This window comes from Strix uralensis, chromosome 13, assembly GCF_047716275.1.
Source record: "Strix uralensis isolate ZFMK-TIS-50842 chromosome 13, bStrUra1, whole genome shotgun sequence".
Classification (NCBI taxonomy): Eukaryota; Metazoa; Chordata; class Aves; order Strigiformes; family Strigidae; genus Strix; species Strix uralensis.
In genome coordinates this window covers 25,131,976-25,201,346 of record NC_133984.1, presented here as the reverse complement: position 1 = coordinate 25,201,346, position 69,371 = coordinate 25,131,976, and the positions used below count along the sequence as shown (strand labels likewise).

The following is a 69,371-nucleotide window of genomic DNA, read 5'->3' as shown; positions in this document are numbered from 1 at the left end:
CCCAGGATGGTTTGGGAGGAGGTGGGTGCTCCCCAGGAGAGCAGCTCTCCGCCGGAGCCCCACGAGGTGTCCATGGTCCAGCCGCTGCAGATCGGTGAGTAGAGGGCTCCCCGGGGCTGGCTCGATGCCAGGACCCCGTTTCCTCGGCATGGTGCCATTTAAAGCTCTTTTCGCTGTCTGGGAGGCTTGTTGGCGAAGATGGCGTGTCCTACTGACTCTTCCTTGTTTCCGTGTAGGTGAGACGCTGCTGGAGGAGAATCCAGAGCACCCAGAGCTCCAACAAAGACGGGATTCTGAGAGCACCTGGTTGCTTTCTTCGCTTGACAGCAGCCTCATGACAATGGTAATGAGCTCCCCCCTCACCGGGACCCTTGTCTGTGGCATCGGCTTGTGCAAGCAAAGGGTCCCTGGGATGCTTGAGCTGCTCAGCCATGCAGCACTGTCGGCATGCTCGAAGTGACACATCTTCCCCCCCCCATCCCTCCTCCCGTAGGTGTTTGGCGAATACCTCCGGCTTTCTCAGAGGATGGATGTTCTCCTCGTGGCCATCGAGGCCATGACAGCAGACGACGTCCATGACAGGCAGATGGGCAGCGATGTCGTGGACATGGCCGTGAGAGCCCCTGCGTCCTGGATGAGCGATGTAAGTGCCCCGTGGCTGGATTGTCCTTCCGTGTCAAGATGTGTCAAGTCTTGTTCTTCCCTCCTGCCCTAACTCGGCTCTCTCGGGCACCCAAAACCATGTAAAGGCAGCAGGCAGGGATGGGAAGGGCAGCACCATCCTTACCCATGTCCCTTCCAGGTGCCAAAAATTATCAGATGCATCCACAAAAACGTGGAGCACATCTGCGCAGAGCCGGCCCGGCGCAGCCTGGACTCACTGCTGCTACTGCTGATCAGGTGGAGCCCCAGGGAGGTGGTCAGGACCCTGCTGGACATCTCTCCAGCGTGTGACAGGTACCGACCCTGACAGCCTTGAGGGCTCCATCCCCATGGGGAGAGTGGCCCAGAGACTCTGGCTGCCAGACCCACGGAAAACTGCGGGATATCTATCCCTGAGGAGCAGGGCTCTCCATCCCACCACGCTTCCCCCTTCAGCCAGAGCTGGCCAAAGCAGAGCCCCTGCCCCATGGGGAAGAGCTCAAGCTCCTCCTGCCTCCCCGCGCACCCCGAAATGAGGGGGTGGGCAGGGCCGGGGTCCGGAGGAGCCAAGGCAGCCCGACTGACTGAGTTTGCTCTGGCTCCGCAGCGCTGCCATGGCCATGTGGGAGGTGATGATCTCCGTGCCCCAGACTTTGTGGACCGTCTTGTCGGAGCTGCTCGGCGTGCTGCAGGACTGCCGGCTGCGCAAGGTGTTCAGCTCTGCCACGGAGGACTCCTGCATCTACCCCTTGGCTGTGAGTGACCCACGCTCAGCCCCAGCGCTCTGCCTTCCTCCTCCTTCTCCTCCTCTTTCCCCTGCTCAGCACCAGCCAGACCCCTGTGCCACACGGTCAGGCCCACCCGTTGCTGGTTTGGCCCCACCAAGCCTGTCCTGGCACAGGCAGCACTTTGCCTTCTGCCCTGCCTGCATCCCCCTGCCCAGCTCTGCAGCCTGGAGACCCTGGGAAGGGGCAGAAACCAGAGTCAAGGCGGTTGCTGGTCCTGGGTCAGAGACATGGGGACTCTGAGGTGGCTTCAAGGGGAGAGGAGACACTTGCCATGGACTGTGATGGTGGGGGGGAGGGAGCCCTGCAGCTCTGCTGGTCTCTCACCACTGTCTCCATTTTAGCTCCTGGCCTGTGCTGACATTGACACGGAGGAGTTCAGTGCCCTGTACAAAGCCCAGAGGTACCTGAGGCGTCCCAGCCCGGTGATGCTCTCACTGGTGCTCACGGGCTTCATCACGCTCTCGAAAACACCTGAAACGGTGAGCGGGGGGTCGGCAAGGGGAGCCACATCGGCAGCCGGGGGCTGGGGCAGTGGGGGGTGTCTTTCACCACTTCACAAAAAGGCAACGGTGTGTTTCACACAGGCCAGAAAACTGCCGGTGCTGCTGCCTGACATACTGGAGACCCTGACGGATGCCAACGCCGATGTCAAGACCAAGGCTCTGGTGTTGTTCATCAACGTGATGGGTCACATGAAGAGAGAAGAGGCCAACCTCATCTCCCTGAGGCTGGTGGAGAAGCTCCTGCCCCTCTTCAATGATGTAAGGCTGCCATGGGAGCCTGAGCCAAGGCGATGGGTGCAAGATGGCTGCCCTTCAGTGCGGCCATGCGGGAAGCATTTGGGCAGGGGTCCCCCCCTTGCTCCTCTTGTGTAGCCTTTTGGGGCTCTTCCCCTCCCCGCTCCTCTTCCGGGGCCTTCCAGGGCTCTGGGGCCATTGAGCTGCAGCTGCAGATCTGGCCGACGGCTCCTGTGTTCAGGATCCAACCCTGGAGCAGCTCCTCCCCCATCAGCATCGCTAACGTCCCTGCTCCCCATGGGCAGGGTGCTGAGCTCCTTCTGTCCTCTTCCCTGCCAGGAGTCCAGCCGGCTGCGGGAGCTCTCCATCCGCCTCTTCAAAGACGTGATAAAGACTGCGGTGGGGAGAAACAAGAAGAAAATGGTGAAGACAGTGCAGAGTGTCCTGCTCCCACTGTTCTTCTATACCAGCGACCAGATCGAGAGTGTGGCCAAGGTGCAGTGACCAGCAATTGGTGTCACAGGGAAGGGCGTGCTGACACTACGGGGGTGGCCTGGGAGTGAGGGACAGTGGGGTTGTGTGTCACTGCAGGGTCCCGCTGCACTGGTTCCACTGCTGCGGAGCTTGATAGGGAGGTGGGGTCCCCCCCGGCCCACAGGAAGGGTCCCTGCAGCGCCACCATGAGCAGGGCCAGAGAACCTGGCACAGACAGTTTCCTGCTCCCAGAGCGTGGGATGGCCCCAGGAATGAAGGGGGATCCAATCCCAGGATCACCCTGTCCCCCCAGCTCAAAGCCAGGCCCAGAGCAGGAGGATGCCAGGTCTCCTTCCCTGGGCTCTGGTGCCATCTCCCAGCCTCTGCTTCTCCACAGGCTTCCCGGGACACCCTCCTTGCCTGTGCAGAGTTCCTGGGCTGGAGGAGGCTCAGCTCCATGGCCAAGACATGCCAGACACACCTGATCGGAGAGTGCTTGGTGAGGACAAACCCCAAAGCCCAGGGCTGGCTGGACGAGGGCTGCCCACCATGCCCCTGGGGAGGGCTGTGCGGCTCTGCATCTCTGTCCTGCTCCAGCCCTGCTGCTCCAGCTGCATCCTCTTCCCTGCCCTCAAGCACGCAGCCCCCAAAGACTCTTGTCCAGGAGACCCCGGCCCATCTGGGCCCTGGCAGTGGGACGCAGGGGTCTCAGCACCCCCAGCCCCCTCTGCCTGTGGCTCTCTCTGGCCCTCAGCCCCACGGGGCTCCTGGCTGGGAGACGGGAATCACTGGGAGGGAGCAGGGGTGCTGGCAGGAGGGACTGGTCCGGATGGCTGTGGAGGGTCCGTACCAGCCCCGTGCCCTTGTGCTCCCTCAGATAACGCACAACAGGAGCAGGGTGAAAAAATATCTGTGCCAGAGCCTGCCCTACCTGAAGGACCCTCAGGCCACCGTGCGAGAGGAGGCCGTCAGGTTCATCGGTGAGTCCCTGGGGACCCATTTCTGGCCGCCCAGCCCCAGTCCCCACTGGTGGGCCCTCTGGAGGTCTTGCTGGGTCCCACTGCCCTCGGGAGCTGTCCTTGCTGGGGGACAGCCCTGCCAAGAGGGAGCAGGGCTCTGACATTAGCTCTGTGTCCCAGGTCTTGCTGCGCGGTCCCGGAGGATCCTCAGCCAGGAGAGGCTGTGGGAGATCTGCAACGGTGAGTAGGGGACAGAGCCCGGGCAGGTGCTGCTGTGCCCAGCCCCGCTCCAGGAAAACGCTCCAGGGGCAGACAAGCAGTTTCAGGAGGTTTTCTTCAAGAGCAGTTTCAGAAAGTTGTTTGTGTCCCAACACATAGGTTAGCATATATCTTCTAGTAAGGTCTTGAAATTGGAGGAATTTTGTTTTCTCACCAGAAAGGAAGGGAATTTGTGGGGAAAGAACAGCTGTCTCTGTCCTTCCCCTTGCCAGGAGGCTGATGATGTCCAGACTCCACATTGTGATGCTCAGATCAATACACGGGCTCATTGAGGGCACACACAACTCTAGACTAGCTCGTATGGCAAACAAAAAAATGACTGTGGCCTGGCCCAGTCCTGACCTCTTTTGTGTGTCGGGGGCACACGGGTCATTCCTGAGCAGCAGCTTCAGCCGCTCTGGTTGTCTCACCGGCTCCTCCTGGCCAGGGAAGGAGGTGGATGGGGCTGGCATGGGCTGGAGGTAGGTCCTGGGGGTCCCTACGGGCAGTGGGGGTTCATGTCTGTTCTGCTCCCTTCTCTCACAGCGCTCCTGCCCTTGAGGAAGGACACTGAACTCTCCGTCAGGTCCCTGGCAGCCGAGACCGTCTCCATCCTGACAACAGAGCAGAGGCTGATATCAAGATGGAGCCTGCGGTCGCTGTTCTGCTGGCCCTGGTGAGCCTCGGAGAGACCAAATCCTCTGGAAAAAGGCTGTACTGAATTTTTTTTTTTTAAATAAAGCTGGAGCCACAAGCCGCTGGGACTCCATAGCGTCCTTCCCACGGGGACCACTCTGAGTGTGCTGAGCAGGGTCCCCCCTGGCCTCTGCTGCTGCCCCCAGGACTGCACACCTGGACCCAGGGTGTCCCACGAGACCACAAAGCCCGGAGAGGAGGAGGAGGAGGGAAGCTTTAGCCCATCCTGCCCCTCCCGAGACATCTCAGGGCACGAAAAGGCACCCATGCGCCAAGCTGGCATGTCACCATTTGTCCCAGCACCAAAATCCTCTCTTGTACTGGGGAGCTGGGCTGGTTTTGACTGGGCACTGGTTAGCTGCTAGAACTTTCTGGGGTCAAATTGGGGGATTCTGGGGTCCAAAGAGAATTTTGGGCAAAACAGGGAGGCTTTTGGTGGTGCTGGTGCAGATTCTGGGGTAAAACTGTGGGATTTTGAGATTCAAGATAGATTTTGGGATGAAAAATAGGATTTTTGGAGGTGCTGAGGCTGACTTGGTGTCAAACTGGGAAATTCTGGGATCAGAAGTAGGAGATTTGGGAGTAAAAAATGGGAGATTTGGGGGTCAAATGCGGGAATTTTGTGGTAAAATTGAGGGATTTGATGGTGAAACATGGATCGTGGGGCCATGGATGATTTTGGGGTGAAAAGGGGGTTCGGGGGTCTCACCCCACAGTGCCCAGGTGAGGGTGGCCCCGGTGACGGTGGCATCACCGTCCTCCATCCCCACAGCCTGGAGGACCACCCAGGTAGCCAGGGCGCCTGTCAGGGTCTGCACAGCGCCTGCCCAGTGCTCCCAGTTACCACCCAGTTACCCCCACCTACACCACCTCCCTCCCAGTTACCTCCCAGTCTCTCCCAGCACTGCCCTGACTCTTCCCAGTGGCCCCCAACCACCTTCCAGTGTCTCCAGTCCTCTCCCAGTGCTCCCAGGTCATCCCAGTGCCCCTGAGTTCCCTCTCAGTAGCCCTCAGCTGCCTCCCAATTACCTCCTAGTGCCCCCCAACCCATCCCCGTACTCCCAGTTACCACCCAGTTACCTCCCAGTACCCCATGCCCACACTGCCTCCCTCCCAGTTACCTCTCAATCCCCCCAGGTCCCTCCTAGTACGCCCAGCTGCCGCCCAGCACCCTCCAGTCCCCTCCCAGCACCCCTTCTGGTGACCCCCAGCCCCCTCCCAGTTCCTCCCAGTACTTCCAGTAGCACCTGGAGTGCCTCCCAGCACTGGTACTGGAGGTAGTCGGGGCTGACCCTCTCAGGGTACACCTGAGGCAGCAGCACCTGCTGAGGGGGGACACATGGAGGGGGGGTCAGGTACCCCTGGGACCCTCAGGGACCCCAAATCACCCCTGTGACCTCTCCAAACCCCATTTGCCCCCCCCCCCCCCCCCGCCTCAGTCCCTCCAAAACGCCCTTAGCCCCTGCCCAGATCCTACTGGCCCCCCAGTTCTCCATTTTTCCCCCCAAGATTCCAACAGTCTCCCTGGAACCTACCGGCCGCCCCTCCTCTCCCTTCTCCTCCAGACCATGGAGCACCTGATGGGGAACGTGCTGTGCCTCCTCCTCTGCCCCTCGGCGTGACGAGCTGGACACCAGCCGGGTCCCCGCTTCCCGCGCAGCCTCTGCACCCGCTCACAGCTGTGATGCTCCTCCTGCTTGGAGCGCAGGAGGGATCCACCCGAAGTAAATACCCAATAAATGGGCTTGTTTTAAGAAATCCTGTGTCCGTGAGCGTCTGGGCAGCACTGTGTTGGGGAATGTCACCCCTTGGCTCCATCTCCGCTCTGCAACAAACAGTTTGTTGTTGAATTTACGTTTGCAGTGGTTACACTCAGACGTTTAGTGCCTCCTTCTCTTCTCTCTCTTGTCCTGGTGGTCTCCACATCCCCTCCTCCCCGCCTCCTTTCCCACGGCCCTGACCACCTCTGTCCTTGCTCCAAAGGCCGCCGCTGAAATCAGCTGTTCCATCCCTGGGTCGGGCTCTTCCTGGCTGAGATCAACCCACCACACGTGGGTCCCTTCTTTCCTCAGGGAAGGAGCACAGAAGGCACAAACAAAAGCAATCCTGTTGGTAACGAGCAGAGTACCAGAAGGAAAGGGTCTCTGAAATTCAGTGATGTGTGAAAATCTAGACAATGTCTCTGTCCCCAGATGAGAATTAAAGCGTTATGTGGTGATTCGTACACGTATAGTGACCGATTAGAAGATTTTGCCACCTCTTGGGTGCCCGCTTAAACTACATCTCAAGTGAGGGGAGGTTGCTGCAGGCGCAGCGCTGCCCTGCAGGTCCCCCGCACCCAGGAAGAGGGGGGAAGGGGGCCTCCCACTTAGGGCTACCCACCCCCTCAGAACCCCCTTTCCCAGGGTCCCCATTCCCCCCAGCACCCCAAAACTCCCATCGGGGGGGAGGGGAGGGGTGTTGTACACAGCGCTGCCCTAAGGGACCCAGGCCTCTGGGAGGGAGGAGGGGGTGGCCGAGGGGGGTCAGGGGGATTTGGGGCACAATCCCCCACCCCAAATTGCCAAATTCCACCCCCCTGCTGCTCACCGAGGGCGAGGCAGGAGCAGACCCACTGCAGCATCACCGCAGTCTGGAGCTGGTGATGAAGGGAGAGCCGGAGCGGGGCCAAGTGAAGGGGCATGGCCGGGGGGACACTGGGACTGGGGGGGGGGGTCAGTGGGAGCAGGGAGGGGCACTTGGAACTGGAGAAAGAGGGGGGGCGGAACTGGGAGCTGCTGGTTTTAGTGGAGCTGGTCCCACCCTGTGTCCACCCCAACCCCTGCCCTCCCCTGGGCGGGGGTCAAAGGGTTGGATAACGGTGGGGCTTGTGCAAGTGGGTGTGCAAAGGCTGGGGCTTGTGTAAAGGCTTGTGCGAGCTTTGGGGCTCGAGAAAGGCTCGTGCAACGTTTGGGACTTGTACAAATGCATGTGCAAAGGCCTGTGCGAAGTTCAGAACTTCTGCAAAGGCCTGTGCAATGCTCAGGCTTGTACAAACGCGTGTGCCAGGTTTGGGGATGGTGCAAATGCAGGTGCAACACCTGGGACTTGTGCAAAGCCCCGTGCAAGCCCTGGTGCGTGTCCAAGAGCCCTGGGACATGGGAGAGCAGGGATACACTGTGGAGCACTGGGGGGCACTGGGATGAACTGGGATGAACCAGGGGGCACTGGGAGTTTATTGGGTTATTAACAATATTAACAATATTCTCCTGTGATTCCTGACAGTGTCACAGAAAGAACTCTTCAGCTTTACCATTTGCACCTTGTCTGGATTCACAAAGAACGTATGGTAATTCCTAATAATTATGAAAATTAATCAGAAAATAATACTGAAGAAAGTAACAATCACAGCTGAACAACAGAGTTAAATAAAGGAAGGGATAAAATGAGCAAAAAGTGCCTCAGCTCTTGGAAGTTGTTCCTACACATCATGTGTGTATCCTAATCCTCTGAGAGATCAACATCAGAGGAATTCCAAATTCTCTTTCAATGTTATGTCTACGAGAGAACCCAAAATATTCTACTTCCTAAGGGACCGTATAACAAGTTAATTCCACGGCATCATCCTGAGGAAGAAAAGAAAAAGAAAACTAAAAGGATTTCAAGCACTGAATACGCTTTGAATAAAGATTTTTTAACTGAATAAAGATTTTTTAATGGAAAAGAGAAGAAAAAAGAAGCCTGGCAGCAAACAGTTGAGAGAGCTTCTATGTAACAGGGAGCATGACAAAGGCAGACGAACCAGGTCAGTATAAACCAGACAATTGTTTCTTCCCTTTGAGACGAGAACAAACTACCACTATACAGATTATTGACATTTGAAAAAAAGCACTTTTTCCACACTGCAAGTAACTAGTTAACAAGATAAATGAGGGATTTTTTCCTATTTTATTGTATGATTTTTTCACAAGTCTTTGTCTTCATACCAGTAAAGGACTAAACCAACGGCCCCAACATGCCTCCTGAAACCAAAGTCCTGCCTTCCAGCATGTCCAAGCTCCTCGCATAAACATTGTGAAGGTGATGAACCAAACTGGAAACAAAATTCTGAAAACAGGAAGATGTCCCCTACCTTTCTTTACCATCTGTGAACATCCTACGGCTGTTAGAAGCCAGCCCTGCGGTGAGCAGGAGGTTGGGATCAGTTCCAAATTCCGTTAACCTGTGCACATTGAGATGGGATGTATCCTGCAGGGGAGGCGGGGTGCAAACTTAGAAAACTGAAAAAAACCAAACCTCCAAGGTACAGAAAGCATTCTAACACGGGAAGCAAAGCTGAAATGCCACCCTCGGCACACAGAGGTATAGATTGAATTTCATTCCACCTGCTGGTCCCTGTACGGCCCCTCCAACTAACCCGGGCAGACAAGTTCATTGACCTTTACACAGCAGCCTGCTCAGTAACGGGCAGGTTGGGATACTGCTGGACTTTGGAAAAGTCAGCTCCTGCTCCAAGGTCCCGAACAGCCTGGATCATCTCTCTGAAAGGGAGGAGGGGATTTTCCGCACCATCCTGATGTATCGCCGTTGGATGTTAATTTACTTTGTGACCTGTGTAAGGCGTCTGGAAGCAGAATATGTTCACTGAGATGGCAGATCCTAATGCGATACACCCATCACTATTTGCTGCTGTGCTTACAGTTAGCAAAGGCCATAAGACACATTCTACCAGATTAGGGGGAAACAAGAAACTAATGATTGCCATATCATTGTCCTCTCTTCTTCCACTGAAGAGCTCAAACTGGTTTAAAAATTGGTGTCATTAGACCTGACTTCCAAGGCAAGAGGCATTTTATCACTCAGCATTGTTACCAGTGACAGAGCAGAGAGAGAGCGCAGCAAAGCTCCATGGGGAGGAAAAAAAAATTCTCAAGAAAAAGAGCAGAGGCGCTTTCATTCAATTTAAAACTGCATAGCCTAGCAGATACACACTGGCCAAAACTGACCTCGCATCTTTTAATGCGTAAAACAGCGCTGAAGGCTGCCCTGCAATCAGACAACTACAGCTGGTGACTGAGCCATGACGTTAACCACCGGCGAGTCAGGCTGGGTAGACGGTCTCAGAGCTCTTCTCCCACCTCTGCCAACTAGTGCCACAGCAGGCAGAGCCCCCGGCAGGCTGAGGGCCCTGTGAGTGCCTGCACCCACCACCTCTCTCTGTCGCCTAAAAGCGGGATAACAGAACTTGTCGACACCAGTTTGATGCAGATAAGCAGACACTTCTTTATTAACGGCCGGGTGCACGGGTGAGTGCTCTCACCAACAACGCACACCAAGCGCAAGAACCATACACCTTATATAGTATTCAATCATACATATTCATTAGGTATTCAGACATAAACATAATAATTCCTGGAAATCATTATCATACTCCCCTCCTACTTCCGATTCTGCGCACTAAAGCTTAGAAATCTCTAGAAATGGGTCTGGGGTGTAATGTGGGTCGGTGGCCCATGAGTCGGTGGTCGTGATCTCCCCCTGCCGAATTACCTATTACCTGGTTTCACTGTTTCTCGGCAGAGATCTGTGAACTGTTACAGTTCATTCTCCCCAGTTCTCATTAACTTTGAGTTGTGGTACATCTAAGACATTCTTCACAATGTATTCTAGGTAATAAATTACTTTTGTCTAGACATCTCCATAACAACTTTAAACAGAATTATTTTCAATTATAAATCTAATTACCTAAGCAGTACCTAGGTGTACCTAGTAGATGATTACTGACCAGTTCTTCGGCCTTGGTACAGGGCTATACAGAGGAATTCATAGCAGCATTGGTTGTGGTTGCTGTGCAACGTACAATATGCTAGATCAATGTAAACATTTGACTCTACTATTTCTAGAACTCCTGTTTCTACTGATTTTAATGTTCGCCACACAAATCAATTTATATTTTTAATTGTAATAGATCAACAAGTGAACAAGTGAATCAGCAACTTGGCAACATCTCCAGGGGCCAGAACGAGTCTGGAGATTCAACAGATGCCCCCAACCTCAGGGCAGCACAAGGGAGAAGTCAAATGTGCCAAGTCCTGCTCAGCGTGCAGCCCCGACCAGCTCTGCAAGCGCAAGGAATGAGTTTACCCAGGAACTCTGGAATCCTCTGTTGTTTGATAGGGAAGCAACATCAGGGACTCAGGAGTCCTGTTGTCAAGCAACAAGAGGGAGAAAGTGGTTGACTGAAGAAAAACCTCCAGGTTTTGTGTTCCCTAAAACAATTATTTTCCCCAGGTCATGTCTGAGCTGTGGCCTCTCCTCCCACACTCAGTCTCTCTAAAAAAATAAAAATAGTCTGTCGGTCTCATACAGCAAGGCTCTTCTACAATTTATGTTTATTTCCATGTGCCACGATAAGACAGAATGAATGACAGGCTCACTCACTGTCAGCTTTTCATGTGTTATTTCACAGTTGACTTATACAGCAAGCTTCTGTACACCCAGCTGCTTGACATAAGTGCCCAGAGGTTTATTTTTCAGCCTGCCTAATACTCTTTTTGATCTTCTGGATCAGCGATATACAGCATAGACTTCAGTATTTATGATTTTAAGTCCTCATGAAACTGTGTTGCTAACTGATGTCTGCCAAGAAAGGCAGCTCAGGTCACATTCTGAACAAGATCATCTTAGAATCATTTTATATAAAATGAGAGCAACAGCAGCAACAACAGAAAAGCACGCAAGAGTGGAGGGAAAAAGTGAGCCTCGAAAAGTGAGCCAAGATTTAGCAATGACCTTAAAGATTCAATGCAGCAGGAGAAAATAACCAGAGCATGTGCCCTGCCACAGCCTCTCCTGCCAGACACTACAGGAAGGTAAAGTAATCTCAGAGGACCCTGCTAATGGCTCTCCAGCCCGTTACACAGTCAATGCAGTACAGGAATCTACAAAACAGGGGGTCCCCTGCATAACACTTTATTCATAGGCATTCTGCTTTTTCTGCTCTGCTGCTAACCTTGCTGTCAATCTCAAAATGATTTCTGGAGTTTCTGGTCAAGATCAGCTTGACCCAGCTGATCAGGAGCCTTCGGTGCTCACCATGTCTGCGCATCATCCTCTGATGTGGCTGTAGCAGAAGACTGCCTCTCCTCCCGTGTGGAGCAAGAAATCATCACCACTTTCCAGGAACAGAAAAGCCCCAGGAGGTGGCAGGAGCAGCCCAGGCAGTTTTTCCCTTGGGCTCTGTCTGCCATCAGCGATGGGATTCAACCATAAAATGGCTCCTTCCCCCACACCAATATCTCACCCCGTGCCGCAGTAGGGATGGGAAGCTGCTCCCAGTGCCCAGCCAAGGCCATCTGGCAGCAGAGCAGTTTCCTTCAGGCCTTTCCCAGCAATCCCAGTCTCATTCCGGAATCCATCGGAAGCAGTTTGTAATTAAAGGTACCTGCTGGAGATACCTCCCGGGCTCAGGGATTTACAGGGAGAGAGGCAAAATGGAATTAAAACGGCCAGATGAGGCTGGGTCGCTCCTCCACCAGGACAGTGCTGAAGGACGTTGCCTTTCCAGCCCCAAACCGCTGCTTCCCCCCCACCCCCCCCCCCATTTCAGCTTTCCCCGGGAATTCAGCACCAAGAGCCACCGGACAGCCCGAGGGGCATGAAGCCGCTTTTCTGTTTTGTTTTTCCCCTTTTCCCCCCCAAACCTGCCGCCGTTCCAGGGTCCCGCTGTACTCACCCAGAGCGGCTGCTCCCTGACATGGGCCGGGCGAGGCTCCCTCCTCCCGGGGGTCCCCACGGGGGTCCGGAGACGGCGGGGGCTGGGGGGGGGGCAGGACGGAGCAGCGCTCCGCTCCCTTGGAGGGCGCCGGGCGTGGAGGGGGCAGTTTCCCCGCTGCCCCCTCCCGGGGCCGGGGCTGTGGGGGCGGCAGGGCGGGGTGTCTCGGCGCGGGGCTGGGACGCAGCTTCTGCCCGGCAAGGGCGGCCGGTTCGCCGCCGCCGGCACCGAGAGAGCCGCTCTGCTCCGCCCGCTCCGCTTCCCCCGCCGGCGCCCGGGGCTCAGCGTCCCGCCCGCCCCGGGGCACCCCCCGCCCACCCCGCCGCTCCCCCGGCCCCGCCGCCGCTGCCGGCCGAGCCCCCCCTGCCAGCGCCGGGCCCGGCGGCAACCTCCACGGCTGCTGCCGCCGCCACCGCCGCTGGGATCGGCCTGAGGGGAGGGGCGGGAAAGGAGCCCATTGGCAGCTGGAGGGGAGGGGGCGGGGCCAGCAGCCCCTTTAGCACCGTTCCCGCCCCCAACCGACCCTGTCCCTCAGGCCCCAGAGGAAGGTTCCAGTGCAGCCGCCTCCAGCCGGGAAATGCGCTGTGCTGGCCGGATTTCAGTCACACGAAGCGTTTTTGGCCAAGAAAAGGGCCAACGCAGCCCCAGCGCACACTCTGCCAACCCCGACGCCGGGCACAGGCCTGACCGGGGGCAGAGGCGGGCGAGCGGCCCTGCAGGAAGGGCTGTGGGTGCCGGTGCCAGCAGGGCCTGTGTGCGGGGCCCGGGGAGCTGGAGAGCAGAGGGATGGCGGGAGCTGGAGCAGCCCCAGGCCAGGCACCGGCCGGGCTCTGCCTGTGAGGAGCCAGGCAAGGCCCAGCAGAAGAGCCTGTGCAGGGCCCATCAGGGAGTCGGGAAAGGAAAGGGAACGTGTGGCACTGACACCGCCGGGAAGTTTTGTCAGAGCTCTGCGGTTCAATCACTCTAAAGAGCATTTCATCCCTACAGCATGTTGGGATGTGGGTAGAGCTCACGGGTGGGATGTGCCAGCCACACATCAGCTGGGACAGCCTGTGATGTGATGAGCACGGCGACGTCCCTGCAAGGAAACCCGCCACAGGCTACGGCAGAGAACTGCGGGAGCTCAGCGAGGGCAGGAGGAAGGAGGTCTCTGCCGAAAGCACCTGAGAAGGGTCTTGTAGGGAATGGGGCCCACGCTCACAAAAAGGTGTTGGATTCATAAGCTCATCTCAAGTGCATCTATACCAATGCACCAGTATGAGCAACAACCAGGGGGAGCTTGAGGCCATGAGAACTATGATATAGCAGCTATAACAGACACGTGGTGGGATGCCTCACACAACTGGAGTGCCCCAGTTGATGGCTACAAGCTCTTCAGGAGGGACAGACAGGGAAGGACAGGCAGTGGAGTGGCCCTGTATGTAAGAGAATGCTGTGACAGCTCAGAAATCAAGTACAGTGATAACGGGGTTGAGAGTGTTTGGATTAGGTTAAGGGCCAATAAAGCAGATCTTGCTGTGGGCGTCTGCTATAGACCCCCCAACCAAAGCAGTGAGGTGGATGATGCTTTCTATAAAAAGCTGGGAGAAATCTCACGGTCACTTGCTGTTGTTCTTGTGGGGGACTTTAACCTCCCGGGTATCTGCTGGGATCACAGCACAGCAGAGAGGGAACAATCCAGGAGGTTCCTGGAATGTGTGGAGGATAACTTCCTCACACAGCTGGTGAGTGAGCCGACCAGGGGAGGTGCCCTCCTGGACCTGCTGCTTGTGACAGGGAAGAGCTTGTGGGGGAGGTAAAGGTTGGAGGCCGTCTGGGGTGCAGTGATCAGGAGATGATTGAGTTTTCGATCCTTGGACAATCAAAGAGAGGGGTTAGTAGAACTGCCACCTTAGACTTCCGGAGGGCAAACTTCAACCTGTTCAAAAGACTGATTGACAAAATCCTTTGGGAGGCTGCCCTGAAGGAAATGGGAGTCCAGGAAGGCTGGATGTACTTCAAGAGAGAAGTCTTAAAGACACAGGAGCGGGCTGTTCCCGTGTGCCGGAAAACAAGCAGGTGGGGAAGGAGACCGGCCTGGCTAAACAGGGACCTGTGGCTGGATCTCAAGAACAAAAGGAGAATCTATGACCTGTGGAAGAGGGGCCAGGTCTCTCATGAAGACTATAAAGATGTAGTGAAGTTCTGCAAGGAGAGCATTAGGAGAGCCAAAGCACAGCTAGAGCTCAACTTAGCCACAGCTGTTAAAGATAATAAAAATTGTTTCTATAAATTCATTAACAGCAAAAGGAGGATTAGGGAAAATCTCCCTCCTTTACTGGATGCAGGGGGAACCATGGTAACTAAGGATGAGGAAAAGGCTGAGGTGCTCTAGGGGGGGACAGGGATTGGGGCTCAAAGCAAACAAAGCCCATGGGCACTCGTGTGCTCGGTGGCCACAGACCGTGTAGATGTGGCACTTAGGGACGTGGTTTAGTGGTGGGCTCACCAGTGTTGGGTTAACAGCCTGACCTTAAACATTTTTTCCAACTGGAATTATTCTGATTCTCTGATTCTATTAATTCTCTATTGCTGTCTTGTACCCAGTAAGGGAACGCGACTGCTGGTACCTAAAGTGATTTATTTTTTTTTCGAGAAGGCAAAATTGCCCCTTGGTCTTGTGGTTTAACCCCAGTCAGCAACTAAGCACCATCACCCCCCAGCAGCATGGGGGAAGAGAATTGGAAAAGTGGTGGGTTGAGGTAAGAACAGTTTAATAACTGAACAAGAATAATAACAATAACAATAAATTGTCATGAAAAGGAAATATGTATTCAAATATGGCCATTTTCCTGAGAAGAATTTCATCTCTCCGAGGCTCAGTAGGGCCAGCAACACAGTGACCGCAGGCTCCATCGTGACCTTGGCTTCTGCTGTAGAGATGTCAGGATGAGGGTGGTCTGAGCTGCCAGGGAGCTGACGGAGGGTTCAGCATCTTTCTCCAAGGGCTGGAGGGCTTCAAGAGAAGGAAACAGAGCAGACGTGAACCCCCACTGCCCGCAGAGCCCCCCAGGAGCCCAGGCTCTGTCCCCTGCCCCACCAGCCCCAGCCAGCACAACACTGCCCCTACTCACCGTTGCAGATCTCCCACAGCCTCTCCTGGCTGAGGTTCCTCACGTGCCGCGCAGCAAGACCTGGGGCACAGAGCTAATGTCAGAGCCCTGCTCCCCCTCGGCAGGGCTGTCCTCCGGCAAGGACAGCACCCGAAGGCGGTGGGACCCAGCAAGACCCCCAGCGAGCCCACCAGTGGGGACTAGGGCCGGGCAGCCAGAAATGGGTCCCCGGGGACTCACCGATGAACCTGACGGCCTCCTCTCGCACGGTGGCCTGAGGGTCCTTCAGGTAGGGCAGGCTCTGGTGCAGATACTCATCCACCCTGCTCCTGTTGTGCGTTATCTGAGGGAGCACAAGGGCACGGGGCTGGTACGGACCCTCCACAGCCGTCCGGACCAGTCCCTCCTGCCAGCACCCCTGCTCCCTCCCAGTGATTCCCGTCTCCCAGCCAGGAGCCCCGTGGGGCTGAGGGCCAGAGAGAGCCACAGGGAGAGGGGGCTGGGGGTGCTGAGACCCCTGCGTCCCACTGCCAGGGCCCAGATGTGCCGGGGTCTCCTGGAGAAGATCCCTTGAGGGCTGCGTGCTCAAGGGCAGGGAAGGAGGATGCAGCTGGAGCAGCAGGGCTGGAGCAGGACAGAGATGCAGAGCCGCACAGCCCTCCCCAGGGGCACGGCGGGCAGCCCTCGTCCAGCTCGGCCGGGGCGTTTGGGGCTTGTCCTCACCAAGCACTCTCTCATCAGGTGTGTCTGCCCGGTCACGGCCAGGGTGCTGAGCCTCCTCCACCCCAGGAAGTCTGTGCAGGCACAGAAGGTGCCCCAGGAAGCCTGTGGAGAAAAGCAGAGGCTGGGAGATGGCACCAGAGCCCAGGGAAGGAGACCTGGCATCCTCCTGCTTTGGGCCAGGCTCTGAGCTAGGGGGACAGGGTCATCCTGGGATTTGATCCCCCTTCATTCCTGGGGCCATCCCGTGCTCTAGGGGGGGACAGGGATTGGGGCTCAAAGCACACAAAGCCCATGGGGACTCATGTGCTCGGTGGCCACGGGCCGCTGCTGAGCAGGGAAATGTCTGTGCCAGTTTCTCCATCCCTGCTCGTGCTGGGGCTGCAGGGACCCTTCAGGGGGGAGGGCAGCGGCAGTGGGACCAGTGCAGTGGGACCCTGCGGTGACACACAATCCCACTCGCCCTCACTCCCAGGCCACCCCTGTAGTGTCAGCACGTCCTTCCCCGTGACACCAATCGCTGGTCACTGCACCTTGGCCACGCTCTCATTCTGGTCATTCATACGGAAGAACAGTGGGAGCAAGACACTCTGCACTTTCTTCACCATTCTTCTTGTGTTTCTCCCCACCACGGTCTTCATCACGTCTTTGAAGAGGCGGATGGAGAGCTCCCGCACCTGGCTGGACTCCTGGCAGGGAGTAGGACAGAGGGAGCTCAGCACCAGCCACTCCTTGCCCATAGGGAGCAGGGGCGTTAGCGAGGCTGATGGGAGAGGAGATGCTCCGGGGTCGGATACTGAACGCAGGAGCCGTCGGCCAGACCTGCAACTGCGGCTCAACGGCCCCGGAGCCCTGAAAGGCCCCGGAAGAGGACTGGGAAGAGCCCCGCAAGACCACGCAAGGCGAGCCGGGGGACACCCCTGCCCAAATGCTGCCCGCAGGGCTGGGGCTGAAGGTCCTTCACCCATCACCTCAGCTCAGGCAACCACGGCAGCCTTACATCATCAAAGAGCGGCAGGAGCTTCTCCACCAGCCTCAGAGCAATGCGGTTGGCCTCTTCCCACTTCATGTGACAAATCACATTGGTGATGACCACCAGGGCCTTCACCGTGACATTGGTGTTGGCGGCCGGCAGGGTCTCCATGATGTCCGGCAGCAGCACCAGCATTTTCCTGGCCTGTACAAAACACACCGGTCGCATTTTTGTGAAGTGGTGAAAGACCCCCCCAGGCACCCCCCAGCCCCCTCCAGAGCAGGGAGGGTGCTTGGAGCCGTCAAGCCACCGCATCCCCCAGGCCCCGGCTACCACCATGGCTCCCCTTGCCGACCCCCTGCTCACCATTTTGGGTGTTTTGGAGAGTGTGACGAGGCCCGTGAGCACCAGCGAGAGCATCACCGGGCTGGGACGCCTCAGGTACCTCTGGGCCTTGTACAGGTCAGCAAACTCCTTGTTGTCAATCTCAGAGCAGACCAGCCGCTAAAATGGAGACAGCGGTGAGAGACCAGCAGAGCTGCAGGGCTCCCTCCGCTGTCCCAGCACAGCCCGTGGCAAGTGTCTCCTCTCCCTTTGAAGCCACCTCAGAGTCCCCACGTCTCTGTCCCAGGGCCAGAGCCAGGCAGGGGGATGCAGGCAGGGCGGAAGGCAGAGGACTACCTGTGCCAGGACAGGCTTGGTGGGGCCAAACCAGCATCGGGTGGGCCTGACCGTGTGGCACAGGGGTCTGGGAGGAAGAGGAGGAGGAGGAGGAAGGCAGAGCGCTGGGGCTGAGTGTGGGTCACTCACAGCCAAGGGGTAGATGCAGGAGTCCTCCGTGGCAGAGCTGAACACCTTGCGCAGCCGGCAGTCCTGCAGCACGCTGAGCAGCTCCGACAAGACTCTCCACAAAGCCCAGCGCGCAGAGATCATCACCTCCCACATGGCCATGGCAGCGCTGCCGAGCCAGAGCAAACTCAGTCAGTCGGGCTGCCTCGACTCCTCCGGACCCCGGCCCTGCCCACCCCCTCATTTCGGGGTGCGCGGGGAGGCAGGAGGAGCTTGAGGAGCTCTTCCCCATGGGGCAGGGGCTCTGCTTTGGCCAGCTCTGGCTGAAGGGGGAAGCGTGGTGGGATGGAGAGCCCTGCTCCTCAGGGATAGATATCCCACAGTTTTCTGTGGGTCTGGCAGCCAGAGTCTCTGGGCCACTCTCCCCATGGGGATGGAGCCCTCAAGGCTGTCAGGGTCGGTACCTGTCACACGCTGGAGAGATGTCCAGCAGGGTCCTGACCACCTCCCTGGGGCTCCACCTGATCAGCAGTAGCAGCAGTGAGTCCAGGCTGTGCCGGGCCAGCTCCGTGCAGATGTGCTCCACATTTTTGTGGATGCATCTCAGGATTTTTGGCACCTGGAGTGGAGACAGATGAGGATGGTGCTGCCCTTCCCATCCCTGCCTGCTGCCTTTACATGGTTTTGGGTGCCCGAGCCAGCCGAGTTAGGGCAGGAGGGAAGAACAAGACTTGACACGTCTTGACACAGGACAGTCCAGTCACGGGGCACTTACATCGCTCATCCAGGATGCAGGGTCTCTCATGGCCATGTCCACGACATCGCTGCCCATCTGCCTGTCATGGACGTTGTCCACTGTCAAGGCCTCAATGGCCACAAGGAGAATGTCCGTCTTCTGAGAAGGCTGAAGATCTTCCCCAAACGCCTATGGGAGGAAGGACGAGGAGAAGATGTGTCACACTGAGCTTGGCTGAGCAGCTCAACCACCTCTGGCTCCCTTTACTTGCACAAGCAGATGCCACAGACAAGGGTCCCGATGAGGGGGGAGCTCGTTACCATTGTCATGATTCTGCTGCGGAGCGAAGGAAGCGACCAGGTACTCTCAGCATCCCATCCCAATTCCTCTGGATTCTCCTCCAGCAGCACCTCATCTGCATGGAAACATGGAAGAGTTGGTAAGACAACAGCCATCTTGGCCAACAAGCCTCTCAAAGTGTGACAAGAGCTTGAAACAGGGGAAACAGGGTCCTGGCGTCAGCCCCCTCACTCACCGATCCGCAGCGGCTGGACCGTGGACACCTCGTGGGGCTCCGGCAGAGAGCTGCTCTCCCTGCAACCCCCTGTATCCTCCCAAGCCACCCTGGGGTGCCTGGGGGGTCTCTGCGCCATCCTCAAAAGTGGAGGAAAGTGTATGAGGGACAGTGCGGGGGTTCAGCTTAAGGTAAACACCGGGGGCGGTGGGGAAAGACGTGGGCTGTGCTCAGGAGTCTCCTCACTGTGCTCCTGCCCTGTCCCTTCCCCGTCTTGTCAGACACTGCTTATATAGGGTGCCGTGGGGTGACACGGAGGGGTGTCACAAAGGGGTGTCACAAAGGGGGCTCACATTGTGATGTCACACAGGCTGGGTGGGGCAGGGGTTCCGCTGCAGGGGGTAGGGACCCAGCTCGCCACTGGGCCATGGCTCCTCTCGGGGTGCCCCCAGGCCCCCATCATGTCCCCTCAGGACCTTCCTGTACCCTCAGGCTCGTCCAGGAGGGTTCACACACCCTGACACAGACCCCGGACCTTCTGCTTTGATCCCGACAGAAACACTCCAGACTGCCCCATCTCTCCTTTGCGCTCACCTGAAGCGCCGAGACACCCTGCCCTGCCGCCCCCACAGCCCTGGTCCCGGGAGGGGGTAGCGGGGAAAGTGCCTCCTCCACGCCTGGCGCCCTCCGAGGGAGCGAAGCGCCGCTCTGTCCTGCCCCCCCACCAGCCCCCGCCGTCTCTGCCCCCCCCGTGGGGACCCCCGGGAGGAGGGAGCCTCGCCCGGCCCATGTGAGGGAGCAGCCGCTCTGGGTGAGTACAGCGGGAACCTGGAACGGCAGCAGGTTTTGGGGGGGAAAAGGGGAAAAACAAAACAGAAAAGCAGGTTCACGCCCCTCGGGCTGCCACGTGTCCTGCCATCCTGCTCTCCTCCAAAACAGCTCCTGGATCGGGAGGTTTGGGGGTAGCTCTGAGCACACCCAGCATGGCCTGGGCACTGCGGACGGGGGTGGAAGGTGGACAGGAGCCTTCTCTGACCGGCGGTGTCTGGTTTCTCTCCCCAGAGTGCCAGCATCTCATCAGGTGGTGTTTGTCCTCGCGGCCTTCAGACAGACCATCTCTGGAGGACATTTTCAACCACTCCTGGCTGTGAGATACTCACCTGCCCTAGGAGATGGCAGAGACCCCACCTGCACGGTTTGGCCCGGGACCCTGGCACATAACAGCTCCAGGCTTCTCCTGGCCATAAGAAGCAAAGAAGACCAGGCTTCCTCACCACCGCAGCACTGAGCAGGGATCGTCGGGAACACGCACATCCTGTCCCGAAGCTGGGCTGGAGACCTGATCTTCCAAGTGCTGGTGGCCACCACCCCACCCAGCTGTCCTGGGCTCCATCTGAATGACCCTGTCTTGTTTGCTGGTCTTGCCAGTAATTTTTTTTTTATTTTTTGGTTTTGGTTCTGTTATTGGTGGAGAGAGGAGACCTTTTTGCAAATCATCTGGTTTTGGTGGCTCCCAAACATCTTCCTGACCACCTGAATTCGGGATGGCGAGAGGATCAGAGACCTTATTGCAAGAGAAGCTTCAACGGGGGAAAAACAGTGGCCGAATGGCTGCCTCCTCCGCTGTCACCGTGCTCGAGTGCCTTCAGCTGAGATCTGGGCTGTGCTGGAGGAAATACTTGAATTTCCCTACACTGCTGCTTTTCCAAGAGTCGCCTGGGCATGTACTTCCTTTTCCCCCTTCAAAAAGAAAACAGGTCAGAAGACACCTGGGAGCCAAGCAGGTGATCCCTCACCTCCCGTGCCTCCACCTCGCCTGGATTTTCTGGGTTTCTTTGCTTCCCGGTGCCCCCACGAATGCACAAACAGTGCAAACCAACAGAGCTGTAAATGTGTTCAGTTATATAGGGGCGAAGTTTGATGTACAGTTGTTAATAGTGATAATGTTTTACCTTTTTTGCTTTTTTCCAGTTTTTGTTTTTAATTTATTTCCATGGATTTGTTTATTACAGAGAGAGTTCTAGCCAGCAGGATAACTTATTTATTTATTTATAATTCCCGTGGGTTTCCAACCCACGCTTGCTCCCACAGCTGCTGCCCCCCCGGTTTTCTGTTCGGGCCTTCCCTCCGTGTCTGCCCCGTGCCCATCCCCACCCGCAGTGTTTCTGGCTGGCGGGGTGCGGAGCGGCTGCCTGCTCCCCAGCTCTCTCTGTACAGAGTTCTGGTTGCTCTTGTTCCCTTGCCAGGTGTTTTGGTTTTCCCCACGGGTGTCTTGTTTGGGGCTGGGGAGGGGGGAGCTGCTCCGGGCTGTCTGCGCTGTCAAGTCTTTATATGTTTTAGCTGGCGGGTTTTTTCTTAGTAGTTCATATTGTACAGGGAAATTCAGAAATTTTGTATTTTGTTAGTGCGGTTTTAAATAAAAACAAACCACTTGACGTGACGGAGACATCCCTTTACTGCGGGGCGGGATGAAGGATGCTGCAAGCGTGCCGGGTACTGGTGGCCACACCGTGGCGTGGCTACTGCGGGACCGCCCGTGTGTCTCCAGCTGAGACTAACCCCAAAGGCTCGCTGAGCCACGTCAGCCAGGACCAGCCAGCGACAGCCCCATGGGGAAGGCTGGACCCATCCCTCGGCAGGGTGTTTCCAGGGCCGACAGCTCCTGGCAGGTCTGGGAGGGATCAACGGGCTGTGGAGCCCTTTGCGTTTCTGTTCACCCGCAGGCTGGTGCGGAGCGTGTGCTGGCGACGGCGAGGGAACAACCATCAAAGCGACCTTGTGAAAGGCCGGGTGTTGTCAGCCACAGTAAAGTTCAGTCAGGCAGATCCTGTTGCTCCGCCTCTGTTGGCACAGAGCGGGTGTTGGGTGCCGGGTGCCGGGGGTGAAGAAAGCCGCCGGCGGGCTGTGCCCACCTCCAGCTCGGCTGCGGCGAACGCGGAGCGAGAGGAAGTTGATCTTGGGATTACGAGAAGTCGGTCGCTGTCAGTCAGCGGCGGTAACACTTCGCTCGAGCTTTTACCCTCCAACCTGTCAAACCCCACTTCCCAGCTCTGCGGTGCTCCGGCTTTGGGGGTGTTGGTTTTGGGTTTTGTTTCCACTTTGGATTTTTTTTTTTTAAATTAACGTGCTGAATTTTGAAGCCCTGTTCCTGCTTGACCTCATGGCGCACCTGCTGCGCTGCGCACGCAGGGCTGTGTCTGCCCCAAGGAAGGGGCATGTTTCCCCTTCTGCAGGTTAATTTGCAAGTCCCCAGATCTCAGACAACAGGACCATCCTTTCCTTTTCTTGCCTCAGGGCTTTATTGCTTAAACCCCCCCGTGCCCAGGCAGCAGTCCCTCTCCCTGGCTCACCCCGGGCTTGCCAGCACCGCTGTCCGAGCCGGGGGGCTGCTGTGCGAGGGAATGGGGGGTCCTGGAGCCACGTCCCAGCCTCGTGGGGTCCTGGAGCCACGTCCCAGCCTCGTGGGGTGACCTGGTGTGCTGTGTCACTGCTGTGCCTCCGTCTTCAGCAGAAAGCCTTAACTCTGTTTCTTTGTTTTGCTTTTTTTTTTTTTTTTTTTTTTAAACTCAGCTGCATCTTTCATCTCCTCAGGGCTGCTACAAGCAGGAAGCACAGCTCCACACGCCTTCAAAGTTTAGGCCTGTTTTGAGACGTGGTTTGTATTCAACCTCCTCTCTCACTCACTTTTCCCCCCGGACCATCAGGGAAGCTGCTCTTACACAAAGCAAACCTCCCTGCCACGCTGCCTGCTACCGCGAGGAGCCTGAGCCCCTTGGGTGGCCGCTGTCCCCCTCGGCACCACCGAAATGCTCTGGCGGCTGCCCCGGCTGCGGGCTGAGCTCAGCCCCCCCTGCCCGTAAACGCTGGCTGACTGCTGCGGTGTTCCTTAGAAAACTCGCCGCAGAAAGGCTGAGCAGGTCGGGCGCGGGGCTGGGGCGCTGGTAGTCACTTTGTTTCCACCTGTTGCTGATGATTTTGTCCCTGCCAGGCTTGTGCTGCAGGAGGCGAACGGTGCCATCATGTACCCCAGCAAGATCCCGCTGCCCGGGTACCGTTTTGTCCTGCCAGGGTGACGGGGTGTATCCAAGGTTGGGTGTTGGGAAAGGATCGGTGCGTGTTTGATCCCCGTGCACCCGCCTTCCTGTGCAGTAACGCCTTCACGGGGCTGAGAGCCACCAGAGTCATGTCCCAGACCTCTGCCACGGGGACAGGACCACGGTAGGTGTGATGGGAGACCTGAAGATGGGCAGCCGATGCCCGTTGGTCCCCTCCACATCATCGCATTGTGGCACAGGGGCTGGGGGAAAGGAAAAGGTCTTTTCACCCCTCATTTCTCCTCGACAGGGAGATGTTCGCTGCCCTTTGGGGCTGTCAGCTATGATAGGAGAGGATGAAGAGGCAGGAGTTTTCCAGCAGGAAGCGATTTGGAGCCAACATCGCACTCCCACCTCTATTTCACAACTTTTTATTGCTCCCTGCTGTCAGCAGGGGAAGGACCCACATTTCAGAAAGCAGAAAAAAATGATGAAGCAGGAGCAGGATGAGATTTCAGACTGTTGGACCTCCCATTCTGGGAGTACCAGAGTCCCATGGATGGCTGAGGACTCGCAAAGGGCCAGCACTCATCACACCTGTGGCTTCCTGTACCCACCCATCCCCAGCAAAGGTGCTTGGTGATGCAGAGAGGCTGCCAGGGCAGCCTGCAGCCACAGCGACAGCGAGGGTTGTGGTTTGCACGTCCCTGTCTGGGAATGAGAGATGAGCAACAGCCAAACCCCTGCCACGGCTGGAACAACGCAGATGAGCACCAAGGAGAAAAACCCCCTGGGGAGTGGGGGCCGGGCTCGCCGCAGGGACCCCCAGAGCTGGAGACTTGGAGGTGGCATCTCAGCCCACGTCCTGCCGCAAGGAAAACATCCAGCTGCCCCCGAGGCGGCGTCTGAAACCCTTTGGCCCTTCTCAGCACAGTGAGGCACAGGAGCTATTTTAAACACCTGCCTTAGGATGGGGTGAATTATCAGCAAACCAGGTGTCCCGCGGCTCCGCCCCCCAGTAATGAATCCCGGTGGAAGTCGGTCTCCAAAGGCTTTTTGCCGATGGCCTGTGTGGCAACAGCACCACCTCCACAGGGCAGGTGGGGAAACTGAGGCACGGAGCCCCAACCTGCTGGAGATCTTCTGCGGTGGAGCTTGGGCTCACCTGCCTTTCCCTGCCCTACCCCTCCTTAGGCTGGGACCAGCCGCAGAGGAGCTCCCAGCTTTAAACCCCTGATGGCCCCACATCCCCCAGACGGGATTTAGTGCTCCAGGAGTCAAGACTAAAGCCCTGCACCCCCCTCAGCATGAACCCGGGGTGAAGCCTGTCCCTTCCCAGCCCTCCTCTGAAAAACAAACCCCGTGCTGTGACAGTGGGGGCGGCCAGGTGCTGGTGTCAGGCACCTGTAGCCCCGCTCCAGACCAGAGTCTCATGTGTTGGGGTTTACACCGACCTTCCTGAGAGTGGGATCTGCGCTAACCCTGCCTGCGTGACACGTCGAAACTGCATCACTCGGCCTGAGAGTTGGTGGGGGTTTTGATGAGGAAAAAACCACTTTATTCACTGTAAAACAGACAAACAAACAAACAACAACTGCAAAACCTTTCCAGCGTGTAAAGTTGAGTCAAATTTAGCAGCTTCAGCTAAGGAAACATATTTTTTAAAGGAATAATCAGTGTGATTCTTTCATCCTTTTCCAAGCTTTTGGTCCCCTTTCTCCAGGGTAATATTTGTGTGTCCTTAATCACTGTGTTTATTACAGTTAGGAGGGGGTTAAGCAACCCAAACATGGAACAGCTGCTCCTGTTTCACATTGAAGCAGCCGCTGCAGTGACCCTGCAGTGACACCCCGGCACGCGTGTGCATCTGAATGGCTGCAGGGACAGAGATCTCACCCCGCTGCAGAAGCTGTGAGAAAAACAGAAGCAGCAAAATGTCATTTCAGGTCAACCCCTGCCAAAAGTCTTCCTCTTGCCCCAGCTCCCCGAAACGTGCAGGCAGGGCCGGGCCCCCGGCACACGCGCGTGGCCTCGTAAGCCATCAGCACCCACCCCAAAGGAAACCGTCCCCGTGCTGCCACCCGCGTGGCACGGGTGTGCCACGCCAGCCGTGATCTCGGTGACAGGCTACTACTCGTAGTAATCACTCGCTGTAGCGTCCCTATGTGTGCACATGGGTGTGTGTAGATCCCCCCAAACACATAAATTTGGCTCAGTTGGGCCCAGGTTGGCTCCTGCCGTCACCAGCTGAGACCTGACGGCAATCGAAGCACAGCTGAGGATGCCGAGGACTTGGATTTCAGCCCTTTTCCCCCATCCTCTGGGGGGGTTTCCTCTCCTTTTGGGGAGAGCAGCAGGATGAGGGCAGCGTGGAGACAATGAGCCCCCTTCCCTTGCCAGGGTGGAGGGGTCACTCTCCTGCTGCTCTAGCAGGGTGTTTCCAAAGTCTTCAATAAAGCCAATAAATGAAGCACGAGAAGATGGAGTGTGACTGGCCATGACTCCAGGACAGACGGACAGACTCTCTGGCGTGCTCAGCCTCCCGCTGACACTGAGGGCTCCCGCTCTGATGCAGGATGGTTTCTATCTCTCAAAGTCTGCAGCTGTGTTACGGGATAAAGTGATTTGCAATATCCCTGTTTGTCACACCTTGCAGCCCACAGGTTTTTAACTCTGGTGGAAGGAACAGTGTTTCCACCCAGGATGAACCAGCACCTTTCTGGAAACTTTGCTAGTCCAACACTGCACCCCTGACCAGGAGGGCAGTGATCTCCCTGCAGCTGGGTACCTCGAAATGCTCTACTTTTTATCAGTTCTTAAGTTTCTCTTCTCTGCTTCAGCTTTGAGATGGGAAAAGGAACTGACTCTTCTGTTTTCATTCTCATTCAAAATCAAAAGCTGTCAGAGATCCCGGGCTCGTTGCCATGGTCTTGGGCTCACTCTGCCCCCCAAAATATCTCCCTGTACCCCGAGAGCAGCCGATGGTGAGGGTAGGAGCAGGAACAGGTTGGGTCAGGGCAAAGCACCCAGGTGCCAGGCCAGGCCCTGTGGTGAGGCGCCAGCGATGAGCCTGTGCTGCCCTTTGCTGTCAGCCCTGTCCACCCAAAACAGGCTGGTTTTGCAGAAATGCACCTGCTTTTTAATTTTTCATCCCTTTTTTGAGTGCTTCCAATCCTCCTGTGTCCTGAAAGGCTCTCCAAGCCTCTCCCTGAATGCTTGGCAGGAGCCATGATCCTGCCAAGCTGGGACCTGACCCTGAGGGGATGGCAAGAGCCACCCTGGCCAGGAGGCTAAGCTGGGGGGAATAATTATCCCTTTTCCAATGACCCCCCCCACCTGTGACACCCCGAGGGACAGCCAGCTCCCCTCCTGCCATTGCCCTGCCCTTTGCAAACAGGGGAAGCTGAGGCATCTCCTCAGGACCTGACTCCTGTGGGGCAAGGCCCTGCCGGCGGCCTGACCGTGTGAGGCGGGTGCTAATTCAGCAGGGCCATCGCACGTTTCCCTCAGGAGCAGGACGTCCCCATGTCCCCACAGCCCGGGGACACTGGTGACAGCAGACCCTGTCCCTCTCTGCCCACACCCGGCACCATTAAGGCCCCGTGGCTGCCGGCCACCCCTGTGGTGAGGTTTCTCCTCAGGGCACGAGAGGGATGGCAGTGCCCTGCAGGCTGGCAGGGTCCCAGTCCCATGTCACCTGGGAAGTTTGGGGGGTTTTCTGACATCTGTGGGGTTTTTTTCCCAGTTTATCCCCATTTATTCAGGAAGTGACTGCTTGTGCCTCATGGTATGTCCAGCAGAGACATCACATCACAGAAGTGGTCAACTGGGCTGGGCCACAACCCTTTAACTGGCTTGAGAAGTCTGTGATGATTGTGAAACCAGTCAGTGCCCCAAGCCCAGAGCCGGCTGCCAGCGGGGAAAACACCTTCCAGCTCATCAGCCTGTACAGAGCATGGGGTGACACATGGCCAGGGACTGACTGTAGGACACGGTGGCCAGCGGGTAACACTCGCAGACTGCACGAGATCCAAGGAAATGGAGCTGAGCCGTGCAGTCCTGAGCAGAGATGGTCCGTCCCCCGTCAGGAAGCTGGCCAGCAGCCCGGGCGGGTTGATGGAAGCACAGCACATCTCCGAGCTGCTCAAATCCACCAGAAATACATCGGGCTGTGGCGACGCTGGTGTCACCACCAGCACAGTGACGCTGTTCCCAAGCACAGCCCCTGCACAGACACTGAGAGAGAGGAGGAAGAGGCACCTGGAATCAGGCGCTTTCCCAACCCCAGCAGCAGAAGCTCTCCTGGTGACGTGTTTTTCCCATTCCCCTTTCTCCATCAGTGTCCTTGGTCTGTCTTGTCCCCTCCTGTCAGAAAGGGCACCTCTGAGAGAGGGAATATTTGTGACGGAAAGCGTTACCAGAGGGAACGCAGTGTTTGCATACACCAGGCTGTATTGGGTACCCTGAACAAGAGGCCTTACTCAGAGTTGCTTAAATTTTATGTGCTTGCTACCCCTGGGAGAGGATGTATTGTTTACCGGGAATCATCGGCCGCAAAACTTCTTCTCATGGCCCCCTGCAGGCCCCACAAAGGCTTCTCATCACCCCCAAGGACACAGGGGACATTTATTGTCCATGCAAGTGTTTCTCATCAAATACAAGGACAGATTGGACACATCAGACAGGTCAGGCTGTCCTTCAAACAGTCAGCAAGGAACTTCTAATCAGGAGCTACGGTCCTTGGAGAGGAGAAACACCCTGGAACATGGAAGCTCATTAAAATTGTTTTACTTAAATCAGTTTAAGAACCTGCCCGGACACAGACCCTCACCCTTTGAACTGGCGCAGACAATTAAAACCCCACTGTCACTTTAAATCAGAGCGAGCACGTCACTCCCCACCGAGGGGTACAAGCGATAAGTAATTAACCAATACTCACTGCAGTAAAGGTGTAACCATGTAGTCTGGGGCGTATGAACACTCCGAAGTTCTTTTGTGCCGAGTGCTTGACCTGCGGACTCTTCCCCTGCGCGGGATAAAGCAGTACCTCCTCTCCAAACTCACCTTGGTCTCCAGAGTCTTTATTTCAGGTGTCACACTCCCGTGCAGGGCTCCACACTCCGTGCGAGAAGAGCAGAGGGGTCTTGGCGAGGCTGCTCCTCGGAGCGCGCCTTTCCCCCGAGCAGAGGAGTCGCCCCAGGGAGGTCCCTGTCCCCGCCTCTGGAATAAAGAGGGAACAGCCTGTGCTCAGGCTTCAGCCGCTGCGCCTCAAGTTATTCCCAGGACGCTCTGCACAGGCGGGAAAGGTTTCTCCGTTTGCTGGCGGCGGGAGAAAGGCACCTCAGTGTGGGAGAGATTTAAATCTCAGCCCACGGCCGAGGAGAGGGAGCAGCACCAGCACCCCCAGCTGTGTGTCTGGCCAGGCAGGAGCTCCCGGCACTCCCTGAGTTGCTGCGGGGGGTGTCCAGCTCCTTACCGCGTCCCGGGATGGGCCCTGCAGGAACGGCACGGACAGAGCAGCGGCAGGACAAACGGACAGCTCGGAGGGGTCCAAATCTGGAAATGCGGAAACTTCAGATTCCAGACATTTTTAATTCAACATCCTGGCATTTCAAAATACAGCACTTTCAAATTCAGACTGCCGACATTCCAAAACCTGGACAGCTCAGATTTAGAATTCAGAAAATTCAAATCTAAAGTTCAGAGATTTCCAAATTTTGAAAGTCAGAAATTTCAGATTTCAGAAACGTCCAATTCAAGATGCGGACATTTCAAAATTTGTCATTTTCAAATTCAAGATTCCAACATTCCATAACCCAGACATTTCAAATTTGGAATTTGGAAAATTCAAATCTAAAGTTCTGAGGTTTCCAAATTTCCAAATTCAGAAATTTCAAATGTGTCCTGGCACCCCCACACCCCCCAGACTCCCCCAGGACCCCCAGACCCTCCAGACCCCTCCACAACCCCCCCAGAACCCCCAGACCCCCCCCCTAGGACCCCTCCTGGCACCCCTAGAACACTCCCAGGATCCCTAGAGCCCCCCCAGACCCCTGCCATCACCCCCAGACCCCTCCAGGACCACCCCCAGCACCCCCTGAGGATTCCCAGAGACCCCCAGACCCGCCGTGGTACCCCAAGACCCCCCCCCCCCAGGAACCCCCTGGCACCTCCAGACCCCCCCAGGCCCCGCCCCAGCTCACCCTGACCAGGGCGACCATGCGCTGCCCCTCCTCCCGCAGCTGCTCCTGCCGCTGCCCCTCGGCCTCCTGAGAAGGGGTGAGGGCGAGGGGGGGGTCAGTCACCCCCCCAAAGGCCGGGGGGTGTTGGGGGGACGCAGGGGGGTTCGGGGGGGCAGGGAACCCCCCCAGAGCGGTGACAGACATCACAGACGCACCCCGAGCCCTGGTTGCAGAAGGTGCAGTGGGGTCACTACCAGCTCTGCAGTAAAAAAGAGGTGGGGGGGTCAGGGCTTGGGGTCACCCCCAAAACTCGGGGACCCCCCCAGGAAGGGCGGGGACCCCCCAAACTGACCTGGGGGCTGGGGGGGCCATTGGCGAGGGGGGGGGCAGTCGCAGACCCCGCAGAGGACGCTGGGGCCGGGGTTCAGGAAGGTGCGGGAGGCGCAGGCACAGCCCCCACCTCGCTGCTGGTGTTGGGGGGCAGCTCCAGAGTCGGGGGGGGCCCTATAGCGCTGCAGAGGAAGAAAAGAGGGTGAGGGACCCTATAGATCCCCGTAATCCCCCATAGGGGATCGGGGGGGTTGGGGGGGCTGTACCCTGGGGTCCCCCCATGGGGCTGGCTGGGGGGTCCGCCTGGAGGAGGTAGGGGGCGGGGGGACACTCTCAGGATCTATAGGGGCTCTATAGGGGCCCTACAGACCCACATGTGACCCCAGGAGCCCCCCCCCAGGCCCTCCAGCCCCTCTACAGACCCTCCAGCCCCTAGGGACCCCCCAGCACCCCCTATGGCCCCCCCAACCCTACAGATGCCCCATAGAGCACTCACAGCCCCTACAGAGCCCCCCTATAGCACCCCCAGCCCCTACAGAGCCCCTCTACAGCCCCCCCAGCCCCTATAGAGCCCCCCCCAGCCCCGTACCTGTGGGCCTTCCCCATCTGTTATTGGCAGCGAATCAGCCACCAGCAGCCCCTGGGGGCGGGAAGAGGAGCCGCTCCCAGTTCACAGCAGTACAGACCAGTATGAACCAGTGACACCCCCACTCCGCCCCTCCCTGTACATCCCTGGGCACCCCCAGTATAGCTCAGTGCCCCACCCACCCCTCCCAGTGCAGCCCAACCTCCTCCCAGTCCCTCCCAGTATAGCTGTGTGCTCTCCCCAGTCCCTCCCAGTTCCCCCCAGTCCCTCCCAGTCCCCGCTCACTTCAGCCCCCCCGCCAGGATGTCAGTGAAGAACTGGGGTTTCGGTGCTGGTTCTTGGGGGGAGGGCAGGGGGAGAGTCAGAGTCCTCCCAGTGCATCCCAGTACATCAAAGTGTCCCTCAGCACGTCCCACTGCCCCTCCCAGTACTCCCCAGTATGGCCCAGTGCCCTGCAGTATGTCCCAGTAACCCTCTCAGTTAGCAAAATACTGGGATGCTAGAGAGGGAAATTGGGGTTCTGTGGGGTATATATTGGGGTGATACGGGAGGATTGGGGTCCTTGAGGTTTTGGGGTCCTGCGGGTTTTGGGGTACCTGCACGGCGTTGACGGTGCCGCAGCAGACGGGGTTCCCGAAGTGGACGGTGTGGCAGTGCCGGGGGGGCCGGGCTGCAGCAGGTTCCAGCCGTACTTCTCCAGGGTGCTGAGCGCCGTCCGCAGCCCCCCCAAACCCTGTGGCTGCCCCCCGGCACCTGGGGGGGGACAGGGAGGGTCGGGGGAGCCCCCAAACCCCCACCGCACCCCCACATCCCCCCACTCCCCCTCCCACCGCCCCCCACACCTCATTCCCCTGTATTTTGAGTGCCCCCCTCCATTTTGGGTGCCCCCTCGTAATTTTGGGTGTCCCCCTCCTGCATTTTGGGCCCCCCCTCCACCACACCAGGCACAGGCTGTCACACAGCAGCTGGGCCCCATCCAGGTGCTGACACTTGTCTCGGGGGGGCCGGGGGACCCCCAAAATCGGGCTCAGCTCAGCCAGCATCACCTCCCCGGGGTCCTGGGTCAGAGCCACCTCCAGTGCCGCACGCAGCGCCCCGAGATTGGGCGGGGGGGCCCCTCGCTGCCCCCCAGGGTTCGGGGGGACCCCCCCTGGGTCGGGGCGTGCCCCCTCGGAGCGTTCCGCGATGGGGGGGCACCCCTGGGAGGACCCCGTGGTGTGGGGGGAGCCCTCAGGATCTCGGGGGGCCCCTCAGAGGCCTCCGGGATGGGGGGGCCCCCCCGGGGTGTGTGTGGAGCCCCCTCCACCGGGACGGGGGCACTGGGCTCGGCCTCTTCCACCATCACCTGAGGGGTGAGAAACGGGGAGAAAAAGGGAAATTTGGGGGGGGGGGGGGGGTGTGATGGCGAAAATAACGAGTTAACGGGGCAGCGGTGACTCTAATGGGGGCGCACCCCTCACCTGGGGTCCCCGAGGGGTCCTGTCCCCCAAAACCCCCCTGGTGGGGGGGATCCCAGTGGGGGGGGGGGTCCCATCCCCCGTTCCCAAGTGCCCTGTCAGGGGGGTCCCCGGGAGGGGGGGGAACGGGGGTGCGTGAGGGTCCGGGGGTACCAGGGAGAACTCGGGGACCCCCGTCCCCAGCGCGGGGGGTGCCGCGGGGAGGGGGCGCCCAGCGGGAAGCCCCTGCCTACCTCAGGGGCTGGCGGGGAGGAAGGCGGGGAGAGGAGGGGGGAGAGGAGGGGGGAGAGGAGGGGGGAGAGGAGGGGGGAGAGGAGGGGGGAGAGGAGGGGGGAGAGGAGGAGGCAGCGGCGGCAGCGCCCGCCCCGACCGGCGCCGCCTCCACAACGACAGCGGCGGCGGCTGCTGAGGGGAGGAAAGAGCCTTCCCGCCCTGCCGCCGCCCGCCCCCGAACGGGCTGCCCTCACCCGCCATGGCGGCCGCGGCGTCGCTCCGCACCCCCCTCCGCGTCCTGCGCATGCACCCCGATGGCCCCGCCCCTGCCCTGGCAATACCCACACTCCCCATGGCGGCCTCGGCGTTGCTCTGCACCTATCCTCCGCGTCCTGCGCATGCGCCCTACTGGCCCCGCCCCTGCCCTGGCAATGCCCACACTCTCCATGGAGGACACGGCGTCGCCGGACCCGCCCCTTCGCGCCTGCGCGGAGCCGCCTCCCTTTAGTCTCGCCCCTTCTCCCCGCTCCCCTCAGGGCCACCATGATGGCGGCGGCGGCCCCGCGGCTCTGGCCGCTCCTCCGGGCCCTGCGGGCTCAGGTGAGGCGGGAAGGCGGGTGGGGGGGCGGACCTCGGGGGTGGCCTCACCCCGCCCGGGGGGTGTGAACACGGCGGCTCGGGGGGGGGGGGTTGGGGTCCTCCCTCCCCTCTTCCCTCTTCCCTTCCTCCTTGTCGCCGTTCCCTTCCCCGTCCTTCCCGGGGGGCACCGGGGGCCGGGATGTCCCGGCGAGCGCCCCGAATGCGGGTCGCGCGGATTCAGCCCCCCCACAGGCCCGGCGCTGGCGGAGCCGCTGGAGGCGGGGGGGTGCGGGCAGGCGGGCGGTCTCGCACTGCTCACGCACCAGCGGTGGCAGCGGGGCCAGGCGGGGCCCAGCGTCCCTGGGGGGCGACGGGGGGGTCAGGGGCAGCCCCCAGGGAGCCCCCCCACACCTGCCCCGAGGCAGCCCCCACAAATCCCCACCACATGAACCCCCACAGGGACGTTTCACGGACCCACAGAGACCGCCCTGGCCCCACAGAGACACCCCAACCCACAGCCACCCCCCCGATCCCATAGATCCCCCCTCAGCCCCACAGAGATCTCCCCCAACCACCCAGAGACCCTCCCCCAGTCCCACAGAGCTCCCCCAACCCCAGAGACCTCCTCAGCCACCCAGAGAACACCCCAGCCCCACAGACTCCCACAGAGACCCCCTCCAACTCCCCAGATCCCCCCTCAGCCCCACAGAGCGCCCCCCCGCTCACCAACAGCCATGGCCCCCACCAGGGCAGCCCCACGTGGAGGTGCAGGAACCGGAGGAAGTTTTGCACCAGCCCCGCGGGGGTGTAGGCCCCCAGCCCCAAATGCTCCATCCGCTCCTCCCCCTCCACACCCACGGCGGGGAGGGGGAGGGGGAACCGAACCCGCAGCAGGGGGTTCAGACTCACGGTGGGCTCTGTTCACCCCACGGTGGCTATGGGGGGTGGGGAGGCTGCCTGGGAGGGGGAGGAGAATGGGAGTTATAGGGGGGTCTGACCCACAGCCCCCCCGAACCCCCACCCTGCCCCGTGGTGCCCCCCAGAACCCCCAATCTGCCCCCCAGAGCCCCCAATGTGCCCTCCCAAAATCCCTGTCCTGCCCCGTGGCCCCCCCAGAGCCTCCAATCTACCCCCCAGCCCCCCCAATCTGCCCCCCCCCCCTCCCCGAACCCTCCGTCCCCCCCTCACCTGGGCACTGGCGGTGGCGAGGGTGGGTTCAGGACGTGGGGCCCAGCCCCAGGGGGGGTCTCCAGGCCCAAAGGGGCCCCCGCAGCGTCGGGGGGGTGGGGGGCGGGGGGGGGGCATGTGATGTCACATCACATCATCGCCTCCCACCCCAGGGGCAAAGCCCTCCCTCCGCAGAGCCCCAGCACGGCCGTGATGTCACCACGGAGGGCAACACTCATAAGGGAGAAGTGGCGGAGGAGCGTGACACCACTGCCGGCCATGATGTCATGATATACTTTAAAAAAAAAACCACCACAGGAAATGACCCCTACTAGGTCCTGCCCCTCCTCGTCACTGCCTCTACCTGGCTTGTCCTTGAGGTATGGTGGGACGGGGCGGTTTGGGCAGGACCTACAGGAATGTTTAGAAATGGAGAATATGGAGGGTTTTGGTAGGACCTACAGGAATATGCAAAGTTTGGCTATGGGGGGGTGGGTAGGACCTACATGAATGTGGAGAGATGGGGAGTATAGGGGAGTTTTGGTAGGACCTACAGGAATGTGTGGGGTTGGGGCACACAGAGGGGTTTGGGTAGGACCTACAGAAATGCAGGTGGCACCAGTGCAGTGAAGGTAGAACCCAGCTCTTGGGGTCACCACCCCTGAGAGCCCTGTGCAGCCCAGGGACACGGAGGCTGCTGCAGGCACAGAGCAGGAGATGGGCTGGGGCAGCTCTTGGGCTGCATGGGAGGGGCGGTCGCTGCAGGGAGTTGCAGAGGTTTGGGGGTTTTTCTTGTGGTGTGGGAACAGTTTCCGTGTGTTACAGACACCCAGTGCCCCCTGCTTAGAGTGACAAGTATTCTCCTTCCCATCAGCTCTTCAGTGATGCATGGAACCAGCAGCTGCTCACCAACAGAATTCAGATTTCCTGGGCCAGGTCGCGGGAGAACTGGAGGTAAGAAAGGCTCCACTTCCTGCGCTGCTCCAGAGTCATTCGCAGCTCTGCTCTTTTTTCCCTCGGGGAAAGCAGAGCCTGGGGCAGAGGGTAAAACTCTGCAGGCGTGGGAAGCTTGGCCTTGTGCTGGTGACCCACGGGGTTTGTGTGCTGCTGGTGTCTGGGGTGGAAGGGCTGAGGTGGGGACCCTCTGAAGAGCCCACGCTGCCCCAGACCCAATCTGACAGACCCACAGCAGAGTGCAGCTGTTGCTTTCGTACTTCTCAGCAGCAATTTGTCCTGATCCTTCCCAGAGCTTTGACCTGCAGCAGGAGGGTGACAGTCTGTCGGGGGAAGAGGAGCTGCCCTGAAGAGAAGCCCCCGTCTGCCTCAGCCCTGCACCCTGGGACTGTTCTTCCCTCTGCTCTGGATCTCTGGGGCTACTCAGAGCTGCCCTTGGCAGAGTGAATCTTCTCAGGCCCCGAGAGCTCTGGTGATGTCGTTACTGCAGGTTTCTTCAAGGCAAAGCTGGTCAGGAGAGAGAAGCCATGTTTGGGCCTGCAGGGCAGGGTCCTGCCAAGATGCTTTAATGGTACCTACTGGAGAGAACAATCACTAAATAACTTTTTGTATAAAGCTTTGAGCTCGCGTGCTGCTGCCCTTCTGTCAGCAGGCAGCCCAGTTACTGTCCAGTGCCAGTCCAGCTGCCAGCCCTCGCCATCGCCTTCACAGCCAGCGCTGCCTCTGCCCATCGTGATCTCTGCTGCAGAGTTTCTCTGGGTTTCCTTCCCCGTTCTGTCAGGGAGCAGCCAGGGCACTGCTGAGCACGGGGGATTTCTCCTTTCAGTCCCACTAGAGCTGAATCTGGGGGACTCACCCCAGGAGGTTTCTCCTGTCATGCAGTTTCAAACTGTGAGTTGCTGTCAGCCATTTACCTTACTTGGCTGTAAGCTTCCCTCAATGTGCAGGGTATGCCCTGACCTACTAGTTAATTCTTGAAGCCTTTTGGCTGTTCCATATGTTTCTTCTTATCTCTGAGGAGAAAATAGCCTCACTCCTCAACCCGTCAAATGGACCCATTGCTCAACTATCAGGATGTGTCCCGATCCCAAAGTGTCAGATGGGTGATTTGTCCCCAGCAAAGATGTCATCTTTCCTGCCAGCTTTTACTGCTGCACCATTAACGTGCTTCAGAAGTGAGTCAGCTGATAAAGATGGTGGTGTGAGTATGATCTCTTTGTTGATCCTTCTGCAGAGATGTGTCTGAGCTGAAGGCAGAGCAGATGAGGCTTTCTGGCTCTGTACTTGTAAACTGCTCCCACCTGAACTCTGGCGTGCAGCTCTGGGAGCCCGTCAGCCTGGGCAGACCTGTCCTAAAGGGTCAGGCACAGCAGCAAGCGGGACAGGAAACAAGCCAGAAGACTTGGGAAGTGATGCCCTTACAAGTCAAGGGGGACCTGGAGAAGAAGGAGCTTCAGGACAGGTGAATGTGTTTTAAACTTTGCTGTTACCAACATTACCTTTTGTGTCTGCTTCTTGGATTCACAGGCGGGCTGTGTTCACATTTAAAACCCACCCGTTCTGCACAGCCTTGTTTCTGTCCCTAGCCAAGCTATGGCCTTCAACAGCACAGGTAGAAAAACACGTCTGACCCACAGAAGCTTTTGTAAGACAAGACTGGAAAAGAGATCACAGTGTATTACAGTGTTTTTGCTGTTACCTGATTGTTGGTGAGAAGTTGAGACCAGCATAAAGAGAGCTGTGTCTCTTGTACAGCCCTTGGTACCCCCAGGGCTGTGCAGAGGAGTTGGGAGGGATTTGCCCAGGGCCATCCTAAGCCCCTCTGCACTGACAGTTCCTTACCAGACTGAGTGCAGAAGTCCTTTGGGGCAGGAAGGGCCATTTTGCAACATCAGGCATGTTAACCTGTAGAGATGAACGCTGCCTTTGCTGTATTTTCTGGGCTGAACTTTCTCTGCTGTGCTTCTGGGAGCTGCTTAGCTCCTCAGCGGGTGCTGGTGTGCGATGCTTTTGGAATGGCACGTGGACCTTCTCTTCTCAGGGGTAAGGAGCTCTCAGCCTTGCTCGTACAGTCTCAGAAGCAGAACGAGGAGAAGGAGAAGACAGTGAAAACACTTAACGACACTGTGGAGATTCTAGTATGTTTTACCTTTATTTGGGAGATGGCCCAATGGTTGCTCTCCAGCTTTAGCACAAAGGGGTGTGGTTTCCTCAAGAGAAAGAGCGGTGAGGACGCTGATGTGTGGGAGCATCAGGCACGTGTGAGTCAGCCCAGGGGCAGGCAGTGGCGGGGGAGCTGCAGACAGTTCCGGGGGTTGCACCAGTGCTATTCTGCCTGTGACTAAATCTCTAGGGATCAGAGTTCCTTGGAATTGACAGCTTCATAGCAGCCTGTGAAAACCAGCTGTTGGTCTTTCTCTTCTTAGTTTTAGCAAAGAAGGAATTCAATAGATGTGGGAAGGGATACACTGGAATCACTAGGGCCGAGGTTTATCAGCACGACGATGCTGCTGAGGCTGGGAATGCTGCAGAGGGGAGCAGCTCTTCCCCACCCACCCTTTGCTTATTCTATTCTCAGGAAGCAAGTCGGTTAGAGAAAGAATATGAAGCTTCATTGACTAAAAGTGTCAAAGAGGAGAATCTTTCCCTCCAAAAGCTGATAAAAGATATAACAGAGGTGAGTACAGAGTTGGGACCACATCCCTGTAATTTGATTTAAAAGTACTTGAGGAAGGCAAACGACTGGCCCAGGGAATAGATAGATGTTTTATACTGTCTGTGTTAACTGCCACTGGCTGTTTAATTATTATACCACTGCTATAACCTGCTCTAACTTCTGAGTTGGCTGTCCTGTGACACTTGAGCTAAGTCACTAGAAGTTTCCGTACCTTTGCCTTTCCCGTAAGGTCTCTATTTGACTATGCTTTGAGTTGGCTACTTGACATTTGTGTTCTAGTGTTGCCTGGAGGCTTCTCCCACCTCCCTGAGCAATGACTCTCTTGTTCTTTAGATTTTTATAAAAGGTCACAGACTGAATCAATGCACTTGCCAACTCTGCTCCTTCACTCTGCATTCACTGACCATTATTATCTCCCCAGAATTGCAACTGATCTAACTGTTTAGGGCTAACTTTAGCTTAGTCCTAAACCTCACTCTAGGGAGGGGGGTTTAATCATCAGATGTTTTACACAGCTTCTCACAAAGTCAGTTCTTTCCCCTTATGTAGTCATTTTTATCCTCTTGTGCTACTGCTCAGAATAAACATTAGCTTTTTCATTGCTGTTTTCCAGTATTCATCAGCTTCCTTCTTCCCTGGGTAGCATTAATATTTCCTTTCATTGCTATTTCCAGTGTTGACGTGGTGCTCCTCGTCTCCGTGGCTCTAAGAAGCTGAAGGAGACTAAAATCATTCATGAGAGCTTCAAGAAACTGAGCGTTCAGGCAGCCTCCAGCCACTTCACACTTGTTTCTTCTTGTTTGTAGTAGCTGTATTCAGAAACCCCTGGAGCACTTGTGACCACAGGGACAAAACTTCTTTGTTGACTGAAGAAATGAGAGAATTGAGTTTTTAATGACTCTAGGGTGAAGTGGGAGAAAAAAAAGGAGAAATAGACAAAGAAAATCAAGCAGAATGAGCAGAGAGTAACAGCTTGATGTGGGCTTTCAGGTGGTGTTAGATGAATGTGCCAGCGTGGTCGCTGACAGTTCCCAGCAGGCAGAGTCTAGCAACGTCCTCTCTTGTCTGAGCTCCGTTGGTGCAGAGCGTGCCTTTGTGTTGGTTCAGGAAGCACTGGCAAGGAGGAGAGGAGCAGCACAGGTGAGAATTTCTCCTTGCCTTCACCACTGGCCGCAGGCTCAGCTGCTGATGCCTTGCTTATCTTGAAACCTTTCCATTCACTTAGCCAGTTTCTTTCTAGCCATCCCACTCTTGGTACTATATCACCTCACAAGTCTCACCAGCTCTGTGTTCTGCTGCTTTTCTCTCTTTGATCTCCACCCCCTCATCACAACTTTTGCCTTCAGGTGAGCTGTCTCGCTGCTTGCTTCTCTCACAGCTATCAGGAGCCATCTTCCCTGCTCCTTATTGCTTGTTTGTGCTTTTCCCTGCCATTCCTTGCAGGCCCCAAAAGAAGAGCTCTCTGCCAGGCAGGACTCTATCAGTTTCCTGCTGCACCAGCACAGGCAGCAGGAGGAGAAGTGCCGGAAGCTGCAGCAAAGCCTCGAGCAACTGGAGCAGGAGTGCCAGACGGCCAGCAGCCACCAGCAGCACCTGCAGTCTCTGGTAGAAGCACTCAGAAGGTGAGTGTTCCCTCCTCCTCCTGCGGTCTGGAGGCAATCTGCTTCCAGTTCTGGCAGTTCAGAGCTGTTACGGGCAAAGAACTCGTCTGCCCTCGCCGTGTATGCCCCTGTTTGGCACTTCAGCATCCTCCTGTCACTGCTTTTCCTGCTCTACTGTGAATCCTAAGGCTGTCTTGGAGACTCAGAGCGACGTTGGAATACAAGACGCCTCCCTCTCGATGTGCTGCTTCTCTGAATTCTGTTCTTTGGGGGCCCTTTCCTAGCCACGGCTTCTCAGTGAATGAAGGCAAAAGCCTGCCTGCCTTCCTCTGTCCCTCTCCAGTGACCTTGTGAGGGGAAGGGCAAGCTCTTCCTTACCGTGCTGCCCACAGCGCCAGCCTGGAGTGACTGGAATGGCATCCGTGACTCTTCAGGCCTGTTCATTCTTCTGACTGAGCCTTGTCTCTGCAGTGACCGTGCAAACCTCGAGAAAACCAGGGCAGAGCCACAGCAACAGCTTGAAGAGACGGAGCAAGAAGCCTCGTGTCTGCATCAGAGTAACACTGAGCTGCAGCTGAGGGAAGATGCAGCCCGGGGGAGAGGGTGGAGCAGCAGCAGAGGATGGAGAGAGCGCGTCGTGACCAGGAGCTCCTGTGAGTATTAAAGCTTCCTCTGGGCAGGGGTGGGTGCTGCCGGACGGTGGGAGGCCCCCCTAAAAGAATGGATTTTGCCTGCTCAGCATGTGTAGCACAGACTGGTGAAGGGAGCACGTGGGCAGGGCTGGCTCCCTGCTGACACACAGCAGAGGTGCCTCCTTGTACTTTCTTTATGGCCCTTGAAAAAAATCATTCCAAAGCTGACCGGAGTAGTTGATGACAGGCCTAAGGTGAAACAAGAGAGGTTCAGGCTGGATTTAAGGAGAACAAAAAATGGAACCATGAAGGCAATCCTGCAGCAGAACAGGTTGCTCGAAAGGTTGTGCAGATTCCATCCCTGGGAATTTGGAAGCCCCAAGTGGATCGAGCCTTGAGCAACCTGGACTGATCCCATAGCTGACCCCAGGGGCTTTGAGCTGAAGACTGGGCTAGAGGCCTCCTGGGGTCCCTGCCAGCCTGAATCATCCTGTCATCTTATGGTTATTGGATTGGAAATTCATACAGATCTCCCCAAATAGATTGCAGGCTCTTTCATCGTTTTGTTGCCGCAGGCAAGAATAATGGAGAGAATGTTAATCTGGACTTTAAAAGTCTGTCTTATGCAAAGAAGAACTTTGGAAAGTCTGGTATCTAATGTATCAAAAAGGAGAGAGAGATCTAACAGGCAGGAAGCTGTTGAGAGCACCTGAACTTTTTGGAAACCTGTGATTCCTGGAAGCTTGTTTTACTTTCTCAATGATGAATGTTTCACCTGGGTCAGTGACAAAGACTGATGCAGCACTAGGCAGGAAATTACAGCATTCTTTGGGGGTAAATAGAAAGCTGTTGTAAATCGTTCAAACTGCCATATCTCAGAAATAGTATGTAATCTTGGTTTTGGAAATGAGACTGTTTTTACATTAAAGACTTGTTTGTCTTTCCCCTTCTCGTAGGCTGAAGGACTTAGCTGCACTTGAAGAAGAACATTCTTTATTAGAGAGTGAGCTGGTAGTTGCGAGAGAGACACTGGAGGAATCGCACCTTCAGAGGGATCTGCTGAGGCAAGAGAAGCATGAGCTTACCATGGCCCTGGAGAAGGTATGGTCACCTTATTCCTAGCAGAACTTGTGGGAGAGGGAGTTGTGATAGCAAGACCAGCACAGGTGCCGTTTCTGTCAGTAGAAGACAGTGACAGGGTTGTTCTCCTTCTTGGAAAAGGGAGATCAGACCACACAGGCTCCTTGGTGCAGTCAGTCCCCACGTGGTTATTGGGAGCGCTGGGCGGGGGGTGTGTCAGAGACACCAAAGGGGATCTGGAGTCGCTGCTTAAAGTCAGGGATTTTCTTGTCTTTACTTTCATGTTGTTCTTTTGTCTCTTCAGGCAGAGCAGTCAGTGGCAGAGTTGAGAGGGGCTCAGAATAAGCCGAGTGCTGAAGGAGCTGTTCTACACGTTGCAGCAGCGCAGATGAGCAGTGTCAGTGAAGCTCTTGCAGTGGATAAAGTGCGACTGAACAAACTTGTGTCGCAGGTGAGCAGTTGCCAAAGATCTTGCCAGGTGTTCGTCTGCAGCTGCTGCTGCTGCTTTTCAGACTTCTTGCCTTCAGACGTATGACTGCCTGAATATGGAAATGTTCCTTTTTCTGTTGAAGCCAAACCTTCTCCATGGTAAATCTCACTGTATTTCATTTCCTCTGTGCTGCTGTGACTGCAGCTGGAGCAAGAGAATGAAGTTCTGTCGGGTAAAGTGGCTGAGCTGGAGAGAGTAAGGATCTCTGACCAGGAGAAGCTGAGCTTGTGTGAAAGAACAAATGAAGAGCTCGGTGCAGAGAAAGCCCACCTGGAGCAGCTGCTGAAGAAAGTGGAGGAGCAACGGGAGGGGCTGCAGGTAGAGCTGAGGATACTGGCAGAGGAGAAGGCAGAAACCCAAGAGCAGCTCAGTCAGGTGAGACCAAACACCTGGTGCTTTCCGGGTGGGCTTTTGGCTGCTCGGCTCGGTGAAGCTCAGTCTGTTGGATTCTGCGGTGGTTTTGTCAAGGAGACACTTGGTAGTGCTGGAGGTCAGAAGCTTTGTTTACTGCCTTTTGGAAATGTGTTGATGGCTGGCAGAGCTGTTCTGCAATTCTCTCAGTTGTCCTCTGCTGCTACAGATTACTTCAATCCACCTGCCTGTGGTGGCCTCTTTTTTGGCTTTTGATAAGCTGCAGAGAGATGATTTGTCTTGCCCATGAATCTGAGTGAGGCTGCTACTCTCCCATGTGGCAAAAGAAGCAAACAGCGTAGCTCTTCACCCTTTTTCTGAGTCAAAAAAACCCGGTGTTGCATGTTTCTGCTTAGGCTTTTTCTTGCGAATCTGCAACTTTCAAAACTCCATTTGTTGGAGCCTGGAGAGTGGAACAAAGCTGCAGGTCAGTGTCTGCTGTCTTGTACTGCGAAGAACGGGAATGAGATCCTGAAGTTGTTGAAATTGTATTTTAAGACATACATGCAACTTTGTGGCTGGAAATATGCCTGGGGAAAAGGACCTGGGGGTGCTGGTCAGCAGCTGGCTGGTTATGAGCTGGCAGTGTGCCCAGGTGGCCAAGAAGGCCAATGGCATCCTGGCTTGTGTCAGAACTAGTGTGGCCAGCAGGACTAGGGCAGGGATTGTCCCCCTGTGCTCAGCACTGGTGAGGCCACACCTTGAATACTGTGTTCACTTTGGGCCCCTCACTCCAAAAAGGCCATTGAATGACTCGAGCGTGTCCAGAGAAGGGCAACGGAGCTGGTGCAGGGTCTGGAGCACAGGTCTGATGGGGAGCGGCTGAGGGAACTGGGGCGGTTTAGTCTGGAGAAGAGGAGGCTGAGGGGAGACCTCATCACCCTCTACAACTCCCTGAGAGGTTGTAGTGAGGTGGGTGTTGGTCTCTTTTCACATTAACAAGCAATAGGATGAGAGAAAAAGGACTCAAGTTGCACCAGCGGAGGTTTAGGTTGGATATTAGGAAAAATTTCTTCATGGAAAGGGTTGTCAGGCCTTGGAACAGGCTGTCCGGGGAAGTGGTTGAGTCACCATCCCTGGAGGTATTTAAAAGCCACGTGGATGTGGCGCTTAGGGACATGGCTTAGTGGAGGGCTTGGCAGTGTTGGGTTAACAGTTGGACTTGATGATCTTAGAGGTCTTTTCCACCCTAAATGGTTCTATGATTCTGTGAGCTGTTAGAGCCTCTTCAGGCTCTGAGGAAGATGAGAAAGAGGTGATCACACAAGACTCTTCACTCTGGACTAACTGATTTTGATACCCTGGAAAAAGAGCTTGGGAGAATCATGTCACTGAAGGAGACCAGGGAGTTTGTCATCATTTAAATGTCAGTTTCATAATGTACAATCTTGGGTATTATGGGATAACTTTGAGAGAATTGTTTGTTTCTGATGGTCTGTTCTCTGTTAGATGGTCAGTCTTGGAGTCCACGGTATGTGGTGTTATATTGAAGAAAAGCAGAGGTGTTATATTGAAGAAAAAAGCTAAAAAACCATGGTTAATCTTCAAGTTTGAATACCAGCAAGGTATATTAGACAACTTCTTTGTGTAAAACAAGCAAATAGTGTTGTTGACATGAACTACTGTAGGAATAGAGTCTACCATCTCTTTGGCCGCATCAGCCAGACTTCAATAAATCACCCCAAGGGCTGTTTCCCTGCCCAGCATCACCTCATTGCAGCCAATGCACTTGGATCTTTTTCTTTTTTTCCAGAAGGACAAACCACGTGTATTTTCACTTTCTTCAGCGAGCAAAGTTGCTTTTGCTCAAACTTTTCAGAAAATTTCCAGCACTGGGATAGATTCTGATAGAATTCCAGTTTGCAAGGTGGCAGTTCTGGAATATGCCATATTTTTGCGTGCAAACACGTAGTCTGGTGTATTTATGTTTGCTGTGAAGGGGCTGTGTGGTCCCAGGCAGCCCAGCGTGGCCTTACTCATCACTTCCAAGTTAACAGTCCCAGTGCCTTTTGGCAGCCCAGGGTATTAGCGTGGTATGGAGCAGATGCTCTTAAACTTCCAGCCCGCAGTACAGGAGCTCTTTCTCCTCCAGCCGAGGCAGAAGTGGCACTGGCTGGCTCTGCACAGAACTCCAGAGAAAGGGCTCTAACTGCCTTTTGCCCTGCTTTCAGGTTTACCACCAGCAAGAGTCAGCTCGCAGAGGTCTGGAGCAGCTGCGCCAGGAGTCCTCTCGCCAGGGGCATGCACTGGCCACGGTGTCCAAAGAGAAGGAGTTCCTGGAGCATGAGGAGGCTGCCCTAGAGGTGCGCCTGGCAGCCCTGCAGCGGGACAGACAAGGCCTGTCAGAGCAGCTGGCAGAGGCCAGGTAAGGGCGGGGAGGAAACCCTAGGCAGGACATTGTATAATGGCTGTAATTATAAAGGTGGTAATCATTCCACGAGGATTTATTGCATCCTGTGTGCTTTTCAAATGTTTTCACCTTCCACGGGCAGAAAATGAAAGAATCTTGAGCAAAATGAAAAAAAGTATACTATGATTTTAACGTTGTTTTCCTGACAGCTCAAACTAGCAAACATCTCCTGGGCCTCGGGCTCAGGTTTATGTCCCCCTGCACATTCCTGTGTGAAGTCCAAAGCAAGGCAGCTTGGCTCTGAGTTGAGCAATAATTAAACCCTGCAGGCGTTTACTGAAACTGAAGTTTCTCTCTGGTTTTGGTTTCTTGTTCTATGCATTTGAACATAGATCTGTCCTTATCAAGTAGTTTGGCTGTTGATGGCTGTTCCATGCAGACGTTGTGAGTAGGACACTGCCATCTAGGGTGGAGCCAGAGGCTGGTGCTGCAGATCTCGAGGGCCTTCTGGTTGGAAGGTAACTCTTGTTACTGTGGTGCAGGACCCAGGGCTGGTTACTCCAGCAGCTGGGAAGCCTCTTTTGAATCCTCACGTCTCTGAGGATTCTTGCCCATCACTGATGTCTGTGTCCTGTACTCCTTACCACCTGCTGTTTAGAGACAGATGTCGGGGAGAAGTTACACAGAGAAGGAACAAGATTCTGTCCTTCTGCCTTTCTAAGGTCATATGTGACAAGTTCTGCTCAGAAAAAAAAAATGGAGTTGTTTGTCGTCCTTGTAGGTGTTTTTCAGAAGACTCCTGAACTTGCAGAGCTGTACAAATGATGTTTTAGACATTGTTTCTCATGTTTCTTGACTTTTACACTTTATTACTCCAGAGTATGTCGTTAGGATGGCTGATAAACACCCATTTTGACTCAGTGTTTCTTGAGAGCTGCTGCTTCTTCTGAGCTCCAGCTTCTCTTATTTGATCCAGCTGAGTTATGTTTGGTCAATTATTGGGCTGTTACTAAACTATTAAATGTTCATCTCCTTTTTTAAAATTTTTTTGAAAAGGGATACATTATTTTTTGAGAAGATAAATTAGTTCTGAAGAACCTTTGACAATAGATAAAAATTCAGCAACTGTTCTTGCCAGATGTTGTTCTCAAGAGCCTTTTGTTGTCACAGTTTTGGACTCTATCTTTTCTGTTCTGTTTTAGAGACTGATTCTATTTATCCTAAAATGGAGCATATTTGCTTTGGACTGCCAGAGATTGGCACAATCAGAAATATGTGCTTGTTCTCCTTGAAGATACACCCTCCATTGTCCATCCAAGCAGTGAAATTCTACTGCTGTGGTTTTTATGGCACCCCCGTCCTAGCGAGGCAGTGCTGTGTGTTGTGGGAACCTGGCACACGGGGCGCTGTGTGAGATCAGGGAGGTCACTTCAGCTCCTGGTTCCAGAACCCTGCGTGTCATACGCAGCAGTTGGTTGAAGTCTGTGGCTGTAAGAATTTGGCTCTGCAGTACTACAGCTTCCATTTTAGAGAGCAACAAGTCACTTGGGCTACTGCCTCCTTAGTTAGCAACACTTAGAGAAAAGCAGCAAGTTTTTCTCTTGAACTTTCAACAGTTGAAACTGAAGGCTGCCCGTCTCTCCTTTCAGTGGTCCTTGTTCAGATAAAATCTAGTTCAGGTTTCTTACGAGTGCTGCTCCAAGCGAGAGATCCTGCTATATCATCTGATGTATTTCTTGAGTCCCTTTTAAATACAAGGAGTCTGGAAAGTTACTTACCTATAGCTACACTGTGAACAGCATTCAAAAAGTCACCCAGGGAAATAGTCTTGTTCTGTCCCCCTGCAGAGCAGCTTGGAAGCGCTGATGAGCTGAGGGCTGTGAGCAGAGCCCGGGCTTTTGCTTGTTGGCCCAGACTCTGGGCACAGCTACCCGTGTGTCAGCCAACAGCAATTCCAGATTGGGCCGTTGAGATCAAATTCGGCTGGGCTTTCTGTGTTATGCTGGGTCATAAGCAAAGCCTGGGCATCCCCCGGAGGGGCCGGCATTGCTATTTTAAATGGCAGAAATATGCTTTCTGTATACAAGTTTCCTTGCAACCCATTTTCTGTACTCAGGGGTAGGGATCTTGAATGACTTCTTACTGGAATAACTCTCAGTGGGTGTCAGGAGCAACAAACTCATTTCTCTCTGTACTCACAACTCACAGGTCAGTGAAGGAGACGCTGGAATCCAGCCTGTTTGAAGCTCAGCAGCACTTATCTCAGCTGGAAATCCAACTTCACACAGTCACGCAGGCCAAGGAGGTGATACAAGGTGAGAGCCTCCTGTCTCTGGTGATCCCCCTGCTAGGGAAGATGGTATAAAAATAGCTCTGTGTCCGCAGTGCTTCTGAGGAGTGAAGGAGATGGAGGCAGATCTCTCCTGCACTGGAGTTCAGATGGCGTAAGGTCAGTGAAGTCAGAACCATTGTGTAGACTCTGAATCTTGCCGTTTGTCCTGTTTGCAGGGGAAGTGAAGTGCCTTCAGTGTGAGCTGGAAGCAGAGCGATCTCTAATGAGGCAGGAACAGGAAAACATGGCACAACAGCTCTTGCAGACGGAACAGCAGTGTAACAATACCCTCAAACTGCAGCAAACTGATCAGGAAGTGGAAATAAACCAGCTCCTACAAGACCTGGTAGGAAACAATATGCTTCTGAATTCTTCAAGCAAGCTTTGTGGGCTGGCTTTAGAAGAGTAATCACCTGAGTGTGTGAAATGGGAGAAACCATCTGTCATAGGTCACACCTTGCTGACCCCTAACCCCATAACCCTAACCCCCAACCCCTAACACCAACCTCCTACCCCTAGCCCCTAACCCGTAACCCTAACCCCAAACCCCTAACCCCAGACCCCCAACCCCTAATCCCTGACCCCTCACCCCTACACCTAACCCCTTCCCCTAACCCCTCACCCCAACCCCTAACCCTTACGCCTAATGCTAACTCCTAACCCTGACCCCTGATCCCTAACCCCATCCCTAACCCCAACCCCTAATCCCTACCTCTTACCGCCAGCTCCTAACCCCAACCCCTCCCCCTCCTCCCTACCCCCTAACCCCCAACCCTCCACCCTAACCCCTAATCCTAACCGCTACCCCTAACCCCAACCCCTAGCCCCTAACCCTATCCCCTATTCTCCCTAACCCTAAACCTTGTACTTGAAGGCATGTGAAGACCCCCAGGACTCTGCCAGGACAGTAGAAGCAGCCACAGATTCAGTGTGGGCCTAAGGCAAGTTTAGCTGGAGGTTGGGTGCTCCCCACCCAAAGCCTGTCAGGAAAGGGGTAGGATCTTACAGACTCCTGTCTGCCATGAAGTAGACTCCTCACATTGCTGCCAACTGCAGTCACGGGAACTTTCTTCCTTTCTTTCTGTCCTGTCACCGTCATCAGAGGTGTTATCTCTGGGCTTGACGCATGTGGAACAGGCCCCTTGTTCCTGGTACTTCCGTTCGTGGCCTGTCTTGTGACTGGGGCATCAGGGTACCGGTCTCTTTCTCACCCTGCAGTTCATCTACATCTTTTCACTGATGGAAAGGGATGTGAGCTTTGAAAATAGACTCTAAGAATAGAGAGAAATCCTGAGGAGACAGGTGCTAGGAAACAGGCAGCCATGGAGAGAGGAAGGTAACATCTCCTTTTCATAATGGTTGGACTCAATGTTCTTAAAGGTCTTTCCAACCTAAATGATTCTATGATTCATCCACCTGCTGACCCACCTTTTAAGTTCCTTGACAGGACGTGATTTATGGAGAGCACAAAGCCATTGTTGTGCACTGTTGAGGTGGGGGGTTGTGAGAGGGATGAAGCTTCACATTTGTTTTGAGGAGCGTGGCTGGGACTTCACCTTGAAGTCTTTCCCTCCGCTCCTCAGGCAAGCGAGTGGGAAGGGCATCATTCAGAGCTGCAGAAGATACTGGAGCAATGGGAAAAAGAGAGGGCAGAGACAGAAGGGGAGCACGAGGAGAAGCTGTTTGATATGAAGCAGAAAGTTGCTACCACGCGAGCTCAACAAGAGGAGGAACGAACCAGAGTTGAAAATGCCAAGCAAGAGGTACAGACTGTGAAAGGAGAATTTGTGTAGCTTTTTTGCAAGGCTAGAGCCGTGGGAGATGTCTGGATGTCAGGCTGTGTGGAGCATGCCCTACATGTTTTCTACGTTGAATTTGGTGAGGTGAAAGGCAAGCAGGGTTATCTTTGGGACTAGGAGTGAGACCTGTCAGAGGAAGCCAGGCAGAAGCATCACCTTTCAGTTGAGATTTTTGTGCTGCTATTGGTTTTTTAAGACTTACCTCAGAGTATCTTCACAGTTCTCTTTAACAGTCCTCCTTTGATCTGTACTGATACATGCTTATAACCTTAACTCCATTAAAGACCAAACGGAATTTGTAGGACTGAATCCCCATGAGGATGGGGTTTTTGTTTGGGGGGGACAGGGGGGCATGGCAGGATTGTTGACAAAAGAAAAACAATTTTCAAGACTCCTCTGAAATATTTCTGAGCAGTAAAACAGGGGTGTCTTCTGGGCTGTTTTAAGTCACTTGCTGGTAAGCTCTTTTGTGCCCAGATCTCCTGTGCAACCCTGTCACACAGTGAGAGTCCTCCCTGTGTCCCACCCAAAGTCCTCTTCACGGAGTCTGCCTGGGAACAGCAGTACCCCCAACTGTGTCTACAAGTATTGAAATGCCAGGGCAGTGCTCAGAGATGTCAGTGTGTCCCTGTCATGTCAGTACTTTACCAAAGTCTAATGAATACCTTAAAAATGAAGTAATTTTCACCAAACCCCACTTGGAATACATGAGTTTTCTGAAGGAGCTGCTCGCTTCAGCCCTCTGGCAGCCCTGCATTTTCTCTGCTGCTAACTAGGTGTAAAAGTTGCTATTGAAAGACAAACAGGACACAGCAGAAGATGAGGGACACCCTCACCAGCAAGGCGAGACATTTGAGAAGTGCCACACATTTTCCTGTTAGATGTTTGTTGGAGGTTCAATCACAGGGGGACTGTGGCTGGACCATGTTCATACGGCCAGTCTCACTTAGGAAGCTGTGTCTGCAAGTGGGCAGAGAAGGGCCTGGGAGAGCAGCAACACAGCGCTTTGAGAACGCGTCAGCCCGTCGGTGTTGGAGCCTTGCCACACAAATTCTGTGTGGGAAGTTTAAACCTGTCTTCTCCTTGTTTCTATGCAGGTCCTGCAAGAAAAGGAGCATGAGAAGAGTGCTTTATTAGAGACACTACTTCAGCCTCAGGGAGAGCTAAGAGAAGCCAACCAGCAGCTGGAGCAGCTCAGGCAGGAGGTGAAAGAGCAGCGCGAGGATGGGCAGGTAAGTCTGACTAGTAGGGTGGGTTGAAGGAACAGGCCGTTGGCAACTGGACGTAAGCTGAGAGAGGCTGAGAGACCCAGGTAACAGAGTGAAGGGCAGTAACAAGGAAATAAAACCTAAGTGCTGTGACTGAGGAGGCAGGGACTGCTGCAGGCACTGAAAGCCCAGAGCCTGATGAGCTCCAGAGATCAGCAACAGGAGGGAAGTGTTACAGTGGAAGCAGAGCTGGGTAGAAAAGCAGAAGTGGCTGAATGAATGTGATTTTGAGACAGAAAGAAGAGAAAGCTGGACCTGATGGCAGGTCCCAGCAGCTTGCTCTCCATTTGTGTTTGCAGAACATCACAGAAAAACTGCAAGCAGAGCTGCAGGAAACTCAGAGTAAGATCAAGGCAGTGGAGAAGAGGCACAAGGAAGAAATCAAAATAATGAAAGAAGAAATTAATGTCCTCCTTCAGCAGAGGGATGCTCTACAAAACCAGGTGAGTGAAACAGCAATAGCTACTCCAGTCATCAGCCAGGTGGTCTCTCCCCATGGCAGAGCAGCAGGGGATGGGGTGAGTCCCTCTGGCTGCCATCACACTGTGGTCTCCATCTCAGCTGGGCTGAAGGAGACTGACCGGCCAGCTGCTGCCCTGGACAGATGGGCTGCTCTTTGTGCCTGTTTGCCAGCACTCATCAGAATGGATTTCTGCTGGCCTGTTACTGCCAGCCTTGTTTTTTAAGGTGCTTTTTCAGATGAACATGGTGACCCACTTAGATTTTTAAACAAGCCAGCTGTATCCATTGTGGATCTGGTATTTTCATGAAAGGGTGAAATTTAAAGTTGTTCTTTCCCTTTCCTCACAGTATATGATATGGCTGACAGTGGCAAGCTGTAGTCTTTGACTGCTTTGTTGTGTTTTACTTGAGGTGGAAGAGTTGACATCTCAACTAGCAGCCTCCAAAGAGTCCCAGCAAGTGATTGGCCACAAAGCTCAGCAAGATCCGAGTGAGGCACAGGAACTGTCAAGGCAGAAGGTGCTGGAGGTTGTGCACGTCCAGAAGATCCTGGAGGAGAAGAGGAGTCAATGGGAGAAGGTAGAACATCAGAACAAGGAGCTGCAAGTGTGTTTGCAGTCTTTGGAGGGGGAAAGGAGTTGATGAGAAGTGGAGCATCACAACACAGAATTTCAGGCTTCATTGAAGGTCCTAGAGAATGAAAAAGCCAGGTAAATGAAAGTCTGTGAAACTCTCTGTTCTGTTTAATGGATTCCCTCTTTCAGATCTTCACATATCCAAGTGGCTCTGGCAGCATTTCATAAAAAGCAGAATTCTGAACTATCCATGCAGATATGTTTCATTCTCTTGATGTGGTGTTTCATTTTCTTTTAATCCTTCAGTTACAGTTTTTCTGAAGACAGTCGCTTTTGGAGTAGTCCTTTCCTTAAAATGAGGTGTTGTTTTGTTAGGTCAGCATGTTAATGCTGTTAAATGAAACTTTCAGGGGTTTCAAACCTGAAACACACCAAAGGAGGCTGAACGAGCTGCAGTGTAATGAGCTAGATACATCCATCAGCTCTGTCTTGGGTCTAGTAAATTTTAAACATTTGGGATCTGTATCGGTCTTCCATCCTGATACCTTTGGTTAAAACCATGATTTTGAACTAAGCCAGATTCCCCTCTGAGGCACCCAAGAAATAAGCATGTTTCTTACTGACATCTGTTTCCTCATTCCTCAAAAAATCCCAGCCGGTGTCTGGAAGGGCTTGAGCAGGGTCCCTGCCCGCCTCAACAGTTACAGATGTTACTGACTGTCCAAGGAATGCAAGAAAGAAGATGAAGGGTAGGTAGGGTACTTCACCTGGTAAAGTCTTGCCAGCCTTCAACACACACCTTCATTGAAGAAGAGAAAAGGCCATGCCCTCTTGCTTCCCCCATGAGGGATCTGGCGTCTTATATAAGGATCTGAGTATTTCCTCCAAACCTCCATTACTGCTTCTGGTATCAGCCTTCATTTCTCTAGCTGAAAGTAATATGGTGCTGCAAGTCTTGTGAAACTGCCCAAAGATCACCTGGCTGTCAGTTGCTGCTGTTCCTACCAGGACAAGTTAGGGGAAGAAAATGTCTCTTCATTATTGACAAAACCTCTCCCTTGGAGTCTCATTAGTCAAAAGAAAAATCTTCCTCTGCCCTAATGTCTTCATTTCAAGACTTTGTGGTGTTTCTATTCACATTCCCATCTCAAAAAAAAAATAGGGTATTTAGCCAATAATTCACCTTTCTTCTGTGGAAAAAAGCGTAGTGGGCACGTGCTTGGGTGTGGTTGTCAACCTGGCTGAGGACTGAACAAGCAGCCTAGTTGTTCAGACAAACCTCAGCAGACAAATCATTTTTCCCCTTTGGTGGTGGAAGTCCTAAGAGTTTATTAAATGTTATATACCATGTAGTAATGAGTTGCTCTGACTTTCAGGCTGACTGTGTCTCTGGAAGAGAAGGAACTGAGCCTCAAAACCCTGGAAGAAAACAACCTTGCCCAGCACAACAAGGTGTCTCAGCTTCCTTCTGCTCTTCGCCAGGCCGAGCAGCTCCATTCAGACCACAGAAGAGAAATACAAGAGCTCAACAACCAGGTGACCTGTGCACTAGCATCCTCTTCTCCAGGGACATAGAATACCACCTTCAGCTTGTAGGCCTCAACTTGTTTTCCCTCCCAACAACATGCACTCCTTCTGTGGTCTGCCCAGAGACTGCACACTGAGGCTGGATCTGCTGTGTTCTGCCTGGGTTTTCCCTGGTTCTCTCATGGTTCATGGCATTGAAGACTCCTTTGGAGCTTCTCAGTATCTCTGTTCCAGATGTTGTCCCCAGATGGTGTTTCTGCCCCTGCCAGGCCCTGAGCAGTCTGGTGAGACAGCATTGGTTATGGCAGTCTGTGGGAGCACTCCCAGCTCGGCCGTTCAGCTGGCATTGGGGAGGTGCCCCATGAGGGGTGCCGATTGTCTCCCCTTTGCTTCTAATCTCAAGCGTCCCTGGCAGCCCCACTCTCCATGCAGGAATGCTTCATCTGCCACCTCACCCTGCCAGCCAGCCCCTCACACCCTCACACACACAGGAACCTTCATTTCTGAGGTTGGAAAGCACGAAAACCTGACAGTGTGACCGTTCCTTTGGGGATGGGGAAACTTCCTTCAGGCCCCTTAGCCTCCAGGTACCTGTTTGTAGCTTGTTTTGCTCAGTTTGAATCCTTGCCCTCGTGCGTTCTGTTTCCAGTGTGGTTTTTGGCTTGAAGTAATTCCTCCTTGGCCCCTTCCTCTATCCCGCTCTGTTCCTCAGCAGCAGCGCTGTCCCTGAGCGCTGTGCGTCTGTGTTACAGGTGCAGTCGCTGCAGGAGGCAGCGCTGGAGGAGGAGGCTGGCCTGGCAGCTCGGGAGGAGCAGCTGCTGCGGGATCTGGAGGAGTCCCAAGCAGGCGAACGGTGCTCGAGGAACTCTCTGCGCATGCTGGAGGCTGAGGTGTCTGAACTGTGTTTGAGGCTCTGTAGCACAGAGAGCAGAGCACAGGCATTGGCCACGGGGTGTCAGCAGGCCAACAGTGCCCCCCGCGAAGCCCGATCCCAGCTGGACAAACTGCACTTGGTTCTCCAGCGCACGGTCTGTGACAGCAGAGACTTAGTCCCTTGGAGTTCAGGCAAGTGTGGGGCTGGGTTCACAGGTCTGTAGGCGGGTATAGGGGAGCAGGTGCAGGGGGGGTGGTTCTTTGTAATCCTGATGTGACAGACCTGTCCTGTCAGTTTAGGCTGATTCAAGCCTTGGGAAGTCATGGAAGCCTGACATCCCTGCAGAGACAAGTCCGTGTTTGTATGTGGAGAAATGACCAGCATCAGAATGAAATAGGGCCCAAGTCCCAGGGCACGTGTGTCCTTCCTTGAGGCAGTGCTGACATTAGTGGTCATCAAAATAATGTTAGCCCAGGACTTGCTGTAACACGAGCTCTAGGACGACATCAAAGGCACTGCCACCTCCTCCTGTGCATAAAGAGGCCTTGTTTGTTGGAGACCCTTTCGGTTAAAGCTTGCAACAGAATGGCTTCTCTCTCCAGAACAGGGTCATGCCTGGGGCCCAGCTGTTTCCCAGGCCAGGGACCTCCCTGCAGAGCTCACAGTGGACAGAGTGGCCGCAGCCCTACGAGACCTGCGTCAGCACCTGGAGCAGACTCAGCAAGATCTGGTAACTTGTGTCTAGTGCACCCAGAAATCCCGTCCTTCTGCTGCACTGAACTGACAAGCAGAGTGCCAAAGCCAGAACGGATGTAAATTCTTGTGGGCCAGGTTGGCTTGCTGCCACGGGGGAAAGGAGAATCCCCATCCCATGTACCATTACTGCCCAGCTGCCCCCTCCCACCTTGGCTGTTTCTGCCTGTGTGTTTGTACCTCTTTGTCTCCCGCCAGCAGTGGCTCTGTGAGGTGATGCTTCTCTTCTTACCTCTTCCAGAAGGATGCAAGGAAGAAGATACAGGACTCGAAGCTGGAGCTGAGCAAGAGGCAAGCTGAGAAGGAGTATTTCAGTGCCTGCAATCAAGAGCTGCAGAAACAGTTGGCTCAAAGCCAGGAAGGTACAACTTCCCTTTTCCAACCCACTGACCCCATCCTGTCTCACCAGTGGGGGTCTCTGATACCACGCAGAGGAAAAATGCAGTGCCCAGAGATGGGAAGAGGAGAAAAACAACAAGCCTGAGACTTATCGATAGAACTACCAGGGAAAGACTTTTGTAGAGGAAGATCCAGTGTCTGGCAGTGCATCTGGCTGTGTGACTGGTGATAATGTGCAGAGGTGGTGCCTTTCAGGTCCCACGTCACTGCTAAGTAGGTGTAGTGTGATGCCTCACAGTATCCTTCTCTGTGTGGTCTTTGAAAGCACCAACCTCAAAAAGCCTTGTCTTTATCGACTTCCTTTTCCTCTTACATGGCAGACTCACAGAGCATGAGTTCAGTGTTAAGTTCCTGTGGTATTGCATCCTTCCTTCTGCTGCTTTTCCTCGTTCTCTGGTACCTCGTGCTTCTGCATCCTTCTTACCTGTTTTCTTGCCGATACTGATTTGGTGTCTGAGCTCACAGCCATAGAAAACACAATTTTTTACTTCCGTAGCCTTTGGTAACATGTTCATGTTGTGTTTATAAACTGGTTTTCACATGTAGCTAGTTGCCTTTTCCTCTAATCTCCAGGCCATCCCAGAGCCTCCAGGGCTACTGGCCTCTCTCTATTATAGCTGGACAGACATTCCTTCTCCTTTCTCTGTCATTGCTTTCCCACTCCCCACATCAGAATTGGGTTTTTATTTCATTGTTGTGTTTTCCTTGTCCCAGACTGCAGGAACAGGGAGGTGTGGGCATTGCTCGTTGCCTCCCTCACAGGCTGTCGCCTGCTCATGTAGAGCCTTTACCTGTTCAATATTTCTTCATGTTCCCTCTCTGAGATGGAACTGCTGATCATTTCTCAGAGTTTTCCAGGCCTTAGATCATCAGTTTTTTCTGGAACATTCACAGTTTTTACTACATATGTTACATATGATAAAGCTTATATACTTGAAATTCTGCCATTGGATGGATCCTGCTTGTCCCACTAGTCAGTTCTTTCCATCCTTAGTTCCTGTCTATTAGTTTAGTGTATTAGTTTAGTTTTAGTCCTGTCTATCTGTAGTCATCCTTGATTCAGGTCTCGGTACTGGTGTGATGTTCAATTGTTTTTTCCTTGCCGTTGTCCTAGTACCACTGAATATTTCCTTTCTTCCTTTTCCTGTCAGTGCACAACATATTCCCCTAGCTTCGTTCTTTTGAACAAATACCAAAGCACATCTTCAAGCACAACATTGACAGATCTGTTTTTTTCTGTAAAGTCTCTTAAGTCTTCCTGGTCAATGAACTGTGTCACAGTCAGTCTTCACTTTTGCTTCTTCTTCCTTTTCCTTTAGGACACTGGATCTGACTCTCACCTCCTGTCTCTGCCCGTGTTTCACTGATGTCAGTGCTACCTGCTTCTCACACTGTGGGTGATGTGCTGCCATGCCCTTAGCCCTGCCCTTTCAACTCACAGAAGAGCAAGCACATTTTCATATTCTCCTGAACCTTGCCACTCTCATTCTTCTTCTATTCTCTGCCTGGAAGTTTCCTTTATTTATGTGTGCTTTGAAAGCCCTTGTGGGCTTAGGGCCTGGAAAACACAGACAGGCAGGTAAGAAAATGGTGTTTTCTCTGTAGGATGCAAATCAGTTTGGTTTTGCTTTGCTTGTCATCTTCTCCTTCATCTTTCCTGCTGCAGAGACACAGATGGCAGAACACAGGAAGAACTCTCTACAAAGTGCCTTGCAGGAGGAGGCTGCTGCTCTAAAGAAGGAGACTGTGACTCTACATCAAGAGGTGGCACCTTTGGAAAGGAAACTTGAGACCACTGAGAAGCACAGAAAGGATGTCCTGGTGAGGATGGCAGATGCCATGAAGAGCCACTTCTTACATATTTTTTGGCCTTCTGTTAATAATTTTAAGGAGCAACTTTTTCCAGTGGAGATCTGATTTTAGGTGGTCTTGTACAAGTGCAGTCCAGATCGGAGAAGGCAGAGAATATGCAAATGCTCACCAAGCTTCCCTCATTTTCCCCTTCCATTCATCATTCCTGTTTCCCAGACTTGCTTTCCTGCCAGGCCAGGTAAGCTCAATTAGCAGGGTCATCACCTTGGGTAAGAGAAGGCAGTCCAGAAAGGAGAGATCATTGACATGACCAATATCACAGACTTTGTGGAGAGACCACAGACCACCATAAGAGCAGAAGAATATTGTTTAAATCAGTGGCTGTTTTTTAGTTTAACTTTTCCAGTTACATCCCTCTGAATAAGTAGGGAAAGATGCTGTAGTCATATAAAATTCAGTTAAGATTCAGGGTGTTTATTTTCCTCTATTTTGACGATTTCTCCCCTTGAAGCTTAAGTCAAAGTAATTTTCAAACTTGTCTCTATTTACATTGCATGGTGCGGGCTATTATTTGTGTCCAAATCCGTATTTAGATTTCTAAATATCTGGATCAGAAAAAAGGGGTGAGAATACAAAAGTTTGCTAATAATAGAAAGCTGTTCAACATTACCACTGAGAGCAGACAGTGGGAAAAAAATAGAGACATTTGAGAAACAAAAGTGCTGAGCCAGATAAATATGTCTGCCTGCAAGGGGACAGCCAGTCCTGATTTGAAACACAGAATGACAGTCTGTGCTCTGACCATCACTCCTTCGAGAGGCCACAGTGCGGTTCTGGAGGATGGTACCATGAAAACACTATACAGTAGAGGTCCAAAAAAACCCCCAACCCCAAAATGGGAAATCAAATGTCAGGGTTGTTCTCTCTTCCCTTCCTCCCTAATAGAGAGAACATCATCGTGCCACTGCCTAGATCATGCTTAGTCTGGACTTTAAATCCTGGCTGCAGTTCTGCTGGCTCCTCCCCAGAAGAACATCCCAGAAGTTCAGAGAAGGGCAAAAAGGCAGATAGGCCAGTGGGACTCTGAGGGAAGAAATAGCCATCCTGCAGAGAATGGTTTCAGAGAGGGACACGGGCCGGTTTCATCATCTCTGAAGGATTCTAAAGGTGTTTCCCATAAAGATACAGGAATATATATTCCTACAAATACATGACCTGCTTGGCCAGAGAAGCCATGCTTGCAGCCAGCAGGTTTGCCTGTCTGTATAGCTCCGGCCGGAGACCATTCACCTGCTAGAATGTTTTCTGTCAAGCCCAGAACTACTGAAGGAACTACGGAGCTTGCTGTTAAAATTACCTCAGGTGCAAAAGCTGGGGATGGGTAATTGGTTCTCTCTTACCTGGGCAAACCTAGCCAACATGTTGTGGTTAGGATTTGGCATGGAAAGGAAAGGGCACAATTGAGCGAGAGTAATGTACTAAACTGTTGTGGTTTGACCTTGGCTAAATGCCAGGTACCCACCAAGTCGCTCTATCACTTCCCCCCACTTCCCCTTTTTTTCTCAACAGGGCAAAGAGGGGAAAGAAAATAAGATAGAAAAAAAACCCAACCCTTGTGGGTAAAACAAAAACAGTTTTAATATAAGCAAAATGAAGCAAAGGTCCGTGTGCGGAAGCAAAAAAAAAAAACAAAACAGATTTATTCTCTACTTCCCATGAACAGGCGATGTCGGGCCTTCTCAGGAAGCAGGGCTCCAATACTCATAGTGTTTGCCTCGGAGGACCAAGGGTGACCGCCCCCCCCCCCCCCCTTCCTCCTTTTTCCCAGCTTTATACTGAGCAGACGTCATATGGTCTGGAATATCCCTTTGGTCAGTTGGGGTCAGCTGTCCTGGTTGTGTCCCCTCCCAAGATCTTGCCCACCCTGTCCCACTGTGGGGGGGAAATGTCAGAAAGAGCCTTGGTGCTGTGTAAGCACCACTCAGCAGTAGCCACAGCACCAGTGTGCTATCAACACCCTGCCAGCTCCCAACATAACACAGCACCATGAGGGCTGCTACAGGGGAAAACCAATTCCGGCTCAGCCAGACCCGGTACATAAACTTAGTAGAATCGTATCACAATGGCTGAACAGCAGCTGCACTGATGGTGCTTAGAGGATGCTCTCGGAGATTTAGACTTCTGAGGTACAGCTTTTCCAGTGTATTGAAAGGAATTGAATTGGTCTCATTGCCTGATCTGGTTAACGGCTTCCTTGTGCATTCAGGACATCCTTATGCTGTGGTTCAAAAAGCAAGAAGGCAAATTTGTGTGGATTTCTCCAAGGTGATCTGGAGGAGGGCCCCTAGGGAGAGAGTGTGTTGTCTTGGCCTGTGGACAGGAGGAGAAGGGACTTAGCACTGTCCATGCCTTGGGCCGGTCACTCTCCCAGACTTGTTGATTCTGGCCCTTCCAACCCTGATGTGGCAGCAGCTCACGTAATCCCCTCTCTGTACCCAGCAGGCTGCTGCAGAAGGGGAGCAGCTCTCATGGCTCTCGGAGAAGAGACTCCTGTCGCAGCGGCTGGAACGTCTGCAGCAAGCGGTTGCAAGGCTGGAACTTGAGAAGAAGGAGCTGAAGCAACTCATTGCTGAGCTCAGGAGGACTCTTGAGCAGGTAAAACCGGCTTTCACTGCCTCTGCAAAGCCTCACGGTCCTCTGGAACACAACACAATTCCACAGACAGCACTTTGGAGTCCTCTGCTTGTTTCCTTCCCTCTCCCACTTTCCCCTGTGGACACACACTTTGGTATTTTCTCTCTCTTCTCCCACCCCATTGCCTTCACAAATGCACATTCACTCCAGTACCACCCTTCTTGCCCCAGTGTCCCCATACGCACACATTTGTCACTCTCGTGTCAGGAACTGTTTCCTCTTGCTCTTTCTCTTCCATAGTCTACTTCGAGTGCTTTTTGCCCTCGCTGTTCTCTGGTGCAGTTACAGTCTCTGAGCAGAAATCTCCTTGCCGTGATGCCCAGAGGTCCTTTCGCCCCTTGTTTGGTGGCAGCTTTCTGTGACCCTTTCTCCTGTCTGACCTGCAGGTGGAACGTGAACGGAGGAGACTGAAGAGATGTTGTTGGTCACTGCCAGATGCACGAGGATTTTCCCTTTCTGACCAGCACTAGATCCCTGCTTCTAGAGAGGTGAGAACAGAGTCTTACTTGGTGGGAGGAGGGTCTGGCCATACGGAGGAACGATGGCCAATCCCAGTGGCAGCAGCCCCCCAGTATAGACCCAATAGAAGTTGAGTACAGACCATGGCCCTGACCAGACTGGAAACTAAAAAGAAATCCTTGTGTTTTCTTCGCAGGAGGAGTCTTGGGCTCGCTGCAGTCACTGATGAGCTGAGTTGCAGAACCAGGTGAGGAATAGGAAAGCTCTCATCAAAAGCTGCTGTGCCCGTACTGATGGGCACAACTTTGCACAACTCTACAGCCCGAGTTCTGTCTGGCTGTCAGGAGGTGAGTGCAGCAGTGCTGGGAGGGCCCCGTCAGACACATCTGTTGGCCATGGCAAAACGACATCATTCACCTGGGTCTAGTCTCTGACTTGCCTAAAGGTCAGGCATGGTGGGAAAGAGATTGGAAGAAATTCCCTTTGCAGGGCTGGCTGTCTGGGTTTCACATCTAGTCTGCTCTCGATGCTTAGCAGATTAGGGTCCCCTTCTTTATCTGGTTTGGCTTTATGTTGACAGACCTTGGTACTGTAATTCAAATGTAGCAGGTTCCATAAGCCACAGAACTCCTTTAGGAATTGCTTCTGTTGTTTGAGTTCACATGCCAAGAGAATATTTTCATATTCCCAGCCTGAGGTTGGGGGTGGCATTCCCATGGGGAACACGGCCCTTGGCAAAGCTCGTGTCACTTTGAGAACAGAGGAAAGCCTCTGACCTGAGCTGTTTCCCCAAAACAGCAAAGCCCCGAGCGCTGCTCCCAGTGCTGGCGTCTCCCACTCTCCAGAGCAGACAGAGGGCAACATGCCAGAGCTGCTGTGGCTGCACCGCACTGCAAACCTACTGGGGGGTGGGAGCAGCGGGGTCTGTCCCACCAAAAACCCAGCAGGCACCACCCCGTGTTGCCAGGAGATGGTAGAGCTTGAGGATTGTCAAGGCCTCGGCAGTCCTCATCGAGTTACACTCTGCTCATTTGTGAAACGCTCTAAAGTTAGGAAAAATGAGGGTTTGCTCCCTTTCCGTGTGCTAGCTGTCAGGTTTTTAAGCCAGACCCTGCAGAGCAGTTCTTCACTGCCTGGTGTAACCAGTAGAAACTTGAATTGTTGCTCATCTGAGCTCGGCTCAGGGGACTCTGGGAACCTGCTGCTCCCTGCGGCACAAGGACACAGCGTCGGTCAGGGCTGGAGGTAGAAGGTGCAGCCGGAGCCGTGGAGCTGCGGCTGGGCCTGGCGCTGGGGGCTTGTCTGAGCTCGGCCTTTTGCCTCTTCCAGGCGTCCCTCCTGCAGGCACAGCCAGCACGAGACCCAACAGCCGAGCAGGACTCTGTTGGGTGCTGTGCGAAGAGCAGCCGGGAGCTGTCGGACCTTCCCCCAGAGCTGTCTTGCTCTGTAGCAGTTGGGCTCAGGGAGCCCGAAGCTGCTGTGCTGGGAGCAGAGACTGGGAACCCGGGTCCCCTCCCTGAGCCGCCGCGTCCTGCAGAGGGACAGCTGCAGCATCTCGGGGTTCCTTTCTTGTCTGCCCAGAAATGTGCCATGTTTTGCTGTGGGGAATGGGGGTGCATTAGTTCTGTTTGATTTGGAAGCATCTCCTAGTGACAGAGATTTTTAAAATTATTTTTATAAAAGAAATTTTGCAGGACTGCACTTTTTCACCATTTTTTGTCCTCATCCCTGGGTGTGTTTAAGGGTCGTTTGGATGAGCTGTGGGGGGATGTGGTGTAGGGGACTTTGTAGAGTCAGGCTGAGGGTTCGCCTTGATGACCCCGAGGGTCTTTTCCAACCTGAAGGATTCTGTGATTCAGTAGGAAAAAGCAAGCGGTAGGTAAATATGTGGTTTAGGGAGAAGGTGACCCCAGTTTTTGCTGGCCCAAGGAAGCTGTTCCAAGCTCCTCTCGAGCTCTGTCCGCAGCCGCTGGCGGGGCAGAGAGGGCAGTGGGGGCGTTACCCCAGCGAAGGGGGGAGCACAGGGCGGGGATGGGGGGGCAGGAGGGGGGGTTTTTCCTCCCTTCCAGCCTCAGCACCAAGCGCCGGTTCGCTTCCCGAGGCGGCTGATCTGCTGTCAGTGAGCGGCTGTGAGAGCAGCCTGAGGGCAGCCCAGGGGGTCTTGAGAGGGCACCGGGAACCCAGCCCCGACCGGCCAAAGTGGGAGGCGGTGGCGGGGGGATGTCAGCCCGTGCGGAACCGCGGGGTCGGGGGGGGGCTCGGAGGGGTCCGGCCGGGGCTGGGGCCGGGGAGGCCCGTCCCGCCCCGGGAAGGGAGCCCCAGCCCGGCCCGCCAGAGCCCTTGGCCGGCTCCAGGGTGGGAGGGTGGTGCCCGAAGTTCCAGAGATGGACTCTCCAGGTGGATCCCACCTCGCCTAAGATCCAACACACGCACACAGCATTTGGGAAGTTGACCAAGTTGGGACGGTTCTGGATCAGATCCCGTCTATCGTGCCAGTGATGGGAGTGGGTTAGGGTCTGGGTGCCAGCAAAGGGCACAGGTGACAGTGAGGGTCTCAGCTCCAGCCGCTGGGACCAGGACCAGTAGGTGTGCCCCGGGTGCAGCTACTGGAGGAACTGGGATGAGTAAAGTGAGCAAGTTGTGGCAGCAGCACACGAAGCAGGACTGCAGGTCACAGCCCGTGGGCCTGGTGCTGCCTCTGGGGAGCCAAAGTGATTGCATCTCCCACAGACAGCAGGGAGAAGTGCTGGGGATGTCACGTCTTAACAAATTTCAAGGGGGGGCGACTGGTGAAGAGGAGGTCCTGGGTCCAGGCAGGGTATCGGGCACAGGCTCACGCTGGCATGTGGGGAATGTGTGGGTGTGGAGCGTCTGTTGGGTAAATGTGTCAGTGCGTGTGTGTGCGCAGGAACTAGACCAGCTGGTGTGTAGGAGCGAGCCGGAGGGCTGAGGGTACAGGGCAGGGTTATCAGATGGACGGAAGAGCTGTGCTGGTACTCAGGGCATCTGTGCTTTCACTAGTAACCTGCAGTCCTTGCCAGCTGTAGAGGAGAAAAGGGACATGGCTGGCTGTGGCCATGTGTGTTGGGTTTGTGTGTGTGTGACAGGGGGTTGGTAGCAGGGGAGGGGGCTACAGTTGTGGCCCCCCGTGAGAAGCTTCGAGGCTCCCCTGGCTCCAAGTTGGACCCACCTCTGGCCAAGGCCGAGCCAATTAGTGATGGTGGCTGCACCTCTGTGATAATGCACTTAAGAAGAGAAACCTGGGAGGAAGAGTGGGAGTGGTGAGGAGGAGCTGAGAGACACCTCTGCAAACACCGAGGTCAGTGGCAGAAAGGAGGAGGAGGGGGGCAAGGCACACTGGAGCAGAGACCCCCCTGCACCCCACGGGGAGAGGGCAGGCTGTGCCCTGCGCCTGTGGAGGTCACCGGGGGAGCAGATGCCACCTGCAGCCCGGGGAGGACCCCAGGCCGGAGCAGGGGCTGTGCCCAAAGAACACCGTGACTCTGAGGGCAGCCCACCCTGGGGGGCTGTGACACACCGGAGGGACGCAGGCTGGGTCAGCTCGGGAGGAGCTGCAGCCCCTGGGCAGGGCTCCTGCTGGAGAAGGTTCGTGGAGGACTGTCTGCCGCGGGAGGGAGCCCACACTGGAGCAGGGGAAGAGTGCGAGGAGTCCTCCCCTGAGGAGGGAGCAGCAGGGACAGCAGGTGACAAACTGACCTCAGTCCTCATCCCCTGCGCCACTGGGGGGGAAGAGGGAGCGAAATCGGGAGCAAAGCTGAGCCCGGGAAGAATGGAGGGGTGGGGGGAAGGTGTTTTTAAGATGTGGTTGTATTTCTTACTGTCCTACTCTGATTGGAAAATTAACTGGTGGTGGTGTTTAACTTAAATTGATGTTGTTCTTCTTCCCTTAATGAGTCTTTTGCCTGTGACCATCATGGGTGAGTCGTCCCTCCCTGTCCTTACCTCGATTCTCAAGCATCAATGAGGACGGACTTAAAAACTCACAACAGCTCTACTGGAGGAATCGCTCACGGCTGTACTCAGCATTCGCACCCCCCCACCTGCAAGCGCAGACATACTGCAGGGCACTGGGCCATACTGGGATATATTGGGGAGCGCTAGGAGAGTCACTGGCACATAGTGGGGGCATTGGGAGGGTTGCTGGGATGTACTGGGGAGCACTGGGAGATACTGGGATGTACTGCAGGGCTCTGGGACATGCTTGAATATATTGGGGAGTGCTAGAAGAGTTATTGGCATATACTGGGAGGCATGGGGACATACTGGGGGCACTGGGAGGCTTACTGGGATATACTGCAGGGCACTGAGACATACTAGGATATATTGGGGAGTGCTAGGAGGGTCACTGGGACATACTGGGGACATTACGAGTTTTACTGGGATGTACTGTAGGGCACTGGGTGTTTTGGTAACTGGGGATATCAATTAAACTCAGACACCAGAGTGAGAAGAGCAGGTGTATTTTACTAGAAATAACTAAATAATGTAACAGAATAATACAGAAAACATACAGTAAGAAAAGACAGAATAGCGCACTCAAACAGGAAAATACAGGGTAATGCATCACATCATTGCTACCTGAGAGAGAGAATAGTGATTAAGGAAGATCCATCCCCACTCACACCCGTTCCCACCACCCAGACCCGCAGGCGCTGGGCAGCCCCGGTTACAGTGAGGATTTGTTGAGCCTGTCCCGGCGAGTGGGAAATCCTACGCGGGGCGTCCACCCGTAGGTGAGGGACCCAAAGCTGTGAGCGGGTCTGGCCTTATATACCCAAAAACCAGCAAGGCAGAATAGCTGACACCTTTGTTTTAAGCGGAAATACCTGGTTTAAATTTCACATTAGGTTCCCCCAGAGCCCGGCCAGGGCTCAAGGGAGAAGCTCAGGGAGTTTCCCTGCTTATCAAGTTGATTTATGAGCAAGGTCACACACCAGGTCACAAAGCCAGACAACTGTCTGTGTGACCCTGTTACCTTGCTCACACACACAAGGAAGGATACATTCAACATAGACATGTTTTATGATGTTTAAGCTACATCTTCTATGCATATTTCACTAATGACTACACACTGAGTTAGCAGTTTCAGTTCAGGGCCTGTTGCTCAGGCTTCAGTATTCCCACCTTTTACATCAGAACAGTTGGTTTGCTATAACTTAGTATAATACCTGTTAGCACAATGGTTATCGGTTATAAAATGTACAGAATTCATCTATAGGTCAGCTCTGGCTTGGGCTGGTTGTCCAAGCCTTAGCACTTTACTGGGACATACTGGGATATATTAGGGAGCACTAAGGGGGTCATTGGGACATACTGGAGGGCACTGGGATATATTGGGGAGCACTAGGAAGGTCACTGGTACCCAGTGAGGGTCACTGGGATGGTTACTGGTACTTACTGCAGGGCAGTGGGACATACTGGGATATACTGGGGAGTGCTAGGAAAGTCACTGGCACATAGTGGGGGGCTCTGGAGGGTCGCTGCTATGTACTAGGGGGTACGGACATATTGGGGCACACTGGGATGTATTGCAGGGCACTGGGGCATAGTGGAATAATTGGGGAGTGCTAGGAGTTATTGGGATATACTGGGGGCACTGGGAGTGTTACTGGGACATACTGGGATATGTTTGGGAGCACTAGGCAAGTCACTGGGACATACTGGGGGGCTCTGGGTGTCACAGATGAAAGTATTGACACGGTGATGGTTTAGCAGGAAATCTGGATTTATCAATAACTAACAGCAATTTATCATTACAAAATAATTCCGAGATGCTGAAAGAAAGAAAAGCGACTGATTCACAGACTCTGAACTGCCCAGATTCACACTCCCTCCCTCACCGGTGCCTTCCCTGACCCATCGATCCCTGCGCATCCACCAACGGACAGACACCCGGAAACGAGGGTCCGTCCCCCCATGAGCGGAGACCGAGCGGGTGACAGAGCAGCGAGCTCAGAGAACATTTCCCTCCTCTCGAGGGCAGAGCCAATCCTCCCGAGGCCTCGGCATTCCCCCGCGGGCCATCCCTGAGCCCCGAGCGGGGGCACCTCGCCCCGGCCTGCCCTCAGCTCTGGCAGCAGACGACACCTCCAGGGTTTGGTCCCTGCGAGGCTCCAGCTCGGGGAAGATGCTGGTCACAGGCCGCTGGGATCCAGGGGAGCTCCAAGGGTCTCCCTGGGGGGCGCAACGCGGCGTCCGCGGAGGCGCAGTCAGCGCGGAAGGGGGGGTCCGGGGGGGCACCCCCGGGCCGCGCCCGGCGCCCAGGAACCGCCGGTGCCGGGGACGCGCCGCCCGACGGGACCAGCCGGGACGGGCGGCCCCGCGTACCGCGGCCCTACTCTCAGTGCCCCTTTTTCCTACGCCAGTTTTTCGCCGGTTTTAATCCCTCGGCGGACCGTGTTTTAAGGCAGAACCAGTTTCGCTACAGCAACCCCCAGAGAGAAACATCCAGCCGCACGCACTGGCACCACGGCGCAGTCTTGGATTAAGAGCCCTGCGGACCAACAGCCTCTCGCTACAACAGCCCCAATTCTCCCCATTTTCCTCGTGCTGTGTCTCACCGTCCAGGATTTCAGGGATCTCTCCTTGTGCCGCTGAGTAGCGCCCCCACCCATCCCTGTGTTACTTGTCAGAGAGAGGGCTCGGACCAGGCGCAGCCCCCCCCATCGGGGGTGTCCCGCGAGAGCCCCCCCGCTCCGCTCTCGGCCCCGACAGGACCAGCCCGGGGCCACCCTGCCCGGCCCGGCCTCCCCCTCCCGCCTCCCCCCGCCGAGGGACACCCCCCCCGCCCCACGGGGCCGTTCCGCAGGGCCCAGCGCGGAGTAAAGCGGCGTCCGAGCCGGGGGCACCCTCCGGTGCGCCGGGAGACGGCGGCCGCGGGACGGGGGGGGGGGGGGGGGGGGGGGGCGCAGAAATCGGGAATTCCCCACAGCCGGCGTGTCCGCCCGCCTTCCCCTCCCCAAAACACGGTGCTGGGGGCGCTCGCTGAAATACCGCGGGCGCGTAACCGAACCGGGGCCGTTTAGGCCGGGCTGTGGCGGGCGGTGACGGAAGCGCACAGCCGCGGAGCCGAGCCCCTGCGCGTTCCGCGCCCGCCCCGCACGCTCCGGGAATAACGCGCCTCTCCCCCAAAAACTCTCCCCTCTCGCGGAGCACCCCCGGCCACAGCGGTACCCGTCCCCCCGTCCCCCCGCCCCCGGCCCTCGGTTCCGCGCAGCCCTCGGGGGGCCCCCAGCCAAGCCCCGCACCCCCAAAGCGTGGCACCACCCCCTCCCCCCACACACCCCCCCTTCCCCCCACGCCCACCCCCTTCCCTCTCCGCCGCAGAGACCCTCGCACCGCGCGGGCGCTTCCCCAGAGCTGCTCCGCGGCCGCGGCGGCTCCGCCGCAGGGCGCGGGGGGGCAGCGGGGGGGCCGCCTTCCCCTGGCCGCCAGCGCAGCCGCGGTGCCTGCCGCTGGGCTCCGAAAACAAGAAGAAACGGGGAGAAACCTCCCGCACGCTGTTTTTCCTCCAACAGCCGCTCCGTGAATTACTGCTGCGCGCTCGCCATCTCCGCGGAGAACAACGCGCGGACTGACTTCGTCGGCACCTCCTGCTGTGTCGTTCAGAGCGGAAAGGCGCTGGCGTGCGGAAAGGGAGCGATTTGATAGAAACCGAACCCGCAGCCTCCGCGAAGCGCGCACGAACGCCCCGCACGGACTCGTTGACAGCGCGGAAAAAGGACCGAGGAGCCAGAAACCCCGCGCAGCTGCCGCCCGTCGCAGCGCGGCCTCCCCCCCCTACCGAGGTCTGGCCCCCGCCCCCCTCCGCGCTTCGCTCCGCACCCCCTGGGGCTCGTCTTCCGCGCTGCCGCCGGGGACCGACGACCGCTCCGGCGCCGCAGCTCCGCCGGTCACGGACGGTCCGGGGGTGTCCCCGGCCCCCCCGCTCTGCCCGCCGGGCCGGGCCGGGCCGTGCCGTGGCTGGGCTGGCGGTCGCGCCGTGCCTGGTCGCGGCCAGAAAAACCCCCGAAGCCCCGCTTGCCTCGCCGTGGCGTCAGGACTAAACTCCAGCGCGGTGCCGTCCGGGCTTAGGTCGGGTTTAGCGCGGGACAAACGGGTTTCCCGGGGCTCGGCCCCGCCCCTCGCTCAGTGACGGTCCTGCAGAATCGGCTCCGAGGATTTGAAACAAGGATCAGGGCTTTTAGGGGGAGAAGAACACGGGGCTTCTCCTTTCCTGCAGCTGCTCGAGAGCAGAATTCCCTTTTCCCAAACGGACCGTGTTTAGGCACGGACGGACCAGTCTCCGTTTGCTTTCCTGGGGCTCCGCGGCGCGTCTCGCACCTATCGTCAGGCGGAGCTGAAACAAGGGGGGGCGGGGGGAGATGGAAACACAACGGCGAGTTTAATTAAAGACACCTGGCGAGTTAAATAGGCGCAGAGAAGCAGCGCCCGGGTATTTACGGCCCCTGCGACGGACCCGCTGTTGCTTTATTCCCCCGCGATGTGCCGGGAGCAGCAGCAGCGTTTGGGGTGCGGGAACTCTGCGGGGAGGGCTGGGCTGGCGGGGGAAGGCGCCAGCAGCCTGCGGCCCCCCCGGCTGGGGATTGTCCCGGCTCTGCGGGGAGCTGAGGGCAGCCGGCGCCGAGCACCCTCTGCCCGCGGCGCGGCCGAGGCGCGGGGGTTCATTAGCCCCGCCCGGGGGTGTCGGGCTCCGTTTCGGCCCCGGAGAAGGGCCCCGGGCGGCTCCGATGCTCCTTTTTCAGCTGAATGAGGAAGGTTTTCTGGCGGGACCCCGGGGGCGCTGTAGGGCGGGGGGTGGCGGTTCCGGGGGGGCGCGCTCGGGCTCTGGGCAGCAGCAGGACGGACAAACCGCTCCCGCGGACCCGCGCTCCGCCGCCTCCGCCGGGTTTGCTCAGTCCGCGGTGTAGGTCGGGTCTTTGTTTAGGCGGGGGCGGCGGGGGGAGGCTGTGGCAAGCGGGGAAGGCGAAGGGGGGGGGGGTCTCGCCGTTTTTTTGTCGCTGCCATTGTTGCTGTTGTCGTCTGTGTTTTCCCCCTCCTCCTTCCCCGGAGATAACGCTCCCGCGGCGCGCAGGCGGGTTTTGCGCGGGGTTGAGGCCGCCGAGGCAGGTCCCCGCGCCGCCGGGCCACCCGCTGGGAAACAGAAACTTTCGCTGCCGGCGCTGGGAGCAGAGACCCGGCGCGGGGTCCCGGGGCCGCCCGGGGGATGCGGTAGGGCCGGGCCGTGGGGTGGCAGCGCGACCCGCTGCTGCTCTGCGGCTGGAGGACAAGGACCTGCCCGCGCCCGGCTCCCCCCGCAGCCCGCCCCGACGAGGACTCCTGCTCTTCCTCCGCCGCCCGGTCGCCCTCCTGCTCGCCGCGGTCCGTGGCCTCGGGCTCCGGCTGCGGCCCGGCCAGTGCGTCTGCAGCAGCTGCGGCCCGAGATGGTGGGCAAGGACCTGCTGAAGGGGGGAGCGGGGCGGGGGGGGGGGCGCCCGGCCCCCGGTGCCACGCTGCCCGCCCCTGGACAGGACCCCGGTGCCACGCTGCCCGCCCCGGGTCCGGCCTCCGAAGCCGCGTTGCCCGTCTCGGGACCGCCCCCAGTAAGGCGCTGAGCGCCCCGGGACCGAACCCCGGTGACTCCCATCACGCCCCGGGAACGGACACCGGTACCGCGCTGCCCGCCCTGTGAGTGGCCCCCAGTGCCTCCCAGCCCGCCGTGTGACCGACCCCACTGCCTTGTTGCCCGCATCGGGTGCCTCTCTGCCCGCCCCGGTTCTGGACCCCGGTGCCGTGCTACCCGCCCCGGCACCGCTCCCGGTGCCTCCCAGGCCGCCCCGGAACCGGCCGCCGGTACCTCGCTGCGCGCCCCGCGACCGGCCCCCGGTGCCGTGCTGCCCGTCTCGGGACCGCCCCCGGTTCCTCTCTGTCCGCCCCGGAACTGGCCCCCGGTGCCGCGCTGCCCGCCCCGGGACCGGACCCTGATGCCGCGCTGCCGGGACCGGACCTCGACGGCGCTGCCCGCCCAGGAACCGCCCCCGGTGCCTCCCTGCCCGCCCCGGGACCGGACTCCGACGGCGCTGCCCGCCCCGGGACAAGCCTCCTGTGACTTGTTGCCCGCCTCGGGACCGAACCCCGCTGCCTCGCTGCCCGCCCCGGGACCGGAACCCGACGACGCAGCCCCTCCCGGCACCGGACCCCGGTATCTCTATGCCCGCCCCGGGACCGGACCCCAGTGCCTCCCAGCTCGCCCCGGGACCGCCCCCGGTGCCTCTCTGCCCGCCCCGGTTCTGGACCCCGGTGCCGCGCTCCCCGCCCCGGCACCGGCCCCTGGTGCCTCCCAGCCCGCCCCGGGACCGCGCCCGGTGCCTCTCTGCGCGCCCCGGGACCTGCCGCCGGTACCTCGCTGCCCGCCCCGGGACCGGCCCCCGGTGCCTCTCTGCCCGTCTCGGGACCGCCCCCGATGCCTCCCAGCCCGCCCCGCGACCGGCCCCCGGTGCCGCACTGCCGGGACCGGACCTCGACGGCGCTGCCTGCCCAGGAA

General features: G+C 55.8%; 1 protein-coding gene, 1 long non-coding RNA gene and 1 pseudogene across 2 annotated transcripts; 2 read left to right on the top strand and 1 right to left on the bottom strand.

Annotated features, from left to right (window-relative positions):
* The first annotated feature begins 450 nt into the window (after positions 1-450).
* Positions 451-4,344, top strand: LOC141949126 (maestro heat-like repeat-containing protein family member 7). Its single transcript, XM_074882358.1, has 7 exons — positions 451-1,909; positions 2,015-2,191; positions 2,507-2,662; positions 3,039-3,140; positions 3,519-3,621; positions 3,781-3,840; positions 4,307-4,344. The coding sequence occupies exons 1-7, from the start codon at positions 1,856-1,858 to the stop codon at positions 4,342-4,344; spliced, it is 690 nt and encodes a 229-aa protein (XP_074738459.1). The 5' UTR covers positions 451-1,855.
* A 25,154-nt stretch (positions 4,345-29,498) lies between these two features.
* On the bottom strand, positions 29,499-30,314 carry LOC141949296 (uncharacterized). The gene is made up of 3 exons (XR_012630724.1): positions 30,267-30,314; positions 29,700-29,859; positions 29,499-29,606 (listed from the first exon to the last, which is right to left on the bottom strand). It is a non-coding gene; the product is annotated as an uncharacterized LOC141949296 (long non-coding RNA).
* Positions 30,315-34,547: 4,233 nt separating this feature from the next.
* On the top strand, positions 34,548-60,525 carry LOC141949125 (uncharacterized; annotated as a pseudogene).
* Positions 60,526-69,371: the final 8,846 nt, after the last annotated feature.

Bases quoted from the DNA above. Each gene is read 5' to 3' on its own strand.
- LOC141949126 (XM_074882358.1), top strand. From the start codon at position 1,856: ATGCTCTCACTGGTGCTCACGGGCTTCATCACGCTCTCGAAAACACCT. The intron at 3,141-3,518 runs GTGAGGACAAAC...GTGCTCCCTCAG, and splicing joins ACCTGATCGGAGAGTGCTTG to ATAACGCACAACAGGAGCAG. The intron at 3,841-4,306 runs GTGAGTAGGGGA...CCTCCTGGCCAG, and splicing joins GCTGTGGGAGATCTGCAACG to GGAAGGAGGTGGATGGGGCT.